The sequence below is a fragment of the Stenella coeruleoalba genome (genome assembly GCF_951394435.1).
Source record: "Stenella coeruleoalba genome assembly, chromosome: 21".
Classification (NCBI taxonomy): domain Eukaryota; kingdom Metazoa; phylum Chordata; class Mammalia; order Artiodactyla; family Delphinidae; genus Stenella; species Stenella coeruleoalba.
The window spans coordinates 14,768,562-14,840,650 of record NC_137167.1 but is presented as its reverse complement, the minus strand read 5'-3'; the positions used below and the strand labels follow the sequence as shown (position 1 = coordinate 14,840,650).

General features: G+C 43.1%; 2 protein-coding genes across 2 annotated transcripts; one reads left to right on the top strand and one right to left on the bottom strand.

Moving 5' to 3' along the window:
* The first annotated feature begins 25,167 nt into the window (after positions 1-25,167).
* CLDN23 (claudin 23) lies at positions 25,168-27,100 on the top strand. Its single transcript, XM_079909383.1, has one exon. The coding sequence runs from the start codon at positions 25,607-25,609 to the stop codon at positions 26,486-26,488; it is 882 nt and encodes a 293-aa protein (XP_079765509.1). The 5' UTR covers positions 25,168-25,606; the 3' UTR covers positions 26,489-27,100.
* An 8,002-nt stretch (positions 27,101-35,102) lies between these two features.
* Positions 35,103-71,642, bottom strand: LOC307179829 (low-density lipoprotein receptor-related protein 2-like). The gene is made up of 32 exons (XM_079909487.1): positions 70,147-71,642; positions 68,596-68,715; positions 67,963-68,199; positions 67,017-67,130; positions 65,857-65,976; positions 64,444-64,569; positions 63,662-63,865; positions 62,768-62,936; positions 62,298-62,466; positions 61,239-61,464; positions 60,323-60,448; positions 58,726-58,950; positions 54,967-55,296; positions 54,099-54,348; positions 53,666-53,763; positions 52,630-52,824; positions 51,859-52,074; positions 50,009-50,244; positions 48,988-49,117; positions 48,568-48,749; positions 47,550-47,736; positions 46,765-46,983; positions 46,192-46,375; positions 44,950-45,151; positions 44,697-44,861; positions 44,320-44,520; positions 42,927-43,476; positions 41,183-41,293; positions 39,572-39,808; positions 37,993-38,036; positions 37,215-37,744; positions 35,103-35,736 (listed from the first exon to the last, which is right to left on the bottom strand). The coding sequence occupies exons 1-32, from the start codon at positions 70,328-70,330 to the stop codon at positions 35,589-35,591; spliced, it is 6,435 nt and encodes a 2,144-aa protein (XP_079765613.1). The 5' UTR covers positions 70,331-71,642; the 3' UTR covers positions 35,103-35,588.
* Between the last annotated feature and the right edge of the window lie 447 nt (positions 71,643-72,089).

The following is a 72,089-nucleotide window of genomic DNA, read 5'->3' as shown; positions in this document are numbered from 1 at the left end:
GGAAAGAGGGAAATGTAAGAAACAAAAAGAATAAATTACTTTCCATTTTGCATTGATTCTAAGATACACATTTTTTTCACATTTTGACATGTCTGAACTCTCTGAAATTGAAACATATCTTATAATCCCAAGCATCTTACAATCGCTGGCCTCCAGGCATCAATGTGACCTAGTTGTCATTGCCAGCATGTGCAAACTTGTTCACAGCTGTTGCTGTTGTCATCACTTCAGCGGGATTATGTGCATTGTTGTTACTACATGTGCTAGGTTTAATTGCCGTGTGAGATGTCTTCAGAAAGATTATACCATGATTCAGTATTGAAAAGAAAACTTACAGTGTATTCAGAAAGGCAGGGAGACAGAGAAGCGGGGCATAAATTTGTTATTTGTGAACTGAATATTCATTAGAAGAGAAATGATTGTAATTCCATTATCTCTTGCAAAAAAACCAAAACCAAAACCCCAGTGCTTTACACCTGCTACTCAAAATGTGGTCCATGGACCAACAGCATCACCTGGGAGTTTGTTAGAAATGCAGAATCCCAGGCTCTACCATAAACCCCCCAAATCAGGAACAAGCAAGGAATTAATTCTCCCTGAGTTTCCAGATGGAAAATATTTCAGACTTCCAGTTTCCAGACTGTGAGAGAATAAATTTCCATGATCAGTTGTTACAGCAGCTACAAGAAACTAATAAACCCTCCTTTCACTCAGAGTCCAGTAGAGCCAGACACCTTCACAAGAACTCCCCAGCCCCAGGCAAGTTGCAGATTGAAAGGAACAGATCTCTACTTGGTTCTCCTGCTTCCTCCACCTGGGAAAACAGAATGTCAAAGGGAAGAGCTGCATTTCATGCAGTTGCAACAAAGTGTATGTCCCAGGATGCTCCAGAAGACCCAGTGCTCAGATGTACCAGGAACCTTCCTGCAAACCAAGAAGTGTTCCATCTCTGCACCTTCTCCTACCCTCAGATCACCAATTCTATCTGTGCAGAGGCTGTCAATCAAGTTTTTAGTATAAATTGAGTTAGTGCCGGCAGAAGAAGCAATGAGGGAAGGCAGTCGTGTTTCTCACCAAAAATGTTTTACTAATACTCTACTTCCAGAGGGTGCTATAGTTTATTTATTTATCTATTTATTTGTTTGGCTGCTCCTTGCGGCTTGTGGGATCTTAGTTCCCCAGCCCAGGATCGAACCCAGGCCCTTGCAGTGGAAGTGCAGAGTCCTAACCACTGGACCGCCAGGGAATTCCCTATAGTTAACTTTAAAAAGGAGCCTCACACATTCTGTGGCACTTCATCCTGAAAGGCAGGTAGGGCTTTGCTCTCATTTTCACAGCTGAGTAAGCGGTGGCCCAGAGAGTTTAAGCCACTTAAGAACCAAAAGTGACAGAGCCCTCGAAGGACTCTTCTGGTATTTAGACCCCAAGGTCAAGGAACTTTTGAAGAACGACACTCTACGTCTTTCACGGAAACCTTCGCAAACTCTGAAATAGACACTGTTTGTAAATCACTATCCTTTTTCTTCATCCCTCTCCCCCACCCCCACTTTAGTGACAAAAGACCACATCTAGGGACAGTGTATTTTACTCCCTGAGATTTGCTGACACCTGCTGACAAGTGGAAGGATAACAGTGGGTAAAGAAGTTTTGTAAAAAAGGCTGTCGTACTGCCCTGCCAAGCGAGGAGGCCAAGGTAACCGTCGCCCAGGAGAAGACGACGAAGGTAAGAGGTACGAGCAGCCTCCAGGTCTCTGGCCAGGTGGGTAGAGCCACAGGACCCCCAGTCGTGCCGCATAAACACCTATTGCCCCGTGGGTGGTCTGACGCGAGGCATTGGATGTTCTGTGTTCTGGGCAACGTGTAATGAGCATTAATTTCTAGCAACGAAAGTCATAAAACTCACTGGAGTAACCCGAGGAAATTACCGCACGTCCATGCCTCTGCTTTCCTATAGCACTCAGATGGGACACATTCTAGAGTTATGCTAAATAAGCTCATATTGGTACAAGGTATGTGTAGATTTATAACAAATATAAACATAAACGCACACAAAAAACGCCATCCCTTTTACTGATAACAGTTGGGTCTAAAGATGACCGTAAGATCCAGACTTTTCAGAGAATGAAGTACCACTTCATTCCATTAGGTGGAACCCAAAGTCAGCTGAAGTATATTGCAGGTCTGCCATCCTGGGCCTTGACAAGTGTCTTCCAGTTATTTTTCCAGCACTTGCCAAGCATTGTATTTGTTGGGATCAGTGAACGAGGTAGTTGGGAGCCCATATCAATCCACCTCATTCATCTTCCCCTCACATCAGCCATCCTTTTATTCATAACAATCTACCAAAACCACCTCACTATGTATAGATGAGACCTCGGACCTCCCACACCTTGCCTCCCTCCTGGTTGCCCTCACCGAGTCATTCTTTCTCCAATCTCAGGCCTAAACTGGAAAATCAGGGTATCAAAACACCAAAATGTTCCACCTCACAGATGCTACTTCGTCAACCCTGCTGACAAAAACCCAACCAACTGGGTTTTTGTCTATTGAGTACCTGCTATATTTCAGGCATTTTCATGTCACTTGATCCCAATAATAATAGTAATGATCATAATAGCTACCATTCGTTGGGCATTTACATGCACCAAGTGCCATGCTGAGTGCTTACATACATGATCTCATCTAATTCTCTTAAGATCACTAAGTGGTATCATTATTCCCACTTCAGAGCTCTAGAAACTGAAATTCAGAGAGGCGAGTAAACACAAGGTAGCACGTTGGGGAAGGCACATCCCTTACATTTCACAAACCTCCATCTCACTTCTACTGTTTCTGCTCTTATGAGTCTCCTGCCCACACTAGGGCTTTCACTCCTGGACAAGGGTCCCAGGACAGTCCTGGACACTTCCACATTTAGAAATCCACCAGGGAACCAGAGAGACAGAAAAAGAACTGTGCAGTTGGAGGAATTCCAGACAACAGTGAAGTCTTGGAAGCCTGGAGAAAAATGTGTTTCCAGAAGGACAGAGTGTTCAGCTGTGAAAATGCTACTCTAAGGACAGAAAATTGACTGCGAGATGACAGATAGAAGTCATGGGTGAACTTGATGGGAGCCATGTCCATGGAATGTGAGGGACAGAGAACTGACTGGAGAGGGCTGAGGAGAAAAGAGTGAGTGAGAACGTAGGCATGAGGGCAGCTCTTTTGAGACTTACTTTGGGGAGAAGCTGAGTCCTGGGGCAGTATCTGGAAGGGGATGTGGGAAAAGATGAAAACTCTAATTCTAAAAGATACATGCACCCCAGTGTTCACAGCGGCACTATTTACGATAGTCAAAACACGGAAGCACTTAAATGTCCATCGACAGATGAATGGATAAAGATGTGGTATATTTATACAATAGAATATTATTCAGCCATAAGAAAAGAATGAAATAATGCCATTTGCAGCAAGATGGATGGACCCAGAGATTATCATACTTAGTGAAGTAAATCAGAGAAAGATAAATATATGCTATCACTTATATGTGGAATCTAAAAAATGATACAAATGAACTTATTTACAAAACAGAAACAAACACACAGACATAGGAAACAATCTTATGGTTACCAAAGGGAAAGGCGGTGGGGGGAAGAATAAATCAGGAGCTTGAGATTAACAGACACACACTACTATATATAAAATAGGTAAACAACAAGGTCCTACTGTATAGCACAGGGAACTATACTCAATATCTTATAATAACCTACAATGGAAAAGAATCTGAAAAAGAATATTTTTATACATATGTATAACTGAATCACTTTGCTGTACTCCTGAAACTAACACGACATTGTAAATCAATTATACTGCAATTTAAAAAAAAAATAAAGGGCTGTGGGATCTAAGGACAAATTTGTCATCTCGATTCTTTTCACCCTGTGATACAAATATCATTGTCCTCATTTTACACCTCAGAAAACTGGAAACAGAAAAGTTAATTTTCCACTCATCAAAATTTTTATCAATTAACAAACAGCAAGTGCTAATATTATACAAAACCTAAATTATTTCCTCCTGACCCTGACACTTGCTGCTAAAGTACAAAAAGCAAAGATTAAGTAATTTTTTTCCTGTGCCACACAATGACACAGTGTAATGCCAAACATATAAGTGTAAATGACCTTATTTTTAACTTCATTTATTTATTGACTTAGAATCTTTCATTAAATACAGAAAGTTTTGTGACATTTTACTCACTATTCCGTGTTTGCCTTTATCAAGTCTGAGTTTGGTTTCCAAGCTGGCAGTCCTCCTTCGGGGTTTACCTCTCAAATCTTTGTAGGATATGACATAAGTTTTTAAGTCCTCAGAAGTTTCATGTTGTATTGTATGATCCAGCAATTCCACTCCTGGGAATATATCCAAAAATAAAATTAAAACACTAATTCAAAAAGATACATGCACCCTAATGTTCATAGCAGCATTATTTACAATTGCCAAGATACAGAAGCAACCTCAGTGCCCATCAACAGATGAATGGATTAAGAAGATGCAGTATATACATACAATGGAATATTACTCAGCCATAAAAAAGAATGAAATCGTGCCATTTGGAACAATGTGGATGGACCTAGAGGTATTATGTTTAGTGAAATAAGTCAGACAGAGAAAGACAAATACTGTATCACTATATGTGGAATCTAAAAATAAAACAAATGAGTGAATATAAAAAAATAGAAGCAGACTCTACAGATATAGAGAAGAAACTAGTGGTAACCAGTGGGGAAAGGGAAGGCGGGAGGGGCAAGATGGGGTAGGGGATTAAGAAGTACAAACTATTATGTATAAAATAAACAAGCTACAAGGATATATTGTACAGCCCAGGGAATATAGCCAATATTTTATAATAACTTTAAATGGAATATAAGCTATAAAAATTTTGAAAGCATCATAGGAGTGATGGTGGGCCAAAGGAGCACCCTGGAGAGAGAACCTACCTTAATCTATGTTGAAAGAGAGGAAGACTTCACCTGAGAAGATCGCCTGGGATGAAGAGGGCAGATGGTAGCAATCCTGACTTACAGGGAGTCAGAATAAGTAGGAGTCAGAGGGGCCAGGCAGGGAATGGTAGTTGGCTGAGTCCAATGGGGGTCTCCAAGATCCCCACAAAATGCCTCCAGGAGATAATGAGCCCTTATTTGGCCATCTGCCACATGTAAGTGGGCAGATTATAACAGTCCGGGTCTGATCCTACATTTGCGGCCCCTCAGCTCTTCTCTCTCTCTTCCCTTGAATCCCAAAGGAGAACAGTAAGTAGGGGACACCAAGTAGAGAGTCCAGGTGAGGGAATAGAACGGTGCTAACCCTCTCCTGGCCACACTGCAGGCTTCCCAGCCTCAGCCAGGATGGACCTGAGGAGGGGAAAGACTGTGAGTTAAGTGTGTGGTTGGCATTTTGCTATTGGACTGTTTCATATCCAAAAGGGACAAGAAATGCTATGGATCGGATATCCATCCAAGGGCAGGGAAGAACAACTCTACAGAAGAGTGTAATGATGCAGTGTTGAGAAAGAATGGAGTTGGCTTCTGCTTGGATGGGGGGCTTTGGGAGGTGGGTGGGGAGAAGCGGAGCAGGCAACAGAGCAGTGCTCTCTAAAGGAATGCTCTCTCCCTAGACATTTTTAGTGGACTTTTTCACTTTCTCTTGTGTAGCTTGGAGGTGGTTGATGGGTGATGGTGGCAGAACTGGTTCTGCAGAGATAGTCTGGCTTCTGTTGCTCTCTAGCTTTGAAGCATCGGCCAAACACACGGAGAACACGGGAAAAGTCACATTTCACAGCCTGTTACAAAAGGATAAAATGAGTTGATGTGAGCTAAATATTTTGCACCTTGCCTGGTACACAGTAGGCACCAGGGAATGGCAGCCACTGTTGTTTCTTTATGGAAGATAAATTATCTCAATTTTATAGTAGGCAGAATAGTTGCTAAAATTCACCAAAATCTTTAACTGTACCTATAATCTTAAATTCCACTCTCTGAATAATAACTTTTTTTAGAAAGTGGTTTTTCATTATGGGAATAAAAATGCTGAATAATTGCCTCTAAGTCTAAAATGTGTCACCGGAAGAATTACAATAGCCTCCTAAGCCTGCTTCTCTTCTCCCAGTTCTCTATTCTGCTCCAGAGTGATGGCTCAAAAACAAATCTCACCACTATTATACAACATAGTTTTGGAAGTCCTAGCCATGGCAATCAGAGGAGAAAAAGAAAAGGAATACAAATTGGAAAAGAAGTAAAACTGTCACTGTTTGCAGATGACATGATACTATACATAGAGAATCCTAAAGGTGCCACCAGAAAACTACTAGAGCTAATCAATGAATTTGGTAAAGTTGCAGGATACAAAAATAATGCACAGAAATCTCTTGCATTCCTATACACTAATGATGAAAAATCTGAAAGAGAAATTAAGGAAACACTCCCATTTACCATTGCAACAAAAAGAATAAAATACCTAGGAATAAACCTACCTAGGGAGACAAAAGACCTGTATGCAGAAAACTATAAGACACTGATGAAAGAAATTAAAGATGATACCAACAGATGGAGAGATATACCATGTTCTTGGATTGGAAGAATCAATACTGTGAAAATGACTCTACTACCCAAAGCAATCTCCAGATTCAGTGCAATCCCTATCAAATTTACAATGGCATTTTTTACAGAACTAGAACAAAAAATCTTAAAATTTGTATGGAGACACAAAAGACCCCAAATAGCCAAAGCAGTCTTGGGGGAAAAAAGTGGAGCTGGAGGAATAAGACTCCCTGACTTCAGACTATACTACAAAACTACAGTAATCAAGACAATATGGTACTGGCACAAAAACAGAAACATAGATCAATGGAACAAGATAAAAAGCCCAGAGATAAACCCACTCACCTATGGTCAACTAATCTATGACAAAGGAGGCAAGGATATACAATGGAGAAAAGACAGTCTCTTCAATAAGTGGTGCTGGGAAAACTGGACAGCTACATGTAAAAGAAAGAAATTAGACCACTCCCTAACACCATACACAAAAATAAACTCAAAATGGATTAGAGACCTAAACGTAAGATCGGACACTATAAAACTCTTAGAGGAAAACATAGGAAGAACATCTTTGACATAAATCACAGCAAGGTCTTTTTTGATCCACCTCCTAGAGTAATGGAAATAAAAACAAAAATAAACAAATGGGACCTAATGAAACTTAAAAGCTTTTGCACAGCAAAGGAAACCATAAACAAGATGAAAAGACAACCCTCAGAATGGGAGAAAATATTTGCAAATGAATCAATGGACAAAGGATTAATCTCCAAAATATATAAACAGCTCATGCAGCTCAATATTAAAGAAACAAACAACCAAATCCAAAAATGGACAGAAGACCTAAATAGACATTTCTCCAAAGAAGACCTACAGATGGCCAAGAAGCACATGAAAAGCTGCTCAACATCACTAACTATTAGAGAAATGCAAATCAAAACTACAATGAGGTATCACCTCACACCAGTTAGAATGGGCATCATCAGAAAATCTACAAACAACAAATGCTGGAGAGGATGCGGAGAAAAGGGCACCCTCTTGCACTGTTGGTGGGAATGTAAATTGATACAGCCACTATGGAGAACAGCATGGAGGTTCCTTAAAAAACTAAAAATAGAATTACCATATGACCCAGCAATCCCACTACTGGGCATATACCCAGAGAAAACCATAATTCAAAAAGACACATACACCCCAATGTTCATTGCAGCACTATTTACAATAGCCAGGTCATGGAAGCAACCTAAATGCCCATCAACAGACGAATGGATAAAGAAGATGTGGTACATATATACAATGGAATATTACTCAGCCATAAAAATGAACGAAATTGAGTCATTTGTTGAGACGTGGATGGATCTAGAGACTGTCATACAGAGTGAAGTAAGTCAGAAAAATAAAAACAAATATCGTATATTAATGCATGTTATGTGGAACCTAGAAAAATGGTACAGATGAACCAGTTTTCAGGGCAGAATTTGAGACACAGATGTAGAGAACAAACATATGGACACCAAGGGGGGAAAGCTGCAGGGGGGTGGGGATGGTGGTGTGATGAATTGGGCGATTGGTATTGACATGTATACACTGATGTGTATAAAATTGATGACTAATAAGAACCTGCTGTATTAAAAAATAAATAAATTAAAGAATTTAAAAAAACTAATACTACACTCTCTTTGGGTTATTTGTATGGAAATATGTTAATATAAATGTTTCAGACATTACATGAAATTTCTAAAAATCTTATATGTTCTGGTATAATGTTATAAGTCATAATTCTAGTTATTATTTTAAAATGTGTATCTCAGAAATAACTGAACCCCCCCCCCCAAAAAAAACCAAATCAGAACATGGCATTGCCTTACTTTAAAACCTCTGATACTTCTGTTCCCAGTGGAATGAAAACCACACACCTCAGCATGGCTTGCGAGTTCTTTTGGAACCAGCCTTAGCAGTCTCATAGCAATAATGATGAGATCACACACACACACACACACACATGCTTGTACAAATACACATGGGATGACTCTCAAAAATCACTCCTCTGTGCTTTTGCTCCTACTGTTTCCTCTGCCTGCATTCTTTATCTGCCTAATGAAGTCTCGTCTTTCAAGCACCAGCTCACCTGAATCCCCTCCGCAGCTTTCTGCAAGGCGTCTCTTGCTCCCTGTGTTCCAGGAAGAGGTCTCACCACATCCTGTGATAGTTAGATATTCTTCTTCCTAAGAATCCAGCACAGTACCTGACAGAATAATTGTGTGTGTCTAGAATGGCAGGGACTGGGGGTGGATTACGCTACTCAACAAAATCAAAGAAACAAGAGGACATATTTTTTTAAATGACAAACATGGAAGCAAACTAAATGAATTTAAAATGTCATTGAGGGACTTCCCTGGTGGCGCAGTGGTTAAGAATCCGCTTGCCAATGCAGGGGACACAGGTGCGATCTCTGGTCTGGGAAGATCCCACATGCCGCAGAGCAACTAATCCCGTGAGCCACAACTACTGAGCCCACGTGCCACGATTACTGAAGCCCGCGCACCTAGAGCCCGTGCTCCACAACAAGAGAAGCCACCGCAATGAGAAGCCCTCACACTGCAATGAAGAGTAACCCCTGCTCACTGCAACGTGCAGCAACGAAGACCCAAATGCAGCCAAAAATTAAAAAATTAATTAAAATGTCATTGAAATGAGAACGAAGCATGTTTGACAATGTGTACATACTTTCAACCCACAAAATAAGGAGACAAGATGATATCACGACCTTTATTTTCAAGTGGTTTGATATGATATTCTGTCCAGTTTTACTTTAAGCACTGGAATAGTATAATCCAGCCTTAAAATAAGAGCTATTTATTTCTATATTCATCAGGAACAAGTAATTTGTCAGGTGTTTAGAAAAAACCTGATTTCCTTATTACTGTCAACAGTACAACCTCTGAATGAGGATGTGGGCTAGTAAAAATAAAAACAATGTTTGTTACATTTTTTCCTATTTATCTACAGGGATAAAAAGATTAGCTAGACTTTAGACTGGAATTTTAAAACTTCCAGAAAACACATTTCTCTAGTTATGTCTGTAGACAATGAGGAACAATGGGCCAAATTCCAATAAATGATATTCAGATTCACAGCACGGAAACCAAAGGGCATGTTTTGATGACGCAGGGAGACGTGGGGAAGCAGAGTGGGTGTGAATTAGTAGGTTTCTCCTCTTCCATCTTCTGCCCAGAAGGAAATAAATCAGTTCATTTTACAAGTGCAGATTATCTCCAGAAGTTATGCTGGGAATTATGTTCACCTGTCTATTAGGATAAAATTAATCAGCAGCGAAACGTATGACATAGTAAAGGCAGAACAGCAGAGAGGAGACAAAGTATAAATTCTGAACCCTCTAGCAAGATATTGCAAGGTGTGTCCTTTTAAATTTACAGACCCTGGCGGGAACTTTTTGCAAAAAGGTTGGTGAAGAGTTAGCTGAAATTAGGATTCTCTGGGGGAGGGTAATCCAAAATGGATTGAAGAACTAGGTCGACAAAGGGCAAAGGGCAAATCAAGTCCTCCTGTCACCAGGCTGCAGAGTGCTCATGATTCCCCACACCAGGCTTCACTTAGACATTTCTGGGCCTTCGCTCCCTCTGTCTCTGCCTGGACTGTCCTTCCCCAACCTTCTCTGTTGCACAACATCTTACTAATCCTTTATGACCCAGTGCAAATGTCACTTCTGTGACCCTCCCACCCTGCCCCTGAGTTCCCGGAAATAGCACTTTGTACATGCCTTTCTTATAGTGTCTATCTCTGCATCATGACTGTTTACTTATAATTCTATCTTGTCTTCTAAACGGAGCCAGTTTGATCTTTCTGTTGCCAGCACCAGGCTCAGTGTGAGCACTCAATGAATGCTTGGTGGAATAATGAATAAATTAATGCATTGATGGAAACTAGATGTCTGGACCAAGCCTGTCAATGTCATCCCTCATTTAAACTCTCTAATCCTAGTTTCTAGTATCCCTTTGTTATGAGGGAATGCAATTCAATGGTTTTTAAAATAATTACAACTCTAGGATTCTGTGGCTGTGTTCTTTATCAGTTAATTATTCTGCATAACAAACTACCCCAAGATTTAATGGTTTACTATTTATTATTTCTCTAGACTTTAATGAGTGCTTTTTCCTCTGGTCTGGTCTGGGCTCACTCATCCAACTGCATTCAGCTGGCTGAGATGGAAGGTCCAAGACGGACTCGCACGTCAGGGGGACTTGGTGCTAGCTTTCAGCTGGGTGCCTTCATTGTCTTCCAAGATTCCTCTCATCCTCCATCCATCCACTAGACGAGCTTACTTACTTGGACAGGCTCCATTACACAAGCGTTTATCAAGCCTCTGTTTAGTTATACATGGTGTTCTCGTTGGCCAAGGCAAGTCACATGGCCAACCCCAGCCAACGAGGGAGGGAACTTAATTAGACTCTACCATTTGATAGACAAAGTGGCAAAGAATATGTAGTCATTTTTAATCCTCTACATCATAGAAATCCTATTAAGTTAATTGTATCATTGTCGCTGTTGTGAATGGACCTTTTTTTTTTTTTTCCTGTTTTGCTTCTTCCTTCCAATATTTCTACCCTTCAATTTAGGTTCTTATCCAATTTCACTGCTTAGCCCTTCCAGGTCATTGCTGAAAACCAGTTCTGAACTTATCAGGAAAGCTTCTGCTATTTCACCACTTATAATATTGGCTACTGATTAAAGTAGATATTCTTTACCACCGAGGGAATTCTGTCTCTCTCTCTTATTTCATTAGGGATTTTGTTGTTGTCGTTCATTTGTCTTAATTAGTAATTCATGTTGCGTTTTAACAAAAAAGAACCTTTTAGTATGATTATTTGTTTTCTTTTGATTTATTAATATGATGGATTATATTATGGGCATTCATTCCATTTCTTAAACAAAGCCTCCCTCCCCCACCTCCCACCCTCTGCTGCCAGGTTTGTGTGCATGGTTGGGAGGGGGACGACTGCCCTGAATACAGACTGTCCATTAATCCCAGTCTTCCAATCCCCCTCCTCCCGTTTGCCTCATCTGTTAACATCTCCATCTGTGCCGACCAGTGCAACGGTGACCAGCCGCAGGAAGCTATTAAGCACTTGGTATGGACCAAGTATGAACTGAGGTGTGCCATGAGTGTAAAATACATATTGGATTTGAAGGCTTAGTACAAAAAATAGTAAAATCCTTCATTTGGAATTTTTATCATGAGGACATGTTGAAATACTACTACTTTGGATATACTAGGTTCAATATAAGTATAGTATTAAAAATTAATGTTGCTTGTTTCTTTTTTTAATGTGGCCACTAGAACATTTTAAATTACTTTTACTTAGATGAGTACATATGTACATACCTAACGACATATATCTGTATTGGACAGCAGATCTAGCTGAATTCTACTCTTTAGTTGTAAACATTCCTGAGATAGTTTGACATTCCTATTCGAAGATGGGTGAACATGCCTGTGATAGATGGTGGCAGTGATGGCCCGGATTTGCTCTCATCACACTTTATCCAGACCCCAGAAAATCCCTTCCCCACTCACTCTGAGCTTGTCCATGTGACTTAGCAAATGGGAGCAGAGGCTTGAAGAGTGCCTGTGCATCAGAGCTGCCCTCTAGTGCTGCTAGAATCCTGAAGCCACAGGTGAAGCAGCCCTAGGCAGCCTCCTGCAGGATGACCCTAAGGAGAAAGGCCATGCTGTGCTAGGCAACCCAGCCGTCCCAGCATAGCCTGGCCCCCAGCCCAGATACCACAGACACGCGACTAAGCCCAGACAAGACCAGCAGAAGCATCACCCAGCCAAGCCATAGGATCAAAAGAAATAATAAAATATTGTTTCAAGCCATGAAATGTTGGTATAATTTTTATGCAGCAAAGGTCAACTGATTCAGTATTTTCAGTCTTTGAGATATCATGCTATCTGTGTAGTGAGGATTGGTCATAATTCACTTTAATTATATATAAATGTAAAACACATTGCCAAATTATCTCAAGTCTGTTATAAATGGATTTTAAACTAGCTAAATCTTCACCAGTGTGTCATTTCTTACCAATGTTCTCTCTTTTACTTTCACCTGCCTTATCACGCAGTTCACAATGTACATACCTTATAGGTTTCTCTCAAGAAAATTCCTCCTCTCCTAACCATTTATAGATAAGCACTCTCACCTCCATGAGGGAGGTTTTATTGCCCCAACAATAAGTAACTTTCCATAGGTGATGTGACTAACGATTTAGCACTTCTGAATTAGGTCATTACTTCTCCAGGGAGCCTTCCAGCTGACTAATCCTTTAAAGCCAACCTCCTCCCCATGGGATCAACAAGTCCCCAGGCAAAAGAGGGAGCACGCGTCTTTCAATTAATTAAATCTGTTATTTAGAGCAGAGCGACCAGCTAACTTGGCCAGCAGCCCAGTAACATCATGATCAGAATTGTTCATGAATTGTACCCTAATGAAATCAATTGTCCATGAAATTTAAAACATATTCAAATCAAATACCATGTAGCTGGGGTCTGACAACAGAAGAGGGTATCTATCGACTGACCATCCTCCAGGTTTCTTAAAGAGAGATTCCAATCCCAGTGTGTTCACTTTCTTTTGATTGTCTTCCTCATTATACTGGCTGTGGCTGTATTTTGCATCCCCTTAACAAAGTATTATTCCAATTTGGAATTTACATTTGAATTGTATTATTCCAATTTGGAATTTTGCATTTGCATTGTCCAATTATATATGTACATTCTACTTTCAGAAATGCTCCATTACATTTTCAATGACTGAGAAAAAAAATTTAATAAGCTTTAGACTTCTGTGTCAATACTGGCCAGATATTGGGAATTCCCTGGTGGTCCAGTGGTTAGGACTGGGTGCTTTCACTGCTGTGGCCCCGGGTTCAATCCCCAGTTGGGGAGCTAAGATCCTGCAAGCAGCAAAGCATGGCCAAAAAAAAAATTGGCCAGAATCAACTTCTAACATTTTTATATAATTCCTTCTGCAGAAAGAACTCAATTTTAAAAGCGTCTAGGTTTTCAACACTTGAATTTGACTTACAGAATGAATACCTCAGGTCTAAAGACAAAAGGAGTATGAGCCCAGGGTTCATGCTCTCACTGGTTTGCAGACTGGACACCCTTGTTCTAATGCCACCACCTCATATGTTGCCTCTTTATCATATATCCTGCAGCTACGGAAAACTAGATGTACCTAAATATTACCTTTTATTTCAAGTCACTACCACATCACCCATATGAACACACTGCTCTCCGCTATGCTCTTAAGACTTCTAGGTTACCATTTTTATTATAAATTTTAGAAACACTATATAAAGAGTATAATGAGGGCTTCCCTGGTGGCACAGTGGTTGAGAGTCCGCCTGCCGATGCAGGGGACACGGGTTCGTGCCCCGGTCCGGGAGGATCCCACATGCCACGGAGCGGCTGGGCCCGTGAGCCATGGCCGCTGAGCCTGCGCGTCCGGAGCCTGTGCTCCGCAGCGGGAGAGGCCACAACAGTGAGAGGCCCAAGTACAGCAAAAAAAAAAAAAAAAAAAAAAAAGAGTATAGTGAGGTTTAAGCTGATATCACTCAAATATAGATTAATTCAGTTTCATTAATGTTAATAAAATGTTATTTTAAGTACCTACTTTATGTTACCTATTTTATAAAGGTTATCTCATTCATCATTATACCAATCCTGTTGAGTAGAAACTAACTGCTCCATTTTAACTTGAAGACAAAAGTTAAGCTTCTGAGAGCTCAGATGGGCCCAATGGTAAGCAATGCACAGCAGAGCTGGTTGGCACAGAAGGTCTGCTCTGTGTCAAAGCTGGTGCCGGTTACCTTCACTCCATCATTCTGAAGTCGCCTCTCCTTGCTGCACCTCTGATTTCACATCAGGAAAATAAGGAGATTAGAGTCCCTGCTCTCTTGGTCCTTCCAGCCCCAGCATTAGCTTATTTGCACATACCATGGTGGGTTTGCCCATTTCTCCATTGCTGGGTTTTGTCCACGTCTTTCTGATGGGTAACTGGGTCATGAACTGAAGTATGCCTGTCCGGTTGTAATCATTATGTGTTGTTATTGATCCAGGTGAACTGAAAAACTGATAAAATGCCTGAGTGATGGCATCAAGCTTCACACTGACAAGTTCTGCAAGTTTAACAGGTTCTGTTCTGAATTGCTTCTACAAGATTGAGGTGGAGAGGAATGCTGAACTGAGGAGAAAATGGTCTTTCTCAAAAGCTTATGCTTAGAAAGGTCTCAATTTTTTTAACATTTGCTTCCTAGCCACTAAACAAATCTCATGCCAACCATAAAGTGAGTAATATGCATTTCTGCATGTTTCGATAGCCATCTAGATGTTAGTGATGTGTAACTCCTTTATCTCTCATATTTTAGTTGTTTCAGTGAAATTCACCCCACTTTTGTCTGCTAATGTGAAACATAGCTGTGCACAGGAGCAAGACAGGACAAAAAACTTTCCAGAACAATTCTACACTGTTTTCTACTCATCAAGGAGTGTCAGAAAGCAAATATGTTCTGCAAGTGTCCAGGCAAGGGGATTATCTTGTCCTCAAATCAGGAGGGAGACCCTTTTTCATATTCCTTTTTCATTCCCAAGTCCAGAGGACCCTTCAGTCAAAACAACTGCTTGTTAAATTTATTCACTTTTACTTCATCCAAAATAATTAAATCTTATGGGATGGAGCAATAGTTCCCCATAAAGCCACTATAGTTCTGTTTGATATTTTTAAGCTAAAATTTCCTCTTAAATCTAATTTAAACTTCCTAACTGAAGTTTATGGACTAAAAGTATATGGTCTTTGCCTGTGTTAATTGGTTCAATGCATTGCTCACATGTATTTAGAATTCACATAGCATGACATTGTAAACATAACATTAGGTCATTCACAGGATTGTCCTATCTGCTTAGCTACCACAGGAAAGTGTATTCAGAGTTCCAGGAAGATGAAAGAAAATATGTTTCTTACTATTTCTAAGTATACAGTACTCACCACTGTTATGAATAAGACATTAATAAAAATGACCTTCTGAAAGAAGAAATAATGTAAAAATGAGAAAATTTGTTGTATGGTACTCTGTTTACCAGTCTACAACATATTTGCCAAATATATTCTTGAAGTTCAAAGTCAATGCCAGATGTGAATTGTGAGGCTCATGACTGATTTATATGTTGAATTTTGCCCTTACTATTTGTTGCTAGCTAAAGAGTGTTTCTGTATCATGCGTAAACATGAAAAATACTTAGAAATACAGAAAAATACCACCCAGTTTTTCTTTCTGGTATATGTACATATTGTTTATTGTGTGTACATTTCTGTGAATGACTTGATTTGACATCAAAAGAGAATTCAGCTCTTCCACTTTTTACATAAGACCAGGCCTAGTTTTAGCCATAAAAGACTGCACATTCACAACTATGGAAGAAAAATTAGTGTCATAAGAATATGGGACTTGACTTCAAAGTTAGAGAAATTGAGAAACTTAGTTGGCCATGAACTTTTAAAAGTAATCTTTTTCAAATTTAAAACAATCTAGAAAAAGGAAATTTGAAAATGTATAAAAGCTCAAAGAAAATAAAGATCGGTTGTGAATCCCATCACTCCAAGAACAGCTAACATTTTGGTATATCTGCTTCTAGTATTTTTCTATACACAAATTTTTTTTAACTTAATTGGTTTCATGCTTCAGTACTATTTTATAATCTGCTTATTATAAAGGGTACTACAGTGAATATCCTTATAGCTAAATCTTTCCACATACTCTGTTTATTTCCTTGGAGAAAATACCTGGAAGGTTAATTGAGAAATCAAAGAGAAGGCACATATTTAAGGCTTTCAGAACAAACTGCAACGTCTCGTGAAATATAACACTTACTCTACCTCCTCCAGTGACTTTTCCCCAAATTTAGCCAAAATTGGTAACATTTTTTTCCCCTTAACTTGTCCAATTTAAAAAGAGAAAAAATGGTTCCCCCATGTTTTATTTTGCATTTATATGAGTAAAAGCGTCATTTAGTTGATCACCTTTGAATATGCTTATTAGGTGTTTATTCTCTTCTGTGATTGTGCATTTTCTTTGCCCATTTTTTGTTGTGATATTGTGTTCTTATTGATTTACCAGAGAGATATGAAATATTAACCTCTTTTCTGCCACAAAAATGAAAAAGATTTGTCCTAATGAAACAGAGTAGGGTCCTTGCCCCTCATGTCCTCAACCTGCCTTTTGTCTATAGAAAAACTTTAGCTAAAGAATAAGTTTAATCAGAGAAGTGAGAAAATGCAGAAACAAACAAAAACAGTCCAATAAGACTAAATAATAATAGTTTAGTCATTAAGCAAAGTCAAAGACCTTTAGTTCCTCCTCAAGGGCTATAGATCATATTCTGACCCGTATCCTGTGAGCTGTCTTGTAGATACTGAAACCCTCACCAAGTGGAAGAAGTTAACTACATGATGACCAGCCTGTAGCATCACATAAGCTGCCGCAATTCTGAGAACTGGCCTCAAAGAAATGGGAACAAATTGACCCTGGAACTGAAGATTAACTGTACTTAAAACAATCAAGATGAAACCGTTCAGACCACTGCATGACCATTTGAAGATGACTGTCAGAGCTGACTGTGCTGTTTCTGCATGCAGCCCCCTCCCTCCGTCTATAAAACCTCTTGCCCCTGGGCTTCCCTGGCGGTGCAGTGGTTGAGAGTCCACCTGCCGATATAGGGGACACAGGTTCGTGCCCCGGTCTGGGAGGATCCCATATGCCACGGAGCGGCTGGGCCCGTGGGCCATGGCCGCAGAGCCTGCGCTTCCAGAGCCTGTGCTCCGCAATGGGAGAGGCCACAGCAGTAGAGGCCCGCGTACCGCAAAAAAAAAAAAAAAAAAAAAGCTCTTGCCCGCTGATTGTCAGCGGGGTTGGGGGGGAATCCGTCTTTGGACAGGAGTCTGCCCTCCCCTCCCAGGTTGCCGCCTCCGAAACAAAGCAGACTTTCCTTTCCACCAACCTTGCCTGTTTATTGGATTTAGAGGGGCGAGCAGCGGGATCCCCACTTTTGGTAAGTTTCTTGAGCTTCCAACGTGAGGCTGTACTCTCGCGACATCTGGCTCCCGGGGCTTTCCCCAAGCAGAGCCGCAGCCATGGCGGCGCGCCAGGAGGGCTGTCAGGAGCCCGCTGCTCAAGGCTTGCTGGCCCCAAGAAGGGGATTTTGGGGGACGTTCCTAGCAGCTGCCAAAACCATGTGTTACGGGGATCCTTCCTGTTTCTCCCCTGCTTGGCATTGCGTGGCAATGTATGCTTTTCCTTGGTGGAACGGAAACATGCATCTGGACAAGCTGACGAGTTCCAAGACCGAGTAAGTCCACCGGTCACCCCGGCAAACTTCTCTTTTGAGCACGAAGTGCTATTGGTCATTTTTGCTAATTGGTTCTGACGTATGTCTACTGTTGAGGACTGTTTGTGAGCACGAAGTGTTACCTGGGCATTTTTGCCAATTGGTTCTGACTTGTGTTTGACTTCGAGGGCAGTTTGTGAGTACAAAGTGCTATTGGTCATTTTTGCCAGTTGGTTCTGATGTGTGTCTGACATCAAGGACCGTTTGTGTTGGGGAAGTGTTTGGGACTCCGTATTGGTCATTTTCTTGGCGGATTTCTGACAGTTCTGTCTTCCATGTGTGAATGTATATTCCATTTGTGTGATTGCTACCTTTGTTGTCTTTGGTAAAATGGGAAATTCAGGTTCAATTCATTAGAAAAAATTTAGCTATGAATTTTTTTTTTTTTTTTCTTTGCGGTACGCGGGCCTCTCCCTGCTGTGGCCTCTCCCGTTGCGGAGCACAGGCTCCGGACGCGCAGGCTCAGCGGCCATGGCTCACGGGCCCAGCCGCTCCGCGGCATGTGGGATCCTCCCAGACCAGGGCACAAACCCGTGTCCCCTGCATCGGCAGGCGGACTCTCAACCACTGCGCCACCAGGGAAGCCCCTATGAAATTCTGACTAAAGAAAAAGAAAGATGATTTTTTAAAAAATTATTTATTTTATTTATTTTTGGCTGCGTTGGGTCTTCATTGCTGCGTGCAGGCTTTCTCTAGTTGCGGCGAGGCGGGCTACTCTTGGTTGCGGTGCGCGGGCTTCTCATTGTGGTGGCTTCTCTTGTTGTGGAGCACGGGCTGTAGGCGCGCGGGCTTCAGTAGTTGTGGCTCGCGGGCTCTAGAGTGCAGGCTCAGTAGTTGTGACGCACGGGCTTAGTTGCTCCGTGGCATGTGGGATCTTCCCGGACCAGGGCTCGAACCCGTGTGCCCTGCATTGGCAGGAGGATTCTTAACCACTGCGCCACCAGGGAAGCCTGATGATTTTTTTTAAAACAATGTATGGCAACAGTATTCTTCAAACTCCAGAGAAAATTAGTTAAGATGAAACTTTTGAAATTCCAAAACTGGTTCTTTTTGCATATGCAGTTAGAGAAAGCTAGCTTGATAAAAATACTGTTTTCAGACTTCTCACCCTGAGAGAACAAAAATATGCCTTGGAGAAAGCTTAAAGTTAACTCTTATCGTGTCCTTGAAATACAGGCACATCCCACTTTACCTGAGAGTTTAGCCTTGGGTTAATTAGCAGTACTTCAAAAGATGTTTGGGTTTATTAAACATGCATCATATACCACATTAAAGAGAAATGATGCAATGAGAAAAATGTTTTTAGAGGTTATGCAATATGTTCTTGAGTTTGCCAATCAGTAAATGCTGGTATAACAGTTCAATTACTTGTTTCTTGGTTTTGTTAAGGCTTTTAAGGGTTAAAAATTGTCATATGTAATTAAAGCTACTAAAAGTGACAAGGGAAGCATTTCAGTGTGTAAATCAAGTAGGATATGTGTTGTCGGTGAGAGAAGGTACAAAGAATGGAGATATTTTTGTTGAGGAAAAATGATGATAATAATTTCTTCCTAGCACTGGTTGTTTCAGGATGGGGAAAAATAAGGAACAAAGCATATGGATACAAAAAGTGATAAAAGGTTTGTGGAAAAATGGAACTTTGAGAAAAGAATTTTGTACATTGTCAGGAGCGATTAGAATTAGACTGGATTTAATTAGGTCAATGAACTTTGTTATTAATAGTAAGCTGGTATAAGACAGGAATTTGATTTTCTTTCACCCTGTTAAGAGAACAAAATTTTCCTGGAATACTGAGCTGCTTTTGGTAACAGATTATAAGTTTCTTTCTCTAGCTAACTTTGAGTATTTCAAAGGGCCCCTAAGCATCTTAGAAGAAACATTAAAGTAACTATTGTTATTTGGTATGTTAAATTATATGGAAAACATTTGATAACTTTCAGCTCACACTACTGAACTGGGTAAGAGATTTAAAGAATTCTAATGGAAAAGTATTGTTTTGCTTCAAATCATATTTTTGACCCCAATGTTCAGGATGGAAAAAACTGTCTAGTGAGGTTGTCACAGCGTATAACTACTCATGATGTGTATCACTGCTGGCTTTAAGTTTCCTGCTAAACGCACATGTACAATGCTTGTGTGACAATTGGGTATAAGTGATAAAACATATAGCCTATAAAATATTTCTCCATCAGCATACCTCTGTACTTGTCTGTTATGTCTGATTAGTTTTCCCCCAATGTGGATAACTAGGCCAATATATAAACAAAAAGTAGTCCTAGCACTGAGGGACATGAATGGACCCAGAGCAGGCAACTGAGCCACTCTGGCAAAGCTGGAAAAATATATTGATTATCAATGCTTTCTATGGAAAGATTTGCGATTAAAAGGGGGAAAATGATGGAAGAAATTTTCACATAGTGAGGTATGGGGAAGTCATTCTGGCTTATACATGATTTAATTTGAACTTTAGGCTAACCAAAACAGCCTGTCTGTGGCCTATTAAACATGCATTGTATATCTGCTTTAACCATTAAGAGAAAAGAACACATTCCGAGAATAATACAAAGATGCATTTTGATTATCATCCTCATTGTAATATGCCTACTAATTTTCAACTGTTTGTCCAGGTACTATGACAAAGTAATCAAAGGGAGATGTAATGTTTTCATAATATAAAATAATGACCTGAATGAACCTAGTCTGTGGCCTGGTAAATCTTCTTCCCCTGCAGTAGATGGAAATGGACAGGGTTGAAGAGAAGCAGGCTGTGTAAGCACAGCTACTGATTCCTGGGACCAGCCCTACCCCCACCATGCATCCCCACCTTTGTAAAGGAGGCAGCCTTGATGCTAGGCCAAGAAGGGTTAGAAGCCTCTAGAAGATAAAACTTATGCAATTTTTTTTCTTTTTAAGTGGCATGATATCCTGTGGTACCTTCTGATAATGTACAAGAGGGATGGCAAGTAGATTTTTGCTTTAGATAGTCAGTCACTACACAGGAATGATATAGAATAAATTTAAACTGATTTACTGGAGACTTCCCTGGTGGTCCAGTGGTTAAGACTCTGTGCTTCCACTGCAGGTGGCACGGGTTTGATCCCTGGTCAGGTAACTAAGATCCCACATGCCACGAGGCCAAATAAAAAAATAAATAGATTTACTAATATGGCATCATTATTCACAATAGACAAAAGGTGGAAACAACCCATGTCCATCGATGAATGAATGAATGTGGTCTATACATACAATGGAATATTATTCATCTTTAAAAAGGAAGAAAATTCTGACACATGCTACAGCATGGATGAACCTTAAGGACATTGTGCTAAAAGAAATAAGTCTAAGGATAAATATTGTGTAATTCCACTTACATAACTTGCATACAGTAGTCAAAGTCACAGAGACAGAAAGTAGAACAGTAGTTGCCAGGACCTGGGAGGACAAGAGAATGGAGAGTTGTTAAATGGGTAAAGAATTTTAGTATTGCAAGATGAAAACATTTATGTGGAGTCAACAATGTGAATGCCCTTAACACTACTGAACTGTACACTTAAATGGTTAGGATGATACATTTCATGTTCTGTGTATTTTACTATGATTTTTTAAAATGATGTATGCTGTATCTTCCTTTCACTGTGTAGGAATTTTACAAAATTTCTTTCACTGACTTAACAAACTAAGACTATTTATTGAGTACCTCCTACGAGCTAGGCACTGTTCCAGGTGCTGAGATATAGCCACAAACGAGACCAGCAAGGTCCCTAGAGTTTGGAACTTAACAATGCAGTGGGAGATACAGAATGTAAATAGGTCAATACACAATAAGAAAACATTTGGTAGTGATAAGTTCTGTATAGAAAATAAATTAGGGTGATGTGATACTGAGCTAATTGGGGGCTACTTTAAATTGGATGTCAAAGGTTATCTATTTATTCTCTACAATATTGGGCACACAAAACTTGAAACCAGTTGTCAGGCTATAGGTCAACAAGGAAAGCTAATGACATGTGGATGGTCTTCGTTCACTTCAGGCTGTTTTAATGCTATTTAAAAAGAGAATGATCATAGTTTAATTTATTTTTTTAAACAGAACAGAGTCACGCATTTAGTTTTTTTGTTTTAATTTATTTATTATTGGCCGTGTTGGGTCTTTGTTTCTGTGCGAGGGCTTTCTCTAGTTGTGGCGAGCGGGGGCCACTCTTCATCGCGGTGCGCAGGCCTCTAACTGTTGCGGGCTCTCTTGTTGCGGAGCACAGCCTCCAGACGCTCAGGCTCAGTAGTTGTGGCTCACGGACCTAGTTGCTCCGCGGCATGTGGGATCTTCCCAAACCAGGGCTCGAACCTGTGTCCCCTGCATTGGCAGGCAGATTCTCAACCACTGCACCACCAGGGAAGCCCCATGTGGTTTAATTTTTATTCTATAACCTACTGAACTGGATTTGCCACTGGAAGACCAACAACAGTGTTTAGGGCCTTATTATGTGGAGAGAGTAAAATATAAAGACCTGATATAGGGACTCTGAGGACACCCCATAACAGCACACTGATCTTTGCTCCCCGGAGTTTGCAACATAATGGTATGTAGGCTAACAGGGGCCCCAGCATTAGTCCGTTTAGAATTAGTCGCTGGGAGCCCCCTATTATCTGGAAACGTAGGGCACTGTAAACAGATTCCTGCCTTACCATAGGGCCTCTCTGCAGAAAAGAAAGCTATTCTAGGGCCTGAGGATCAGTTTACACAGACGGGTACTAATCTCAGCAATAATTCATTCCTGCCACATTGTGATTCATGCTTTGTTTCTCACTCAGCCTTGTGATAAACTCAGAGGCCCAATGGAACAAAGAGCCCAGATCTAGAATCAGACGCCACACTTAGTGCAATCATCTTTTATTACCGTAGAAAGTTACCCCCACAGGGCTACACTTTTTTGTCATAAATATTGGAGCTACCCTATATCTCATTGTTTTCTATGCTGGAAAAAAAAATCATTCAAACAACCAACAACTTTACTAAAATGCATTAACAATATATTTTGACCAGACAGTCATCTGTAAGAGAATTCCGTGGATACTATGTGAAAGGAGACATGGCGGAAAAAGATAAAATGGATTTGTTGAGTGGCTACTATGGGCCAGGCCATCAAGATGGATTTTAGGGCGGAACCAAACAACACTATCCCTACCCTCAAAGAATTTATCCTTGCCCTAGACAACTAAGTGATTAAAGTAATAAGGAATTGTGGAAAGTGTTACAACACAAGACGGTGTGTATAGAAGTCCAATAGGAAAAGCTAATCTATGAGATTGAGAAACCTCCCAGAGAAAATGGCATTTAAGCGAAGATCTGAAGGATGCACTGGGTTTGGGAAGTGGCAGGCAGGACTCTAGGGAAAGAAAAGAGCATATGCCAAGGTCTAGAGGCAAAAGGGAGCACAACACTTCGGAAACAATGAGGAAAAAATCCAGTTTTCCTGAGTTGTGGGGTGAGGAGGTGGCGGGGTAATTGGAGAAATGGTAACCCTCGTGTACTGTTGGTGGGAATGGAAAATGATGCAGCTGCTATGGAGAACGGTAGCGCATTTCTTCAAAAAATTGAAAACAGAGTTACCATATGATCCAGCAGTTCCACTTCTGGAGAACTGAAAGCAGGGACTCCAGGAGATAGTACTATACCCTTGTTCGTAGCAGGATTATTTGCAGGAGCCAAATGGTGGAAGCAACCAAAGTGTGCATCAAAGGATGAATGGATAAATAAAATGTGGTAGATACATGTGACGGAATATTATTCATCCTTAAAAAGGAAGGAAATTCTGACACACTATGAACATGGATGAACCTTGAAGACATTATGCTAAGTGAAATAAACCAGTCATAAATGCTGCATGATTCCACTTGAATGAAACATCTAGAGGCCTCAAATTCATAAAGACAGAAAGTAAAATGGTGGTTGCCAGGGGCTGGCGGGTAGGAGGGGTGTTGGTGGAATGGGGAGTTATCGATAAATGAGTAGAGTTTCAGTTTGGGAAAATGAAAAAGTCTGGAGACGGATGATGGTGATGGTAGCACCACACTGTGAATATACTTAATTTCAATGAACTGTAACTTGATGGTCAAGATGGTAAATTCTATGTTTATGTATATTTTACCACCATTTTTTTTAATTTAAAAATCTTCAAAAAACAAAAGACCCATCCTTGATATTGTCTACTCTAGAATGTTCAAAATTACTTCAAACCAATGCTTAATTAACTTTGATTTTTAGAAATAATAATTTTTAGGAAACTGTAAAATCATGATTCTCACACAAATGTAAAATGAACGCGTGTCAAAGATTTTATTTAATTTATTAAGGGAACCAGTATGTTACAACCGATTTAAAGAACAATGCAAAGGACACACATATATAGGCAAACAGGCCTGCTAAAGTGAATTTACAAACCAGTGCCAAAGCAGTCTGTATCCATCGGGCAATAGTCATTAACATTCTACTGACAAACTCATTTGCGTTACTATGGACAAAAATCACTTGTGACACTACAGGTGTTCTGTAATTTACAGAGTTGTAAACAGCTCAAAGACAATGAAAGTCTCAGGACCCTAGAGGTGGACAAACCTGAAAAGTGTGCTAGACAGGGCACACACACCCCCCTTTATTTTTTCGTCAGTTTCAAAATCTTTCAAGAGGCCAAACAAAGAAAATAAAAGCCTCGGTAATTCCTCATCCCAGAAACACAGTCGCTTTGATTCTTTTCCATCAAGGTTAATCCGGAGTATGGCGTCTTTATTAAGCAAATTAAACAAAATACACAAGTGCAACACTCTGGGACACGCTTCTCGACCGGGGGGACCCTCGGTGCACACCTGCCCAGCGCATCTCGGGCGGTTCCGCCCACTCAGCCGTGGGTTTCTGCAAGCTAACAGCGCAAAATTTCGAGGGGCCATCGGATCCCCGCTGGGGGTGGAGGGAGGACGGGCTACAGGTGCAGGGTCGACGGGCAGGGACCGGAGAAAAACTTTAGTTACCGAGATCTGCTGAGAAGCAGGGACCTGCGCAGTGCCCGGGCCAGGTGCGGCCGTTCGGGCGGCGCCTCTTTCCTTCCCCGCCCCAGGCCGACCTGGCCCCCGCCGAGCCGCGCAGAGGTGCAGGGGCGGGGCGACCTTTGCTCGGTCCGAGTCCCGCAGGGCCGCGCAGCTTCCTGCTCGCCACTCCAGCCCCTCCCACCCGGACGGGTTTGGCCGCGGCTGCCGCCACCTCTGCGCGCCGGCATCTCGGGCCCAGGTTTCGGTCAGACTTGCCCGCGAGCTGGTTTCGATTAGGCGGCTGGGCGGGAGGTAGGGCGGAGCGGCCGGGACGCGGGGAGCAAACTAGGGACGGGTAGCGGAGCGCAGACGGCCCCGCGCCGGAGACAAAGAGCGGCCGGAGGAGAGCCGGGCGCAGGACTCCGGGCGTGGCGGCGACGAGCGTGTGGACTTCAGGGAGCCGGAGCCTGGAGCGCTCTCCGGGGGCGCAAGGGCTCGAGAAAGCAAGCCGGCGGCGGAGGCGGAGCAGTAGGCAGGTGCGCCGTCCAGGATGAGGACGCCGGTGGTGATGATTCTGGGCATGGTGCTCGCACCCTGCGGGCTGCTGCTCACCCTGACCGGCACGCTGACGCCCGGCTGGAGACTGGTGAAGGGCTTCCTTGACCAGCCGGTGGACTTGGTGCTGTACCAGGGCCTGTGGGACATATGCCGCGAGCAGAGCAGCAGCGAGCGCCAGTGCGGTCAGCCAGACGACTTGAGCTACTTCGCCGCCGAGCCCGTGCGGGTGGCGCGGGGACTCATGATCACGTCGCTGGCCGCCACGGCCCTGGGGCTACTGCTGGCGACGGTCGGCGTGCGCTGCTGGCAGGACGAGCCCCACTTCGCGCTGGCCGGCCTCTCCGGCGTCGTGCTTTTCGCCGCGGGCCTCTTGAGCCTCATCCCAGTCTCCTGGTACAACCACTTCTTGGAGGATCGCGCCGTCCTGCCCGCCCAGTCCAGCCCGGTCACCGTGCAGGTCGGCTACAGCCTGGTGCTGGGCTACCTGGGCAGCTGCCTGCTGCTGCTGGGCGGCTTCTCGCTGGCGCTCAGCTTCGCGCCTTGGTGCGCCGAGCGCTGTCGCAGCTGCCGGAAGGTGCCTCCAGGCAGGGCGCGCCGCAGCAGCATCAGCACCGTGTACGTCGACTGGCCGGAGCCCGCGCTCACGCCGGCCATCAAGTACTACAGCGACGGCCAGCACCGGCCGCGGCCCGTCCAGCTCGGCGCCGCCAGCCAGCGCAAGGCCGGCTTCCCGATGCCCCGGCCGCCGCCCAAGGCCTACAGCAACCCGGTGGAAGTGCTCGATGGGGAGAAGGCTCCCGAATCCCACCACGGCGGGTCCTCCCGCAGCACCCGGTCATGCGGCAGCGCACTGCCCTGCGACTCCGACCTGTAGGCGGCGCCCCCAGCCTGCTCTGGCCGGGCCCTGTCTGGATGAAGGACTCGCCCCACCACGGTCCAACCTTGAACTTGGCTGTTACCTTTCAGCTGGAAACACCTGGCTCGGAGTCGGACCCCCGGACACATTCCTGTAACTGGTTTGGAGGGCGATCTTCCTTTCCTAGCCAAACTCGACTCCTTGGACGATTAGTTCAGGTTGGGTTTGGTTTTCTTTTTACAGAGTTTAGTGTTTCTCCCCCGAGGGATCAGGGCCCTCTTCTGGACGACAGCCTTTTCATACTTTTAGCTGGAGACATAGGAAGGGTGACTTTGCATCCTGCTGATAATAACAATGTCAGAATCAGCAAATGGAGGCTCAAAACCGATTTAACATCTCCAAACAACATTCTGAAATGCTGATGAACCTTGCATCAATATAATTATTATTAATTTATTTTCTGCTGCATAATTCATTTTCACACAAACTGTCAAGAGACTGGTACCTTTCTGGTTATATTTGAATGGGGCTGTTAAAATAAACATAGAGCCATGCAAATACCAGCAGCTTTAGTGGCTTTTATGGAATGAAATAACCTGATTAACTCATATTTACATTTCTTCATATATAAATAGGATCTATCATTTTTATCACTTATTTTTGGTGTGAAAGGTGAGGTCACTGCAGAGTTTCTCTTCTAGAAGCCAGAAGGAGAATGAAGGGACTGATGCTGTATTGTTCTATTTCTTGGCTACCTCACCCTGGACATTAAAGACTATATATTAAATATTTAGAACAAAATGGAACCTGTTAATCACATTAGGCTACCGTACATGTATATATATCTCTTATTTATAAATAAAATTTGAAAGCAAGAGTTTTACTCAACTCACACAAGTTTTCTTTTGTCTTCAGTATAATCTTTAGGAGTTTAAGCATTCATTACTAACAATTTTCTGGCTGCCTATGCACTGTTCTGAAATCTAGCACTCAGATCTTTGCACCTCTTAGCATAAGATTACTAAAAGTAGCCAATGGGCCCCACTTCAATCCCTGATTGTTTTATTTTCAGGTTCATGCTGTTTTCTGTGCAAAGCCAAGTCTATTGTTGAAAAAACTAGAAGCACCAGTTTCCACATGAGGTGAGACTAGAAATCTTTTCCTCTTGTAACGGTGCTGCCTAAAATCACAGGTAGGCAGCTGTGTGTTCCATGCTCAGGACTAAATCTCTAGCAGGACCGGCTCCAATTCCAATTAGTTGGTTTTAAGGGCGTCTTGAACTGAACTGAATCTCATCTTTAAAACCTGCTGTCGAGGGATTTCCCTGGTGGCGCAGTGGTTAAGAATCTGCCTGCCAATGCAGGGCACATGGGTTCAAGCCCTGGTCCAGGAAGATCCGACATGCTGCGGAGCAACTAAACCCATGCGCTACAACTACTGAGCCTGCGCTCTAGAGCCCACGAGTGACAACTACTAAGCCCACGAGCCACAACTACTGAAGCCCGTGCGCCTAGAGCCCGTGCTCTGCAACAAGAGAAGCCACAGCAATGAAAAGCCCGTGCACCACAACGAAGAGTAGCCCCTGCTCGTGGCAACTAGAGAAAGCCCACGGACAGCAATGAAGACCCAATGCAGCCAAAAAATAAATTAAATTAAATTAAAAAATTAAAAAACAAAAAAACCCCACACCTGCTGTGGGTAGCCAATTCAGAGGTAGGAACATTCAGTGCAGTAATTACTGACAACACAGCTATAGTAGAACTAACTAAACAGCACACACTGCTTGTTAGCAGTGGAAGGGATATTATAGATTCACTTCCCTTGCCATTTTGTACTGGAATCACCTATTTCTTTTTGCATCCAAACTTCACTGTGCTGGCATATCACTCAGGGATCTTTTTCAAATGCAAATTCTGATTCAGTAGGTCTGGAGTGAGACCTGAAACTGATTTCCTGACTAGCTCCCAGGAGGTGCCAATGCTGCTGCTTCACAGACATCTGCTGGGGCTGCATGGCTTTCACTGTGACTGTGCCCCACTCAAATTTCAATCCCAACTGGCAGCACGTAATCAGACCTTTGAGAGCTATTGCCTAGATGAGTTAGGGGACTTGATTTAGGGAACAGAGCCAGAATGGAGAAAAGGCAACCCTGCTTTTTTCAGCTGACACCTCAAAAGGCAGGAATTGGGCACCTGAGAAGTCAGGACCTGGCAGGCAACATAAAGATTTTGGGTTTCTGGCAAGTACCGAATCTACTGAATTTTGCCTGCATCACATTTCCATTGTTTCTAGGGAATCTGTGGTAAAAACAATCAATACTGGTGCTTTGTATGTTTTTACTTCTCCCTGCCCAGTTACTGTCCACTGGCTTATATCCAAAACACTTCCTCTTTGGTGATTAAGATTTGCTCTGAGTTAGAAATGCATTTTTGCCTCATCCACAGAAATAAAACCAAAAATCCCTTTAAGAAAACTTAACTTCTTTTTGCTATAAAAATATTCAAGATGGCATGAGACTCCTACATCAGGCAGGATCTGGGTTTGACCTGAGTCTTTCTGTGCTACAGCAGGAAAAAATGACAATGGGCTTGAGATTCAAGATGCTGGAGGAGGCTGGAGCCTCAGGAGTTGCTGTCGTTGCTGAGCACTTATCCTAAATCTAATACCCAACTAGCCAAGCAGCTACACCCCAGTGAGACTCTAACATGAAATAGTACTGCCTCCCGGCCTCAAGCCCTTCACACCTCTGACGCGCATCACGACTCACTTTTTTTCTTATTAGACTCTTTTTTTAATTGAAGTCTAGTTGATTTACAATGTTGTGAGGACTTACTCTTAATCATCCTACTGACACACAGAGTATGTGTCCCCATTAATGGGTGAAGTCTTTTCAAGATTACTCAAGCTCTGCCTGGAGCAGTGAGGAATCTGTGAAAGTAGAGCAGACCCTGCACTAACACAGCTTCTGCTCTGCCCATCTGCCAGTCGGGCTCTGATCTAGACACCCACCCCCACTGAGGAGAAGTCAGGTTTTTGGCACACAGGCTGTTGATCCCTTGTGGAGGTGCTGTCAGAGACGCTTCAGCAGGCACCCTCCTCTTCATGGCCTAGATCATTTGTAAGTTTGGGGGCACCTGTCATCCTGTCAGGACATCTTTGGATGCCTTGGAAAGCAAATTTATTCCACGCCCAAGTTTGTAGAACTTGCATACTCTAGAGTGAGAAAGATAAACAAGGAAAATGAAGAATAATAAACCAGGGTCAAGGACTGGAGAAAAAAGGCAGTATTTTAAGAAAGGTGGTCGGGAAGGAGAGGGGGCTTGTGCAGAGAACTGAAAGAAAAGATTGGACATCAGAGAGAACAGCAAACTCCAATTTCCCAGTAAAGAAATATTAGTGAAAACAGGTTTCCATAGTGGTCTTGGTACTGGCTTGCTTTGCTTCTCCTTCACTCTAGACAGGGATGGTAAGGACAGGAAGAAGCTGGGGGTACAACTGAGTGAATCTGAGGGCCTCTTCTGGTCTAATAGCTTTTTTTGGAGGGAATACAGTCTGGATTCAGTCTGTTGTATAGAATATTTTCAGAGTCAAATATAAACAATTTGATATAAGAATAGCAGGTGAAGAACATTCTATTCTGCCAATGTATAGACAGCCTCACAGCACGGTAGGCAGGGAAAGATCTTTCAACTTCAGAGCCTCATCACATCCGCAAAGTGATGGGAAAGTTTAATAACCAGAATCTCTCTCCCCACACTCACCTCACATCTTCACCCTGACCTTCCTAAAATGAAGGACTAATTCATCTTCAGAACTCTCAGGATCTTCCTTACCTATCATTCACTCTTAGCTTAAATTCCATTCATGATCTGGCCAAGGCTCAGGTTTTTCACCCTCATCACTTTCTCCTACACACATACCCTAAACTACTTTCCCCCATCAGCTTAGAGGTGTCATCTTTGAACATGTCATTTAAATGTTCAAATGTGTACTTTTCTTGGTGTACTTTCTCATTTTACCTCAGAATTTAAGGTAGGGGCATGGACGGCTTCTGTTTATTTTTGTAATCCTAGAATGGTTATAACACTTCTTCAGAGCCTGTTAGAAATTTAATAAATTAAAGTTGCCTCTAAAAGCCGTTTCTGTACCCAAGTACTTCCTCACATTATGCATAGCTTATCAGGTACTTGGAAAGTAATTTGTGGCCTGAGGCCATTGGCTCGAAACCCAGGGGCAAGGGCTCACCAGCACTGGTGGGGAGGAGGCCACGGGAGCAGCTTTGTCAATTGGGTTACGATTGGCTTACAAAGACGAGTAGAGCACAACCCATGCCTCCTCTATTCCCAAGACATGACAGATGAGATCTTTCTCCCTTTGGGAAGGGAGGAAAGTAAGGAATTCAGTCAATATTTCTTCTTTTTTTTTTAAAATTTGGCCACACCACGAGGCTTGAGGGATCTTAGTTCCCCGACCAGGGATTGAACTCGCGCCCTTGGCAGTGAAAGCGTGGAATCCTAACCACTGGACTGCCAGGGAATTCCCTTAATATTTCAAGTGAAAACTTACGTGAAATTCTCACCCCATCTTCCCAACAAATTCTGCCCACATTCTGTTCTTTTTTCACTAAAAACAATAAAATGACCTCCTCCAGAAAATCTTTATGAAGCAGGACTGAACACAGGAAAACAAGGTTTAATTTGCACAAATAAAGGAAAATGTAGACAAGGCTGGAGGTATGGGGCAGACAGTACTGACCAGAGGGCTTGATTCTCCAGTGGGGCAAGGGGAGAGAGGGGCTTAAGTACAGTTCTACCGCATTCTTGTCCAGTGGCCAAGCACCTTGGCCATCCATGTGACAGATGGCCTGCCAACCCTCCCCCACCACATGGTTGCCTCCAAAAGAACTGCCACTCACCAAAGGGCTGAAGAAACTGCAAAAGTCACTGCAATTTTTCTAGAACGTGGGTAACAATATATTCCCTAATTATCGCCTAAGCCCTGCTCTTGCTGGATTTCAGTTTCTTCAGCTGTGTAACTGGGAAGACTGGATTCAGTGTTATCAGAGGGCCTTCCTGAATTTAATATTCTGAGAGTGAGGGTTAAGAACTAGAGGAGGCTGAGAGAAGAGATGTGAAATTTGAACAGTGAACGTTGGGGAAGCTGATTGACCCATAAAATTAGTAACTGACCTGAGAGCAACAAATTCCATATTCTAGTTCTCATTTTTCCTGAATTTCCTAAGCCACCCAGCAGTTAAAACAGTTGGAACTTAGCACAGCCCACCCATCATCCATGACCCCTCCCCTAATTTGTTTCCTAAAGAGAATAAGCACAGTCCATTTTCCGTATCTGCGGGCTCTGCATCCGTGGATTCAGCCAAATGCAAATGGAATATTTTCAATGCACAACCCATGGATACGGAGGGCTGGCTGTAAGGACCTTGAGCATCCGTGGATTTTGGTATCCACGAGGGTCCTGGAACCAATCCCTCGCGGATACCAAGGGACAACAGTATAAAATGCCTAATTTAACTCAACTGCTAGCAATAGACACAAAAGGTCAAGTTTTGTGTAGGGATCTTTGAGCCTAAACCATAAAACAATTAACTTTTCCAAAGCTCTTTTTCTTCTAGAAGAAAACTCAAACGTATTTACCAGGTTACAGAAGTTCAGTTTCTATAACGAAGTTCAAATTTTCTATCTTCTACAGACTTACTGCTATGATTATTAGCTGTAGAGAAATTAAGAAATTAATGTAGAGATTATCACACTAGCAAGCTTTATGCTTCATAACATGCCCGTTGCTCCAAATAGATAAGGTCATGAAATTGACATATTACAATCAATTTAGGGGATGGGATTGTTAGGAATTAAGTATAAAATCTTAAGTGTTCTTTCATAAAATTAAGCCTTTCTGGTGAAAAGGACATTGAGATATTTTGTGAATTCTTGAATAGAGAAAACGTAACAGGATGTGTTAAGTAACTTCAGATGGGATAACACCTAGGCACACATTCATAAAGGACCAAAAATAGGAAAGATATAAATAAGAGTGGGCAAGGTGGAAGGAGTGCATATGTGACAGTTTGGCTGCAGTAAGCTCCCTTTTCCCCAGGAAGAGCAGACAGGGGGTGTTTCTGGGGCCCAGACAGGAAATGGGTCTGCAGAGCAGAAGGGAGGGCTGAGAGTGCCATTCCAGCAGAGCCTACAAAAGTGGACTGAGCCAGCCAGGACACCAGCCCTACAAGTCTGGTGGAGGGTTAGGGTCTAAGGAGCCAAGGCAGCGGCTTAAGCCTGTCCAGAAAGTGATAATTCTGTTGTATATCTTCCATACAGGCTTTCAATCTGGATGCTTTTGTGTCATTGGTATGCATTTTTGCGGACAGAGGCAGAGCTTTGCCAAGGGCAGGCTTGGCGGTGAGGATGGCTCTTGGGCGAGATGGCAAGAGAAATGTGAGATTCACCCTGTGGATGAGAGGGGTCTAGGGTACTGTGCGTCTGAGATAGGTTCTCTCAAGTACAGCTGAGCCCCAGAGGCAATTTTATGATGTTCCACGTTGTCTCCCAGCCTCAAGGAAGGTGAGCCCCCAACGTGTGTTCTTCAGGTCAGGTTGATCTGTACTTGGGAATTTTTATACTTGACTGCAAAGCACAGTTTGTTTTATGCACTACAACCCCAGTAATAAGCCTAGGACTTCTCTTTATCCTTGGCATCCTATACAAATTCATTCTGCAAGAAACTAAATATGAATAGTCTGGAAAAGCTCCAAGCAAGAAGTCTTCCAAATCATTGTGTTTATTAAAATTTAGTCTCATGTCATCAGTCTCAGGTACCAGGCTAAGCAGGCATTTTTGTGTTTTAATTCGATACCCAAATGGCCTGATGTAGGTTCTGTTAATCCTATTTTTATCATTGGGGTAACAGCTCTATGATTGAGTGATTTGCCCAGGGTTGCTGCTGTTGAACTTTAGACCATACTCCTGCTTTGTTACCTGTGTCCCGTCACAGATTCAATGCCCTTGATTCCTTATGTGGGTATGAATAAAGTAATGATCCAGGAAGACACACAGAGGTATTGGCACAAAGGGGCTTTGGGATCTAAGTAGCGTTTACATGTTTCCCTAACGGACGTGAGCTGGTTGAGATGACTTCTGCTCCAAAGCCCCTTTGTGCCAATACCTCTGTGTGTCTGGTTTTAGAATCCAACGTGAATAACTAGGCCAAAAGATAAACAAAAAGTAGGCCTAGCACCAAGGGACATGAATGGACCCAGAGCAGGCAACTGAGTCAGTCTGGCAATGCTGGAAAAATATACTGATTATCAATGCTTTCTATGAAAAGATTTGCAATTAAAAGGGGAAAATGATAGAAGAAATTTTCACATATTGAGGTATGGGGAAGTCCTTCCGGCTTATACATGATTTAATTTGCACTTTAGGTTAACCAAAACAGCCTGTTTGTGGCCTATTAAACATACATTGTACATCTGCTTTAACCATTAAGGAAAAATGTATCAGTATTTAGTATTATAGATACTAAAACCCCACCAGGTGGAAGAAGTTAACTACATGATTACTAGACTGTAGCCATGACATAAGCTGCCACAATTCCGAGAACAGGCCTCAAAGAAATGGGAACAAACTGACCCTGGAACTGAAGATTACTGTACTTACAAAGTCAGGATGACGCTGATCAGACCACAGCCTGACCAATTTCAAGATGACTGTGTTCTTTCTGCGTGTAGCCCCCTCCCTTTACCTGCACAAGCTCTTGTCCACTGATTGTCACAGGGGGAGTTGGCCTTTGGACAGGAGTCTACCCTCCCCCTCAGTTGCCGGCTTGAGAAATAAAGCAAACTTTCCACCAACCTTGCCTCTTTATTGGCTTTCGAGCAGTGAGCAGCTAGACCCCACTTTTGGTAACAATCTCACTGCTGGGCATATATCTGGACAAAACTATAATTCAAAAAGATACATGCACCCCTATGCTCATAGCAGCACTATTCACAATAGCCAAGACATGGAAGCAAGCTAAATGTCTTTTGACAGCTGAATGGATAAAGAAGATGTGGTACTTATATACGATGGAGTATTACTCAGCCATAAAAATGAATGAAATAATGCCATTTGCAGCAACATGGATGGACCCAGAGATTATCATACTAAGTAAAGTAAATCAGAAAGAGAAAGACAAATACCATATGATATCACTTATATGTGGAATCTAAAATATGACACAAATGAACTTATCTATGAAATGGAAACAGACTCACAGACATAGAGAACAGACTTATGGTTGCCAAGGTGGGTGGTGGGGGAGGGAGGGATGGGGGGGTCTGGGGTCAGCCGATGCAAACCATTATATAGAGAATGGATGGACAACAACGTCCTACTGTGTAGCACAGGGAACTATATTCAGTATCCTGTGATAAACCAGAATGGAAAAGAATATGAAAAAGAATGTATGTAAATGTATAACTGAAACACTTTGCTGTACAGCAGAAATTAACACAACATTGTAAATCAACCATACTTCAATAAAATAAATTAAAAAAATAAAAAGCAGTTATTTTAATATGAAGTTACCATTTACCACAAACTGTTACAGAAGTTAAAACAGTACACAGTGAAATATATAAACAGTTTTTATTGAGATGTTTCAGCTCCTTTTTTGTCAGGTTAGTCAGTTTGTAAAGAGGTTAAGAATTCCTGTAGAAAAAGAGACTTGAAATTAGAGAATACGCATTATATTAAAACAAAGCAAAAACACAGAGGTGGTTGAGCTATGTGGAAGTTAGCAGAGATCAAGGGATGGGAGGGACATAAATTTTAAGGGTAATGTTAACTAACCCTGAATACACCTCACTCCACCCCACAAGAGTATTGAACTCCTTTTGGAAGTCCACCAAAAGCCAAATTTCTGGATTACTATTTCATGTATGTTTCACTTTGGTTTGAACAACTAGAGACTGAACAGAATCTGAAATCAAAAAAGTTACTGCGCATTCATTTGGTCTACATGATAACATCATTCGCCAATAACAAAAAACTCTTTAAGTTAACACTGCCTACTTTCACCCTGCTAGGATATTTTGGAAGGGGCATTTTGTGACTGGATCTCACCACCTGTTTTCCTCGAAGACAGTTCCCAGGCATACCTCTTCATCATAGGCTTCATTGACAAAAGTCTCACTATTCATTAGATTCTCCTCTTCTTGGTTATTTTCTTTATGGCAGGTCAAATTCCTTGATGATGCTGTACTGTTTCTAGAAATCAGAGAAAGTCAAAAGAGTTGTTCCTTAAGGTAGAAGCTGGGAATGGGACATGGTTAGAAATGGCCAACTCGTCCCCTATCAAAAGTTGTTATGGGAACTATGCCCTATTTTAAATGTCCCTTTAACAAAGAACTGGCCTAGAATGGCCAATACTTGAGTCAGTTATGATTTGTTACTAGGCATTCACTTAACTTCCAAAATGATACATCTTCTCAATTGAGAGGAAACTAGGAAATTGGAGTCAGTGAGAACTGAATCCAAAAACAGGTAAGTAGCAACTGGACACAGGTGAGTTCAGAAAGCAGGTTAATGTAGAAGACAGGCCTGACTGACAGTCAGAAGCCCAAAGGAAGCACCTCAGTTCATCTTAACATTAAGCAGTTGGCTATTGACCAGTGTTACTTTAGGCAAAGATATATCATTTCTCCTGGCCTTTTCTTCAGTCTGCAAAGTGAAGGCTGGACAGGGGAAATGTAACTTTTAAGGATTTCGGTCCTCTCTGTAACATCTCTCCATACATAGGCTGCTTAATGTCCTTTGCCAATATGTCTATCGAATCAATTTCTTCAGTTAGTGTATCTTCCTAAAGCTTATTTTGTCGTCATTCTTAATCATTTTTGAGTCATTCTTGTTTGTTTCTTTAACCCAGTGACTCTTGCTTTTAGACAAAACTTTATGCTTTTGCCTTAAACCTCTCATGAGTTTATCTCACCTCCTGTCAAGGGCTATGTTGTGTCCCCCTAAAATTCATATGTTGAAGTCTTAACCCCTAGTACCTCAGAATGTGACCATATTTGGGGATAGGGTCATCAAAGCAGTAATTATATGAAAAGGAGGTCATTAGTGTGGGCCCTAATCCAATAGGACTGGTGTCCTTATAAGAAGAGGAGATTAGGACATGAACATGTACAGAGAGAAGACCACGTGAAGACACAGGGAGAAGTCTGCATCTACAATCCAAGGAGAAAAGCAAACCTCAGCCTCAGAAGAAACAAACGCTACTGACACATTGATTTCAAACTTCCAGCTTCCAGAACTGTGAGAAAATAAATTTCTGTTGTCTAAGACACACAATCTGTGGTACTTGTTTAAGCAGCCCTAGCAAACTAACACACCTAACAAATTTTTCCTCCAAACGGTCACTGGCCCTAACTCTGCCTCGTTGGAGGGGACTCTCCTCACATCATCCCTGAGACTGTGTCACTGACTGCGGTTGAGGCAGATTTTATCTGCATAAATGCCACGTACCCCTTACAATATTGTTTGTCCCAGGTCTCACTCAAAGAGATGGTCCCAAGTATGATTTTTCCAGGTCAGCATCCAGGCTGCTTTGTTGCTCAAATCTCTTCTCAGAGGGCAAATTTCTAGAATGGATTCATATCTCCAACCTCGTTAATCTTGTTTTAATTTTATTTAATAAGCCTTCTTTGGAATAAAATTCTCCCATGAGGACATTAGTAGCTGCTCACCGTTTTAATTTGTGTTCTCTTCTGAAATATACAAATGCTCCCAGCATGACCAGAACAGCTGACAGGGCTATGGTTAAGCTGAGGGCCATGTGGCCAGGGGCAGGTCTATGTGCTGCTTCTTCACAGAACTCTCCGCCATATCCCATCAGACAGCTGCATTTTCTCAGCTCTCCTTCCATTGTACAGATTCCCCTCCCATTACAGAAATCACTGCTACAGAGCAGAAGTTTTCCCTTCTGTGAGTCCTTGGGCTGAACTCCTTCCTTGGTTTCTGGAGTCTTGCTCTCTACAGCAGGCATCAGAGGGGTTAGCGTTTTTCTGACAGGATAATTCATCGCCTCTGGACCTGGAGATTTAGCCTTGGTAGACTTGGTGCCCTGGAGAGGTTGGGCAGCTTTTGGTGTCAGTCTTTTTCCAGCCTCTGACATTTTAGGTGTTGGTGTCGAATGGGTTTTATGTGGATAGGTACCTACAAAAACCGTAGGTGTGAGTGTGAGTACATAAACAAGTTTGTCATCGTCAATTAAGAACTATTTCAGAAGAACAAGAATTGTAGTGAACTTAAACAGATAAGTTTGAATTTATGAAATCATGATCACTACCATTACTTTTGGCTAAACAAAAAAACTATCAAAAGCTGATAAAAAACTACATATCTTAAGGCACTTAAAATACTTGGTTTCAGGACCAGTGTAGTCTATCATACCAATCTGTCTTCAAATGATGGTATGCAGAATTTTAGCCAAGGTCGATCCCACCAGTTACAAAAATGTTTTACTCTATAAGGATGAGTGTAGTAGATCGAAGTAGTAAATATCCAGACTAGAAGGATTACGTTTATTGGTAAATATTTCAAATTTTTTGAGTCCAAGTAAACTAGGTTTATCAAGATGTACAAGTTGCAAATATTGAACCAGATTTGATGGCAGTGTGGGAGGGGCACTCATAAAGCAGGGAGTAGGCAACAGGGTTCTAACCAAAGAGGAATCCAAGAGTTAAGTTTGTGTTTAAGGCATTTCACCATATTCTCCATCATTGTTGGCACAAGTATTATTCCTCACATGGAAGACAGAAGTACCAGGAGTGAAAACAGCAGAATTAGCAAAAAAAACTACTTCTTGCCTCTGCCCTAAGCTGGCATCACAGGAGGATTTCCACTCCTGGGCATTTAGGGTCCTTGATGGCAGGGTACATCCAGAGGAAGTCAGCCTAATTTTATACACCCAGAGCCATTTCCCCCAAAAAAGCTTTATGTAAAAGTCAGGGTGAAATCATTAAGAAGCAGAGTCAATACTTGGGCCCGGGTCATCAAGAATGGAAGAGCAAGAGAAGGCTAGGTTAGGTTAGGTTTCTGGTTTCGTTTTAAATCAGAAACCTAACCTAACCTAAAGGGTAAAGGTGATAAATTTCTCACTCATTTACCCCCATCCTTGAGTCACTGCCAACACAGGACTTTCAACAAAACCACCCTTATTTGCTAAAAAATAGAATCAACTCTGGGAATCAAAATCGCTTCTTTCCTATTTAAGATGAAATGTTTAGAGGTAATAAGTGGTCTTCCAGTTAGTCAGGTTTTAGGGAAACAAGAATTTAAGTTGAGAAGTCAAGGAGAACTCTTCACTGTAAGGCTCCTTTTCCAAATCTCTTCCTTTACTGGTTATGACCAGTTTCGGTACCAAGCCCACTGTCTCTTTGACTCTACAGTGAAGGGGACTTTGATATCAATGGAGCTATAGCTGGTGGTTCCAGCAGAATTAGGTATTATGGTCACTCAGTTGAATGGCCACGGTGACACCTTCCCATGAAGGCACGATTTGGAACAATATTTCTGTAACAACCATCTGAGGCTAGCATTTAAGTACTAACATGACGGTGTTATATACTAATATGACAGCTTTCTACACATTCTCTTGGATTCCTTAACAACTCTATGAGATAGAAAGTGCTATTTCCACATTAAAAAGGGGGAACCAAGACAAGTCAAATAGTTTGCCCAACTGCTTACCCCCCTAGGCGATGCTCACTATTGTGATCAGTTTCCAAGGACTGAAATCAGATCTGGGTTAGATGAGTGCTCTTTCAGACAGAATACACTGTTGAGCCCTGTGGAGCACACTCTCATACACCCTACTCTAAAATCAAATCAGCGGGGACATAAGCTTTTCACAAAGAGTCCACATAATCTATATCCAATTGCCCACAGTTAGAAGTTTCATATTGTTCAGTTTCAAGAGTACACAGTGAGAAGGAAGTAACAGTTGAAAGGATAAAATCTTGAGTGACACTGTGGAATTAGATGTTACTAAAGGTAAATCACCGTGGTGACCAATGGTGGGTCCTGGGTAGGAGTTACTCACAGTCCATTTCATCAGATCCATCCAGACAGTCAGCACGACCATCACAAACCTGCGCCACAGAAATGCATTTCTGACCATCCTTACAGGATTGTGACGGCGCAGAGCATCGGACAGCTTCAATACATTTCTTTATGTCAGCCAAGTAGTACCCACTGGGACATTTACAAGTCTGTCCTTCCGGGTTTGGTAAACAGATATGGCTGCATCCTCCATTGTCTTTTGAGCAACGGTTACTACCTGTGGATTCCCACCCCCCCAAAAAAAATACTGATTTAGACTATTTCAGAAGGGTCTTCTGCCAACTTTTACAAATAGACTATCAGAGTTAAAGGACCCAGATGTTTTTTCCCAGAGTAGATAGCTTTTCAATTTAATTCGTTTTAGCCAACTAAGTACCAAGTGACTGGTGATTCTTCTTCATGGATAAGGATGGTTTTAGAAGGCCAGGAGTTCAGACAAAGGACCAGCTTAAGAAAAATTGAGGTGAACTCTGGCCCATCCAAGATCCACTATAAGTTCTCTTTTCCCTTTGCACCATGTAGCCAACATTGGAACTAGAAGGGCCTTAGAAATAAAGCTCTCTTTAGATGAGAACATGGAGGCTGTGGTCTCTCTCATCCCTCTAAGAGTCATAGATACAGAGAACAGATTGGTGGTTGCTAGGGGTGGGGGTTGGAGGGTGGGGGACAGGAATCTGATTAAGTCAGCCATTTATATCTAAGGCTTCTATCTCAAGCCTTGACTTCTAGTGGTTTTACCTCTTGACATATTCCAGGAATTCTGGAATAGATTATGGATATATTGAAGATAAAATGTACTTCAGAGGTGACAGGGACCCTCCTTCTGGTTCTCAGAAGTAAATAATAGATCATCATCACTTGGATGACTCTTTATTACGCTGAAGAATTCTGAAAAGGTTCTCCCCACAAAGCCAAGACTTGAGGAGTTTAGGCATGACTCGTACTGGTTTATAAAGTTTAGCTTTCAAAAACCAACCAGTGGAGCAGCACACTCCCTTAAGACTAACACACCCATCATATATGGCAGTGATAGGTATGGTTAACTGTTTAACACCAATTATTGTTGGTGTTTATCTCAACTAGGAGCAGATTTCATCTATTACTATGTTAAGCCCAGCACCCTCCTCAAACACCCAGTTAGGCATCTGTGTCTATAAGAAAGGTGGAGAAACACATCTGAGCACCCGGAGTTGATATTTCAAAGTTAACATCACAAGTAGATACAAGTGACAATGAGTAGAATGAAGACCAATTTCACTTTAGAACTAAAAGGGGATTTCGATTATATCACAGCTGTAATTCAGTCTACAGTAAGAGAACTTAAAATAGAACCCAAGTATACCAAACCCCAGCCCAACATCCTTACCACCATTGTGTCTACTAGCTCCATAACAGGACTAGCTATATACCAGAACCAGACCATACATAATGCATAAAGATAAGAGAGTTATGCAGATCTACAGGAATGTGCCAGAGCAGTATTTTAATGGGAAACACAAAGATATTCCAAGGAGATATTGCAGGATGGAACAATCCCTTCATGGGGAAATTCAGTAGACTTCAGTGTTATAATCACTGCAAGGTTGCTTACCCTGTTGGCTAAGTTTACTATAAACTTTTAAATCCACAATCTTCTGGTCTACTTGGAACCACTGGTTTTCTGAAAGTTCTGCTTTGCTGTACCAAACTTTATTGATTTGGGCTGAAACAAAAGCCAGTGAACAATCATTAACAGAAGTGATATTTTATCTTATGACCATTTCCTAGGCAAAGACCATTGCTCAGTATGAAAACTGTCACTCATCTGCAAAAATTCCAGGTGAATAACAAGAGTTTTAAGAAGAGACATGCATTTTTCTAAATCTTGTTTCTGGGAAGAAACTTCAAGATCAGTAAAAAACAGTTCTATGGCTTTGCTGAGAATAAAGTCCGGTGGAAGTTACATCCAGCACATTGATATACATCCAAATATAAAGACAGAAAATTAGGATACGAGACGCCTAAATGCAGCTCGTGCAATTGATGGATAGTGATTTTAAACATTGCTCCAGAACAATATTTCTGAAAATGGCTTGTCTGCAACAAGAGTCACCAGGGGATCTTAAAATAAATGGCAAAGGTCTCACCACATACCTAATAATTTAGCATCTTTGGGGTAGGATCTGACAACTTATTTTTGCAATTTTCATGAGACCAGCCCAACTGGTCAGTGGACCAACATTGGGAAATATAAAGAGACAGATTTACTTTAAGCAGCATTTTCCAGTTTTACCAAATCTAGACTAGTCGGAAATAATATACTAGAGTGCTGTGGTTTAGACAATCTCTTTGAATACTAGAAATACCTTGCAAGTATAGAATGCTCTACAGTTCATCTAGTACTTTCATGTGTACTTAGTCAGCTGCGACAGGTACACTTCCTTCATGTTATAGGTAAGGTGTTACAGCTACTAACTGACAAAGCAGGTTTACCACCTATTTCCAATTCCTGACCCAGTTCTGTCTGTACCATACCCTGGTGTCCTCCAAAGCCAAGAGCCTCATATCACAGCCAGAAATCTCAGGCAGAACAGGATTAAGCATATTCATATATAAAGAATAACCAAATCAGTAAAAGCTCCTCTAAATCACAGAATCACTATTAACATATACATGTTAAATTAGGGAAGTTGCTTAGCTATTCTTACAAAAGAAAGGCACTGCCAAAGATCAGTGCTAAGCAGTAGCAGCTTTGCTTTAGATACCCACTAGTTAATTCAGCTCACAAAGACAATCAGTTGTAGAGTTAAGACCTACCATCATCCACTGTGCTCCAGAACATCATGCCTTGGCCATACGTAAAGAGGTTAAGGCCCTGAATTCCTCTGCGGTCTAGTCTGTATCTAGAGCCATCCTGTTGAATACTTTCTATGAGTCCTCTCCCTAGAAGGAGAGGTTCAGTTAATTTCTCGGAGCCCAAACAGCTGTACTCCATCCTGTAGCTCTTTATGTCTTGTCCTGCCTCCCCTCCAGGAGATCACTGTCTGCCATGCATTTTTTGAAGACCAGTTCTTATTTATTCTACTCTAACAGTAATACACAAAGATTTGCTCATGCATATTTGTTAAGTTCTTGATTTCATTCCTTCACCAAAAGGCAATGGCAAGACTCTCTGGGCTACCATATGCTGTTCAGGATGGGGAATAATTGTATTTGTTTAGAAGGTGGTGCAGAAAATGTAAACTCAGACCTAAAAGCTATTTGAAGTTATAGCTGAAGACCAGAAAGCAGAAATCTCTATTTCTCTGGCAGGGTCCCTCACACTCAGATTTAGGGTGTAGAAGATAACTGCTTACCAGGATCAGCCCAGTACAATCGGGTCCCTGCATCAGAAAAGGTCAGGCCCACAGGGACCTGGGGTTTCTGCCAGAGCACCTTCCTCTTGCTGCCATCCATGGAGGCACATTCAATGCTGGAGCCACGCCTACCATCATCCTGGGGACCCAGGTCCACAAAGCACATGACTGCACTCGGCGGGTGGAGCACGACAGAGGTTGGGCGGTAAAGACTTTCACTGAGCAAGACCGTGGCATACTGGCCTTTGGAGGAAGCTACGTTGATGTAAGGATTCTCACTGTCAATCCAGTATATGTGTCCACTCAACCAGTCCACAGCAAGGTCAATCACTGTGCCCTCCACAGATACAATTTTCCTCCAAGAGAGCTTTCCAGATTCTTTGAGCCTCAGTAGCCAGATATCACCCTTATTCATCTCAGACAGGTAGAGTACCTTCTCCTGGACAAGGTAGTCCATTGATGCAAGCTGGTTCACATTGGTAAAGGGAAGAAGCCTATGTTCTGGCAAGGTTGCTTGTCCTCCTGAAGCTTCTAGATTTTTCAGATAAATCTATGGGAAAAAAATTAAGTGGATGGTACCAGTTGAGTCTAATTTAATTCTTCATCTTGATCTTGCTGTTAAGATACTTAAATTCAGATTTTCATATAGTCTATCGTCTAAAAGCAGATCGTATTTCTCTCCCTTCCTGGAGCTTCAAGCGCTTAAAATTCCTTGAATCCATGTGCTTTGAAGATTTACTCCTCTGTGAAAGGCCCTCCCCTTAATTTTTAACATTTTTATTGAGATAAAATTGACGTATAGCACTGCGTGAGTTACGGGATACAGCGTGTGGATGTGATACACTCGTATGTTAAAGACCCTCCTCTTTAAATGAGATGCCACTGTTAAGATCTTACTGAAACTGAAGTCGGTCTTCCAACCCCGAAATATGTTTTGTCATTTTAAAATGCCAAAGTCGACAAGTCCTCTGGATGGTAGAAGGTAGGGGTGAATTGCTTGTTAGTACCTTTTATCCTCCTATGATTTAAGAAAAGTTCCCTCACAAAATGTACTTGCCCCCTAGGCTAGAACCCAGCTGAGTTGCTTGTATTTGGAATTACTCTACATCATCAGCTAGGTGCTTGGACAACTCAACCGAGCTAAACACACTGTCAGATTCCTAACCTCATTGTGTTCTGAGGTACTAAGCAGTTCTTAAGGAATTTGAGTAGAAGTGGGCTTCATTTCATAGCTACCTTATTTTGGTCATCATAGCTCCCAGCACACAGTGACTATTCAAATTTAAATTGCATTTGAAGAATATTCCAAGGGGAATTCTCTTGAATTCAAGTTACTCAAAGTCTGAAACAGACTGAGGCCCAAGCACAGACATGTGACAGGATAGGACAGTACCTGCATGATAACTGTGGGCAACCCAAGGAACAGAAACGCAGACTCCTTGAGTGGAACACAGTTGACGCCATCATCTGCAAGCAGGAGTCCAACTGGGCAACGACAGCTTCCCTTGGATTGCGGGCTCAGAAGGCACAAGTGAGAACATCCAGTGTCCAGACAAGGATTCGAAGACCTGGGCTGGAGCACTTCGTGCATTATCTGGAAGAAAACAGCTAGATGTCACTCTGCATTGCTGAATCCTTCAAAATGGCAAGTGGCTCAATCTTGCCTTTTAGTCATTATAGATGGATATCACTACAGTTTGTCCTTGGGCAGCTCATACATATAGCCTTTCCAGGGAGGATCGGGGATATTTTGCAACGTAAACTATAGACCTTAAGTCCGTAAGGCTGCTCCAAACGCTTGATGAGGACAGCCCTGTTCTTGCCCGTCGTCTTTTTCATGCGCTGTACTGTTCTCGTCTTCATTTCAGACCAGAAGACTTCATCTTCAAACACAGCAACCAAAAAGGGGCTCTTGATTTGTGTTAGCTGCAACATCTAAAATGGTGATGGTGAGGTTCCCGGGGTGAGTTTTACACAAGGTACATGACATCTCACACAAGCCTAATACCAAAAGAACACTTACGCTAATACCAGTACCGTCTAGATTGACAGAGCCAATGCAGTGAAGTTTGTCATCAGACCAGAATATCTTCCAACTCAACTTGTCGAGAGCTATGCTAGTTGGCCGGCCAAGACCTTGATTGAGGAGTATTTTTCTGCTGCTCCCATCCATTCCAGCTTGTTCTATTTGAGGTTCTCCTCCAATTTCAGACCAGTACATTAACCTATGTGGATAAGTCAGCCTTGAGATAAAGCATTACCTCATGGGAAATAACATCCGCTCATTCCTTAAAACACTGACTTACAGCCTAATTACTTCTTTCCCTCAAAATTAAACTTGGTCTGTGCCTTAAGCATAATTTGTAAGATAGTAAAACGTTTTCCTTGAAATTTTATGGTGATTGTTTGTTTATCATTTAGGGATAAAATATCTATAATGACAGCTGTACAAAAAGTCTAAGAAATATATTAGTCCCTAGCCTGGAAAATGTCAGTCTTTTCTGGGCTAGCCAATCTTTTGGGAACCTGCCAATCTTTTCTGGGCTAGCAAGTAGGCTGGTTCCACGTGCAGATGTGTGCCTCAGAACTCATTCTTGGCCACAAGTCATTAGATGCATCAGGAAGCTCCTGCCAATTTCCTGAGAACTATGTTACCAGATTCCTGGTTGGAGGTATTGAAAAGGTGAGAAAAGCAGAGGGAAGGTAACTGATCTGGGTCACCTCTGGATCCCGAGTTTTGCTCTGTCCTGTTCTTACATTTGATACATGTGGCCATCCCAGTCAGGGCTTAGCTCAGACAAGCTGGAAATGCTGTCTACAAGTTCCTGGCCCTTGCAGAGGGAAGGGCTCTAGACAAAAGAGCCCAGGCTCCACCCACACACCCAATTACTCTGCCCCCATCACCACCACCAATCACATTACTGTAAATTAAACACAATCCTTAGTTTCATTCTCCCTCCTCCTGCCATTTTAAAGCCATAATAATTTTCCACTCTGAGGTATATTTGTTTATTTTAGCAAAAGAAAGTATAGATGGGCCACCAAGTGAGCACACCTACATCTCACTTTCCTGAAATACAGGACTTTTTCCAGGAGCTTTCAAAACGACTATGTATGGTTGACTCACATCGTCATAAGATCTAAAATAATGTCAGATAAGGTTTCTATTCACTCGTTCTGTGTTGAGGGAACACAACCAAAGTAGAACTAAAGAAGAACAACAAACTTAACAGACTTGACCAGGCATTGTGACATCTGGACTCACCCATTTAGGGGATCTAAAGCCAAAGACCGTGGTTGGTTCAAGTCATCGTCCAGGACGATCGTGTACTCAGATTTTCCTCTCCAAACAGCAGTCAACTGAATTGCCAAAATCTGACCAGCTGTCCCATCTGTCCAGTAGAGATTTCTCCCAATCCAGTCAACCGCTATATAGTCTGACTTTATTCCTGAAGAAAGGAAACCATTCAACATGTGTACTTAGGTTAAATTATAGGTTTTTACAAGCTTGAAGCTCACAGGCATCAGACTTGCATGCCATGTTAATTCATTTTCCAACTGGTATATGCATCTCTATCAGAGCAGTCTTCATTTAAACATTCCCAAAGTACTATTTGTAGAGGAAGATGACCATTACGAGTAATGATCACTGACTTATCTTTGGACTCCATATCTATTGAGACGCATTCTTCTCATTTCTAAGCAACTAGCAAGGCTTGATCCCTTTTTGTTAAGGGGGTATAAACCAATGTTTAGAAAGTTCATGGCCACTCATCTTATTTTTCATGCTACATGTATTTAGTAAGGGCAAGGTGAGAGTCTCTATAAGGGGACATACCTTTCACCACAGTCCCTTTCTTCTTTGTGTCCATGCTTATCCATCTAATACTTTCTGCACTGGTATCGGTCCAGAAGACTTTCTGATCCACTAAGTCATAGTCAATAGAGAAAATAATCAGGTTCTTGTCTATAGTTGCCAGAATATCTTCTTTTAAGCTCCGCAATCCATAGAGGAGTAGCTTAAACTGAATTGCCACAAGCAGGATCGGTTCAGTACCTGTCAAAAAAGAACTGCTTTCTTAAGGAGTTTGAACAGTGAACCCAGCACTGCTAAGGAATCAGAGGACAAAGTAGTTTTTGCCTTCTCATTGCCAAGGCTGTGAAACCATCTAGCTGGCATCTAAGTAGTTCTTTCCTTCATGTAATGGTTAAGCTAATACCCATGGTTTGAAGATACTCAGAATAAGGCATAATTAGCTTAAATTGAAACCCACATTTACAACTAAATATTTGGGGGTAGTTGGGTAGGAAAGAAGTGCTTTTCAGGGCTTTGGATATTTATTCTAACTGCTGGTAAGGCTGATCCATGCCTACAGAGGTTCAAGTTATGGTTTTCTTATAATAATGCCTTATTGGTAGATACTTTCAGACTTGAATTCAGTCTGAAATATGAGGTATAAAAAGGGAGCTTTGGGATTGTGCAAGTCTTGTTCTGAAGACAGACAAAGCAGGCAGGAGCACTTACGACCTAAGAAAGAGAGATGTGCATTGGTTTTCCTGGACGATTTAGGACCTCCAAACTCTCGACCCACAGCTTAGGAGATACTCCCAGCTCCAGTTTACCTGTTGCTTTACAGGTATGGCCATCAGGCTCCAGCGAGTAGCCAGGATGACAGGTGCAGCTATAGGAGCCCTTGGTGTTGATACAGGTCTGACTGCAAGGCTGACCACCCAATCTCTGGCATTCATCCACATCCTCGCAGATTCGGCCACCGCTTTTCAGATCAAAGCCTCGCTCACAAGCACATACCTGAGAGAGGTTGGAAAACCTGAAGACTTTCTGAAGACAAGTACAATATTGATAAAAGGACCTCAGCCTTGATATAAAAAGCACACGGCGATACAATCGATGTCAGCAACTCAAACTGTTCCTGGAACCGACTTCATCTCGAATGCAGTCACTCTCTCCATCTCCTGCCGCACACTCCACACCCCTGCCACCACCAGGGGCCCCAAGTTAGCAAAGATGCCCAGTTCAGCCCAGGACACCCAGACCCCAGCAGAATCCGTAAGTGAGGAGACTCGTAGACTTCACTGAACTGGTTTTCTGCCAATAGAGATGTTACCAGGACCAGACATCAGCACAGTTTTCTTCCACTTGCCCATCAGAATCAAGTTCACCGTGTCTAGCCACTCAATAATGCCAGACGAGAACACGGACAGTCCTCCACTGAAGGGCAAGTCATATTCCAAATGCCCACATGGAAAGGACTTCCACATGGGTATGTACTCAGTTTCCTGAGCTGCAACATGGTGGGGAGTTGCTTGGCTCTTGGGACAATCCCCCCAAAACTTGTTGCTTCACCCTAAATGTCACCCGGTGCTCATAGATGGCGTGGGAAGGACCCCCATAGGAGAGTTTCTGGAGCCGGATAGTAGGGTTCCAGAAGGCATGAGATAGGAAAGGAGCTAGACAGGACTCAGCAGAAAGCCTCAAGCACAGGGACGTGGGTGGACGGGTCAGCACGGCTCTGCCGTGTAAGACTCAGCGCAAAGGGAGCAGACACCCTGAATGAGGACAGCGCCCCTTTCCCTACACCAAGTCTCTAGCTGCCAGAGCACAGGAACTGAAGCAACTCACAGGCCCACGTGGAGATGGGTAGCAGGTGTGGAAACACTGTTTCTGGCTGCACGCGGACGAGCACTGCTCGCCTTCATCGGAGCCGTCGGCACAGTCCTCCTTCCCATCACACACCAGGCTGAGGTCCAGGCAGGCAGAAGAGCGGCACTGGAACTCGGAACTCCCGCAGTTCTCCGGGGGGCCTGGAGAGGATGACTTTCTGCTTTTATAGTCAAACCACCCCCCCGACCCCGCTCCCCACCAAACATCCCTCCCACAGCAAGGCTCTCTCCTGTGCATACAATCAGGATGCCTCCATCCTGGCAAAGGGATGGATTTCAGGTCCTGCAGCATTTGCTCGCTGAGCTGGGTTCCCACGCCGAGACGCAGCAAGCGGCAGGCGCCCCTTTGAAGCCATCTGCCTTCTCCCCCTGCACTTACATCCGGCCTCATCACTGCCGTCCCTGCAGTCACTCTGCCCATCACAGCGCCAGGGCTCAGGCACGCACTGGTCTCCACTGGCACAGGGCCACTGCCTCGAGCCACAGCGAAGCTCCTCGGGGTCGCAGTCCTGAGGAGACAGCGAGCGACTTGGTCAACACCACCTGCATTCAGAGCCCAGAAGGGTCCTCAGAGGACGAGGAAGCCTGGGTTACAAGACAGCCCTCAAATCCCTTCTGCAACGAGACCAGAGCCGGAAAAGTCGGGCGACGTGGATTATAAGGAACTCCTTCCGCAGCTGGAGTTTAGGCAAGGAACCGTAGGTGATACCAACGTGGGTGGGAAAGTGGAAGGAGATCTCTTGTTTTGCAAACTGAGCATCCAGGAAGTCTTAATTTCATTTAAGAAGCATAAGCAAAAAATGTCTGCTCTAGAAACTCTTCTCTAGAATTCACACCATTTCTAACGCACACTCCAGCATTTTGCACCTAATCTGACTTGGATTCTCAGATCTGGTGCAGGATGTCTGGTACAGGAGGGAAGGATATCTCAGACCTGTGCATCTGCTATACCCCAGCACCTGGAGGTACAGTCTCAGCCCCTCAGACACTACTCAGTTTACTGATGAGGAAATAGAGCATCAGGGTATAAGTGCTTTCTTGAGGTCAAATGCAAGCAGTAGGTTCAAACCCGGGCTGCACTGCATACGATGCAGGAGCATCATTGTACGTCTTGATGACTGTTAGGTGGAGCTTCAAAGCATCTCTCTAAGCACGACATTTAAGCCACGACCATCAAGACCTAACACTTGCAAACCTCCCATAAAAACCTCTTACGGGTTTGACTTTCAACAAGAGGATCTTAACACTTTGGACACTTTGATGTAGTTATGAGTGGCTTTCTGGGCAGGAATTGTGGGAGACTTCTCTGTTCTTGCGTTTTCCCAAGTTTTCTACGAGGAAGCATGTGTTACTGTTACAATTAGAAGTCTACTGTGTTTTTCTGAAAGAGACTGGGCTACCTTCTCATCAGTTCCATCTTTGCAGTCTAAGTCGTGGTCACATATCCAGTCTGCCAACACACACTCTCCACTCCTCGGGCACTTCACCTCCCCTGACGGGCATGGCAGGGGCCAGGCAGAACAGCCCTCTTCATCTGAGTGGTCCAGGCAGTCCCGGTTCCCATCGCAACGCAGGGAAGAAGATATACATTGGCCATTCTCACATTTAAATTCAGATGCACTGCATTTTTCATGAACTGAAAAACAAAGCTCTAGGTAAGAACTCAGCCAGATGGAGAAGCAATTTGATGGCAAACAAAATGACTTGAAGACTCCCAGTCTTCTGCTGTCACCTTGGGAACTAAGCCCCAGCAGGTATTAGGGCAGGAAGGTGGTTCAACTAGAGTGTTAGGGCAGAAAAGACTTACTAAGCTAGCCCAGAAAATCCTCTTTGTCCTGGAGAACGAGGCTGAGGGATGGGAGGACTGTAGAAGGATGCTGGGATAGGCAGGGTAGTGGGATTCCCCTCTGAAACCCTAATGTCACGCATGAAAAAAGAGATTCTCCCATAATACCCAACAGACCCTACGACTTATGTTCTTGGACTCAGTTCCTCCAGACAGAAGTTCATTGGCTTGATTCAAGAAAAAGAGTCAGGCCCTAGGCAAAACTATACATATGAATTGAAAAGTAAATTATAGCTTGGGTTCCTCCCTACTTCCTTCTTGTACCTCTTGCCTCCTGATGTTCTCCTAAAGCCCAAGTGCAGTCACATCCTCTGGTTACCCACTCAGCCACCTTCACATCCAAATCCATCATGGTGCCTTACCCGGCCTCCTCTTCTTTTCACTTCAGTTCTCCAAATTCCCTCTTCTACCCTAATCCCACAACATGATTAAGGTCTTTGAAGCATGTCTTTCGGAAGAATAAAGGTAAAGATGTGCATCCCATAAAAATGAGGGGAAAGCAATGACATCTACAATGAGGTGGTCCATCCCATGAGAAGACCCAGGACCAAAATCAAAATCTTCAAGGAGGTAGCTTTTCGCCCAATGAGAACTAATACTTTATTTTGATATGCAGACTGGTTGTCCACTAATGGAATTATTCTTTCTTCGTGTCATGGAAAGGGGAATGTTACAGCATGATCACCAAGGTCCCTGTAACTCAGAAACCTGCATCTTAGTCTTAACTAAGTAGTTAAGTACAGTCGATCCTCATTATTTGTGGATTCAGTATTTGCTCATTCACCTACTTGCTAAAATTTGTAACCCCCCAAATCAACACTCCCACACTTCCATGGTCATGTGAAGAGATAACACAAAGCAGCAAAAATGTGAGTTGCCCAACACACGTCTTTCCAGTTGAGGCTGAACAAGGCACCGTTCTGCCTTCTTGTTTCCGTTCTCATACTCATATAAAAAAGTGTCCATTTCGGACCGTGGTTTTCACATTTTTGTACCTTTTGGTGATTTTGCTGTTTAAAATGGCCCCAACCATAGTTCTCAACTGCTGTCTGGTGCTCCTAAGGGTCAGAAGTCCACGGTGTGTCTTACGTTCATTAGATAAGCTTTGTTCAGCATGAGTTACAGTTTGCCGTTAATGAGCAAACACTCTATGTTAAGTCGTCTTTCAACAGAAACACACATAAAATAAGGTTATATACTGATTGGTTGACAAAAATGTTGTGACCAGAGACTCAAAGAAACCCACCCTGTACTTTATCTAGGAGCAATGATTCAATATCCTTGAATTCAATGTTCATGGCAACTTTATAGAATATATAGTCATATAGAATATAACTACCATGAATAAGGAGAATCGACTGTAATGCAGTTGGAAATACTCCAAGGAACTCCCATGGAACTTACTACATCCTTGTTCATCTTTTCTGTCAGAACAGTCAGGGTTGCCATCACACAGCCAGCTCTTGGGGATACAGCGGGTCTTGTTGTCACAACGCAGAGAGCAGTCTTCAACAGGCTTCCAGCAACCCAGCTCGTCCGAGCCATCCAGGCATTGCCGGGCCCCATCACAGTGGTACTTCTCCTCAATGCACTTGTTTCCATCCAGACACTGGAAGACCCCTTCAATAGAAAGGGTCAAAAGCTAGCATTTGCTCATCATACTGAAGATTTATAATTAGATTAACTCACACTCCTTCTGGAGTTTGAGGCGTAAGTTGACTGACCTTACTTGTTTGAGTCCTATATCTTATTGATCCATAAGTGAGCTTTAATAAAGTACGAAGGTTAATAAGCTGAACTAGGTTCTTGAAACACTAAGGCCTCATACTGGTTTGGTTACTTTAACAACTTGTTAAAACACTACCAAGTCGGTTATAAGTGGTCCATTTAGGTCACGCCGTGCCAATATAAAGGCAGATATTGGAATACTTAGGCACATTTGAGGGAGCAAGGAAGGAATAGTCAAATTATACCTGGCAAAACACTGTGGACTTAAATGTCATAAAATGGGCAATCATAGGATCCGTGTTCTGACAGACGGGGACTTTTACCTGTGAGAATTTATAGGGAAAGCAAGTGTGATTATAATAAACCCTCTGGCAAGTCACATCATGCCCCCAAGGCTGAATCAGCATACCTGGAACAGGAGACTGAGAACAGGAGACGGTGACCCACCTGCCCTGTTGCAGAAGCGGGAACAGTTCTCTTCGTCCGAGCCGTCCGCGCAGTCCTGCTTGCCATCGCAGAGGTACCCCCGGGAGATGCACTCCAGCCCATCCCGACACGGCACAGAAGATCGGGTGCAGAGGAGAGGGGGTGGCGGAGGGGGTGGAGGAGGGGTGGGTGTGGCAGGTCCTTTGACCTCAGGATCTAGCATGAACAGTGTGTCAGCATGTCAGTCCATTTGGTTTCAGCAATGGAGATGTGCTTCCACTGCCCCCCTCCCCGAAAACCCACGTCATGGCTGGGTAGCTACGTTCCTCTGCCTCATAGGAAGAGAGAATAAGGACCCTTGATCTTTTGACTACGTGTGTGGTGTGTTGGCCCATCATCTCATGGCTTTGAATTTGGGCAAATTGTTTTCTCCTTTCAGGCCTATAAACTTTAACCTTAATTTTTTCACTGCCTGGTACTATATTCTAGGCATGCAAAATAAAGTAAGTTTCTGAAGACAGGGACTTGTTCTGTCTGGTTCCTGCTGTAGCATCTGATGGTCCAGGACAGGGGCCTAGAGATGCTGAGATGTCTAAGTTACACTACCAAAAGTTACCATTTAGTACTCTTCAGCAACTGTTGCAGCAACGTAATAGATTTGTTAGTAGAATAATCAAGCTTGGATTTTTTACCAAACAGTTAACTTTTTATTAGCATACTTTACCACCTAAGAACTATGTTCCTATGCCTAACGCTTCTTAGCCCCCCAAATCAGGTTAAACCAGTGAATCAAAAATTAAGGTAGTTTAGACAGCAGGGGGAGTTTAGAGACCTCTAGGGAGCAGGTATATAGGAGGAGGAACAGTTCTGTCCATCTTTGTTTCTACTCTTCCTTGGGATTTCCAGCTGCTTCTGGCAAGAAAGCCCCCTGAATCCTGTGATAGGATTTCTTCTTCTTCTGCCTCAAGGTCCAGAATCAGAGTTTTTGGTGCCATGCCAAAGGCTTATTTGAAAAGAAAAGAGTTAAACCAGCATTCAGCAGATTAACGTGAGTGACCAAGGTGCAGCTTCAACAGAAGAGCTGCTTCTCCTGGTAACCAGGACCCAGAGCAGAGGGTCCCCTGCAAGATGTCACTGCTATGAGAAAAGGGGTTCCTTGGTAAAAAACCAGCTTGGAAAAGGGGTTTAGAGCAAGGTAAATGGATCTCTTTACTGCCAGCTAAGAGCTTTAATATGCTGAGGTGAAAGATGATTCCCAAAAGGGGCTGCGGTGTGCACCCTGCTTGGGGTGTTACTCGGGAACTGGTTTCATTTAGCAACTTTGAGAACAGTGTTAGATTCTCACTCCTCCAGGACAAGGACACATCGGGGAGAAGGCCTGCTGAACTGTGGGTTGGGACCACTGCCAATACGAACTAGAAGATACCCAGGATTTTCTCCTAGAAAAACACACCGAGGGGACCCGGGTAAAGTGGATCCCCAAGAATCACCTCCCAGGGGAAGACTCACCTGGCACCTCCAGGTTCTCTGCCAGGATGATCATCTTCTGTATGTAGGGCTCTTTCAACACTGAGAAGGGCTCTGGCATCCTCCTGTTCCACAGCATGAGAGCTGTTCTGTTCAGAGTCACCAGGTAGGGCTCGTGGGCCACGATCATCCCATCACTCCAGGTCTTGTTCAAAATGTAGGTTCTGTTTTTTCGGAGACTCAAACTTTGCAACCCTAAGGAAGAGTCAGGTTCTTATAAGCTGATACAGAACAAGTAACCTGTGACAGCAAGGAGGCAAGGCCACCATTGGATTGAAAGGTAAAATAAGCACAGATTCTTCTATTGAGTTTTGTAGGTTTTAGTTTTATAGTTAAAGATAATCCAAGGAAGCGTTTAAAGCTCCAGGAAAGTGAGGTCTGCTGCATGGAAACATCAGATGTGACTTGACCACCTTCCAGGTACAGTCCTACAACCCCCGGTCATCAGCACACAGATGCCAGGTCTCAAGGATGACTTCTGGGTGAAAAGACTATCACATTCTGCTACAAAGGTATAATTGGTACCTGCTGCAAGTTACAACTGGAGCACCTGTACTTCATTTGCAATGGAAGTTTGGTTCCATTACTTCTACTTACGGAAGTAAAAACAAATAGCAGTGTTCAAAATTATGTTATTTCTGAAGTTTTCTATCTCTTCAATCATAAATCTAGAAACTATAAATGAGAACAGAGTTTGAGGTCAGTGACTTGTGCCCAAGCTTTAACTATGAAAATCAGAGTTTGAGCCTATGTCTGACTAGTTCTAAAAATGGAATCATTATACTAAAAACAAGACCCTCACTCATCCCCTCAAGCTTCTTCCAACCTCACTCGTTGTGCAGTGCTTACCTAACCCTTTGGTGGTCCAGAGGATGCTAGACGAGCCAAGGTCTAAGGTCACGTGGGTGTCCGCCGTCCAGGTTCCTCTCCAGACTGCCCATCTGCTTTTGCCATCAAGGGTCATGCTTTGCAAGTGTTCCCCACTCTCCACCCAGTACAGCAGCCTCTTCGGCCAATCGAGAAGGAGATGCAGTATAACTCTGCCCGTTCTATACAGGGTATGGGTGTCTGGGCCAGTGATTCTAGTCCTCTGAATAGCACTTGTGTCACAGGGCAGCCAGTACAAGTTCCCAGTCGGAATGTCCACATTTGCTGAACAGACTGTGAGGACAAGTTACTCCCATTAGAAAGGACACTCAAATGCATTCACATACTGTCTTAAACTTTGGGTGAAGGATAGAAGGGAGACAATTGGGGGGATGCAAAGATCAGTTCCTACAAGCCTACACACCTTGTTCACACGATGGTCCCATAATGCCTACTCTGGTTCCAGCACCTTGTCTGTCCTATGAGCTCATCTGATCCTTGACAACCCCTGGCAAGGTAGACACGCACTGCATTTTATGTTAGTAGCTAAGTGAAAGACTGGCAAGTTCCTAAGAACACACTGGCTCCACTGGGTTCTGTTTCTCTCATCCTCATTGGGCTCTGCCCTCTGCAGGAAACACGTGGTCTCCTCTGGAGTCAGATTCAACCATGGCCAGCCCAGCATGCCAGCATCACAGAATGTTCTTAGAACGATTCCACAAAGGTTCTTAAAAACATGCACTCTTTCCTAAAACAGAATTTGAGGCCCTCTCATTTTCGATTCAGAATTTCATCAGTATTTTCCAGCCTCAATTTTTCTTTTTTTTTTTTTTGAGATCTATGTAAATGTTTTTATTATTTATTTATTTATTAGTTAAAAAAATTTTTTTTTGGCTGCGTTGGGTCTTCGTTGCTGTGCGCAGGCTTTCTCTAGTTGTGGCGAGCGGGGGCTACTCCTCGTTGCGGTGCGCAGGCTTCTCATTGCGGTGGTTTCTCTTGTTGCGGAGCATGGGCTCTAGGTGCGCGGGCTTCAGTAGTTGCGGCACATGGGCCCTAGAGCACATGGGCTTCAGTAGTTGCAGCAATGTGGGCTCAGTAGTTGTGGTGCATGGGCTTAGTTGCTCTGCGGCATGCGGGACCTTCCCAGACCAGGGATCGAACACGGGTCCCCTGCATTGGTGGGCGGATTCTTAACCACTGCGCCACCAGGGAAGTCCTCAGTTTTCAATATGAGAGCGAGATTAACACATCCAAGAGAAAAATCCACAGATGTCAGTGCACTTTGATCTAAGAATAAGCTGAAAGCTGCAGGCCCAGGAGTTGTAAGGAGGCTCTGAGATGTGCAAACAGGTCTTGATAGCAGAGGTCAAGCTGATTACTACCTAGAAAAGCCTGCCTGGCTTTGTCAGGCTTTCCAGCCAACTGTATAGGACAAGCACTCCTGTGTGTCTCCTTTACTATACATCAATACTTGTGACACCAGATGCGTGTTTTTCCCCCCACACCAAGCAATTCTGCAACACAAGTGGGATGTCCTATGTAAGGAAAAAAACCATGCTGCCAGCTGCCATTCCAGTTCTGCAAGGATCAGGCCATCAGCCACCACAGTCGCCCACCAGCAGTGCTTCCCTAGAGGAATTCAGGATGGAGAAAAATAGGAAGCATTCTGTGCTTTCGATACTGGCCCCTAGGTAGTTAAGATGCATTATTTAAGGAAAAATTTCAAACGACCCCAGATTCCTGCATCTTCCCATGCACAGAAAAACACTAAAATCATGAACATGAGGTAGCTGTCCTTCATGATTAGTAGTAATCTTCTGATGCTTGACTACATGTTTTTCCAGCCAAAAAATTCATATGTATCCTGGCTCCTCCCTTAGCTCTTTGGAACAGTTTCTCAGAGCTACTGAGAGGCTGTCTCCTGGGCTATAGTCTTCAGTAAGACACTGAATAAACTGGGCTCATAGCTCTTAACATTGTGCATTTTTTTTCAAGTCGACACCTACAATTCAGTTCAGTTCAGACACTGTCGACCTGGAGTTAGCATCAGGTCCCGCAGGCTAAGGGCTCAGTCCCACAGGACTGCCCCCATTTCAGACACCAGCCACAAGTCCCAGGTTGTCACTCTGACCCACTGGCTCTAAATCGGGGTTCCCACAACCCCCTTCTTGAGTTCAATAATTTGCTAGAATGACTCACAAAACTCAGGGAAACACGTTTACAGGTTTATTACATAAAGGATACAGATGAACAACCAGATGAAGAGACACGTAGGGCAATGTCCAAAGGGTCCCAAGTGCAGGAACTTCTGTCCCTGTGGAGCTGGGCTTCAGTACACACAGATGTATTGAAGCTCTCTGAACTCCATACTTCGGGGATTTTATGGAGACTTCATCACATAGGCATGATTTAAGTCCATTTTCAGCCCCTCTCCCCTCTCTAGAGAGTAAGGAGTGGGGCTGAAATTTCTTAGCTTCTCATCACGCCTTGGTCTTTCTGGTGACCAACCTCCTAGAGGCAATGATAAGGTTTCAAAATTTTTTCTGGCCTTGAATCTTAGTAAGATAGAAGTGGACTTTAAATTCAATTTTGCATTGTATTGCAAAACCCATCAAGAGTTGTCTCATTAAAACAAAAGCTGTTCCTATCACCCAGGAAATTCTAATGGATTTAGGAACTCTGTGTCAGATGCTCCCATCACTTAGGAAATTACAAAGGTCTTAGAAGCTCTGTGCCTGTAACCAGGGACAGAGAGCAAAATCTATATTTTTTTCTATTATTTCAGGGTCACCTACTACAGAGTCTCAGTATTCACCACAGAGCCAGCTTAAATGAAATTGTCAGTCTCTTACGAATCCTTGGTAGAATTATAACATAGAAACCAACTATCAAAGATTAGCCAGTGGGGGTAGGTAGCATTTGAATTAAACAGGAGGAAATCCATGATCAGGGTTTCCTAGACAGCCATCAGATGTTCTGCAACATCACTGCCCATTTCAGTTTCTCCCCAAAGTTCTTTCAGTCAGGTACTGAAAGCTCCAATGTGCCAGGCTTTGCTCTTGCCCACAGGGCTCTGGGTAGAGTCTACTGCTCTGAAGGGTGTCTCGGGAGCATGGATTCCAATACAGCACTTCCTGTAGTAAAGCAGATCCTTGGCACTTAGAGTACCCATGGCACAGGCATTCAGCAGTCAGATTACTCACCCTGGAACTCAAGTCTCAGTTTTCCTTTATAAAATAGATATTTGCATTTAGGCTGAGTACAGGGAGCTAAGGGTGGGGTATGCCATGTAGGAGTGTGGGAGGGGAGAGAAAGTATATATTATCATATTAAGAAAATATCTTGCTAGTTCTCTCTGAAATCTGCATTGCAAATTGCTTCTAAATTAGTGTAAGAAAAATCTGCAATGCAAAGTTGAAGTATTTAAGGTCCGTTTCCATCCTAGCCAGACTTAATGCCAGAAAAACAGAATTTTAAAAACCTAGGATTTTCCAAATCATGGAAGCCTTTTAAGAGTCTGCATACCCTTCATAAGAACAAGGGTAAATCAGAGACACTTAATATTTAAATGAGTTAAAAACCACTCTTTGGTATTAAGGTTGATTCAGATCAGGGACAGGTAGGGTCTTCTGGTGCAGGGGGTGGGGGTGGGGGTTGGCCCTACTTAAATTTAGAGCCAGAAAATAAAGGAAAAAATCCAAAATAATAGCCACCCCAACTTACCTGTACGCTCTGTCCAAATCTCTTGCTTTTCCCCTGAATAGCCAGTTGAGCAGAACAGATGTCCCTGGGTATTTGTCCAGTAGACGAGGTTTCTTTTCCAGTCAATGTCCAGTAAATAGATGTTCCTTGGATGCTCTTGCACTAGGCTCCTCTCTATAGCAGTTCCCATAAAGCCAACCTTCAACAAGTAGAGACGTTTGCCAGAGGAAAACACTAGTTTTAACTCTACCAAGGAAAAAGGAGAGATGTCCTGTTTGGCCATTTGTCAGAGAAGCCCCATACTCCCCTCTGGAGCAATGCCCCTCTCTCAAGCAGAGGTTCCCCTAGAAAGGGGTCTTATAAAGTTTGCTTCTGAAGCAGGTATTCACCACGAGTGCCCTGGCTTCCTTAGAGAAGGGAGTCATTTGGGCAAATGAAAGCATTGTTCAGCCTTCCCAAGGCACCAAGCCTTTTAAATTTCTGCTGAAAGGTTAACACAGAATCCTGAGGATTAGGGCTGCAGGGCTGCACCATTTAATTCAGTAATGTCATCAAATTCTTGCCTGTAGCACACAAGTCTCAATACGAAGAATTTTAAACTCTACTGCCGATATAAAGAAAAGTTACCTGGGAATTTAACTGTATATATCATGTTAAAAACATTTTAAGCTAAGTCTTGCGTTTGGCACAATGGCTTATTACACCATAATCACGTTCCATGGCTACCCATTGTGAATTGCATTCTTCAAAGGTGGTTAGAACATCAACACATTCACAGCATTTATTCTTCTTAAAACCTCAGTGTTCTATAGAAAAGAAGTCAAGACATTTGGACAGTGATATTCAACGGATTATGCCGGCTTTACTACTTCAGAAGATGGGACAGCAGCATGAGGAACTATGTCAATGCAGACGCTCTGCCCACAAACAGAAGTCAGAATACACAACAGACATAAGACTGCAGAGGGCTTCTTTCTTATACTAAGTCATTAATCTTTCATGTAAAGCTGAGTGGTATAAGCTATTTTTTCTTCTTTTAAAACTAATAGAACCCAAATATCCATTGACGGATGAATGGATAAACAGACTGTAGTATCTACACACAACGGAAGCCACCTTAACAAGGAAATTCTGATACATGTTACAACATGGATGAACTTTGAAGACATTATGCAAAGTGAAATAAGTCAGTCACAAAAGGACAAACATTGTACCATTCTACTTATATGAGGTCCCTAGAGCAGTCAAATTCATAGAGACAGGAAGTAGATCGGTGGTTGCCAGGGGCTGGGGGGAGAGGGGAATGAGGAGTTACTGTTTAACAGGAATAGAATTTCAGTTTGGGAAGATGAAAAAGCTCTGGTGATGGTCGCACAAAAATGTGAACAGACTTAATGCCGCTGAACACTACACTGGAAAACAGTTAAAATGGTACTTTTGTCATGTATATTTTAGCACAATAAAAAACTAATCACGATCTTTTGATAACAAAACTCTCATCATCAAAGTAGGTTGTCAGGTCAAAAGCAATTGATCCAAAAACAGAAGCTACATTATTTCCAGACCTACCATGGAATGTGCCTTCTGAAGCCAAACCCATTTCACCCAGCATACTTACCACTACATGTGCCCGAAGGTAAAAGAAACATCCCCTCTGGACAAACACACTTATAGCCCTTGGGATGGACGGGGGACAGGAGACATAAGTGGCTGCAAGAACCTGGAACGCATGCTGGGTATCTGCCTGTTTTAAAATAAAAACAGGTACAATCAGGTTGGATACAATTTCAGATGTATTTATCCAAACTAGTTCAAAACCTAAGACTCAAGGGGCGTTAAGGCATTTTTGCTTTAAGAGGATCCCAATATACTTGTTACCCTCTAGGTTAGGCAGGCTGACCTTGAACTCCTGGAGCCCCGTGTCTTTCAGACAGTGACAATGACCTCTCTATATGAAGCTTGGGCCAAGAAAGCTTCAACCAACAGCATCTTCCCCCTTGGAGTTAAGACAAAATGGCTGTCTAATTTGCTGATAGGAAGTAAATAGTGGTTCTAGGCTCTCCCTTTTGGTTAGTTTCTTGGACCCATTGAAGAAGCATTATCTGAGTTGAAGCTGACATACAATTTCAGATTAACAAGCTTTTAACTCCTAGTCAATGAACATTTGACTTCCTCCTATAAACAGGATGTTGGGCTTGGTTCCATCTTCTGTTATCAATTGACGTGTCGGTGAGGAAGCTATTCTAGCCCTTCTGTGAACAGCGTATTCCCCGTTTTGTGTATCTCAGAGGTTTTGTGTATTAAAATTCTGGTTGCTACATTAGACAAGAGCCAGGTACATGCCTGGAAGATATTCCCAGCAGATATTTTTGTTCCATTCATCTTACTCAGAAGTCCTGGATAGGTCTGGAATGATACCCAGAACATTTCCCCCCAAAATAGCAAGTTCCAACAGACGGAGGGAGTACTTTAGGGGGTTTCCGTTCAGTATGCATTCTGGTTCACGAGCATTTTGAAAGCAAGCAATAACTTACTCTTAGGCTGCTGGGATTTGTGGAGCACCGAGAAGGCAGATATGGAAGCGTTTAGCAGCACCACTCTCTCCTGCGGGTTGTGGGGTGAAGCATGAAACAGCTGTAGTTTATTTGTCCAGAAGAAAGAGTTCTCAAATACAGCCAGTCCCACTGGATCTTCACCTTCCAAGAAGACCTTGGGGAAGGTGTGCCTCCCAGCTCCATCCACGTTCACCGTCTCTATGGACTGAAGGGTGAGAGGGTCTCATGAGGGCAGGGCAGTGTTAGCAAGAGCGGCTGACCCCCTTAGCGCACCTCAGTTTCTTGGACACTGATTAAACACCTTTATCTGATAACAACTGGATAGAGATGAACTTATCTTGGGATCCACAGAGGCTAATGTCAAAGCCAATGGATTGGGCTGTTTCTTATATAAACTGGAGTCACGTATGTTGTACAAGTAGCTACTGTAACTTAGCGTCTGCATCCAGACGGTGTACCAAATCCTTCCACTACATTCCCCAACCATCTTCTGAGGTAGGCATTCTCTCTTTTCAGAGAGGGCAGTGGGAGCTCAAAGAGGTACCCTAAGTAGCCAGAAACCACAGCTGGAAGAAATAGGCTTAAAACTACAACTTCCAAACCTATGTTTTCAGCCCCCATGTCCTACTGGTCTTTTAGTTTGATGGTTCCAAAAATGAGAAAGCATGAACTGTAATATGAAGACCTAGAAATGTGAGTACAAGACACTGAAGTACTTAAGTAACTGCATGCTTTCAAGGAAGAGGTCTGCCATTGTAAAATGTTTTGTATCCCAGGTACCACACAGAACATAACCTAGACTACCAGGAAATTCCGGTGCTGAGTTTGACTGTAGAGAGTTTAAGAAAGTCACACTAAGTCTCCCAACCTACGTTGATAACAGTCTGGTTCTACTTGAAGATTCTGTGCTCTTCTCAGTTTTCATGGCCAGAGATATTTTACTAAGACAATGCAAGACATAAGAGAACTCTGTACTTACCCACAGTCATACCAAGCCCCTGCTAAATGGGTTTACCTTTTTCTGACCCATCGCAGTACCTCTTTATACGCACTGATCCAGTAGAGCCTGCCAGCCACGTGGTCTAGTGTCAGCCCTGAGGGTTCCTCCATGTTCACCACTGCCAGCACCTTCCTATCAGAGCCATCCATCCCTGCCGTTTCAATGGTCCTCAGGCCTTTCCCTCCTCTATTTACCCAGTACAGGTACCTGAGAAAGGCAAAGGCACAAGTGTTAACAGAATCCCCTCAGGAGTGTGTATACGACTCTGACCAGCCAGGCTCCCCTGGTCTCTTGCACAGACCTCATATCATTGCACTGCTAAGAAAGCTGCTCTCAGACTCCGTAGACTTTGAAAAGTCTGGCTCTGTGGTATTCAGTTTAAACTTCAAAATTAAGAATTTTTTGGAGCAAAGGAGACCTAGGTTGAAAAGGTTGACGTGCTCTCATCAATTTAAATATCTAGGATAACCAATGATTTTGGATATATTCCAAAAGAAGCGCTACTTACTTCTTTGCAGGAAACACTATTAGCTGCTCTGGCACAAGATCCTTTTCCAGGATTCTGACGTAGCCTCTGCCATCACTTAAACCAGCACAGATGACCCTGGCACAGCTGCTAGCCCAATACAACTGTCCCGTGAACCAGTCCAAAGAGATACTGTTGATTGCTTTAAGTTCTGGGGATACAGGAGACAGTATTATGTTTCTCTGTTCCTCTATATCCACCATACCTTGAAAAAAGAGACTCAGACAAAATTTGTCTACATCTTCTGATTTCAAGCCATACAATAAGGCAACACAAGGAAAGAATGAGAGCCACAGCTGTGTGAGGTATTTCCAGTATACAGTGGGCAGTAAGGAAAGAGTAAGACCTCAGCAGAAGCATAACCAAGAAATCCAAGAGAATGAGACCTCAGTTTGGGACAATATTCATTATAGAAGTCTCCGGGGAACTGTTACTGAATGCTACCTCTTAACTTCTATCAGAGGGTTTCTGTGTGCCCAGGACTATGCTAAGCACTTCTTTCCCTGCACTGTCCAACATAGTCCTCACACTAACCCAGTGAGACAAGTGCTATTACCTTCATCTTATATACGGTGGCTCAAAGGAGTTAACAACTTGCTCAGGGTCACACACCTAGTTATGGGGCTGAGACTAACCTTGGCCAGAGCCCACACCCCCTTACTTCCAGTACTGCCTGATAGCAGTCTCATCTCAGGTTACGCTCCACAAAGCTCCTGTAGAACCAAACTACACAGACTTAGCTCAAATCAAGATTTTGGGTACTCTCATGATTCATGACAAGTGAGTCACAGAAGATGTCCAGATGAACACATATGCTTCTTACATTATGTTCAAGTACCTTGAAGAAGCTAGGGCTCTTGATATTAAGAAAGATACCTGGATAGAGAGGAACAGAGTTCGGCTTCCCAAGAACAAACATATTTAAGACTTCATCCACCCAGAAGTACATACTTCTCTCCAGATCATATGCAACTGAAGTAGGCCTTGATTTTATAGGTACCAGAGTCTCATAGATGCCTGTTCTTCGATCCAGTACACCAAGTTCTCTATCTGCTGCGATAAGAATTTTAATAGCATCATCTGCAATAGAAGTAGAAGGAGTGACATGTGACTATGAAACTTTCTTTCACACCATTCTCCTTAACTAAAGATGTTGGCTCACGGCCCATGCCAAAACCTACTTATCCCTGAAGTCTGGACTAAGGTGGATCTAGAGGAGACCTGGCTGGCCACGTGAAGCCTCAGTTCCTCCTCTGAACTCCAGCACATTGAAATGAATCTTTGGAACTTTTCTGCCTGATTTCAGATTAAGCCCTTCTCCCCTAGACAGAGGTCCTCTGCATGCCTTGTATACAGCAGCCAAATTAAGTGTCCCATTGTGAAAGCAGCACAGGACAAGTTAAGATCATCAATTGGGTCTCTGGAGCACCTAGCTGTAGATCCTGCAGAGAAACTAAGTCATTGTAAAGACACGTAATAGGAACTGACACTCAAAATTGATCAACTAATGTTATAATACTGATAGCAGCTTCCTTATGGAAAGAGTCGAATCACCTCTAATACCAGACCTTGAAGTGAATCGTCTATATCACTCGTACCTATAAATGCTGCTAAGAATAGAGCAGGAGCTAGGCTTTGCTTCTGGTATTGAAACTCACCTGTAACTCGACAGTCGGTGCCATTGTGGAGCTGGTAACCTCGAATACACCCGCAGGAGTAAGACCCTGCTGTGTTATGACACAGCTGGCCACAGGGGCTGTATGCCGTAGAGCACTCATCCACATCTGATGATAGACAGTCGGAAATTAGAGAAGAACAAGGAACGATCTCAAGTACTTTTGTTCTTTTGGGCCACTTTTCAGATACTCATGGAACGTGTATCAGGTGGAGATCACTCTGTGGTGCTGGGACAGAAAGTCCCTGCCTCCATAGGATTCCCACAAATGTGAGTATATTTCAGCAGAACCGTCAATACAGGGACCCTAGATGTGTGGCTGCCACAGAATACTTATTTCTGTTACCCTAGCAACATCCCTGGGGACAAGCCCCTTGCCAAGCCAGCCAGGGCCTAATTCAGAATGAGTGGCAAGGATGTGGAGAAATCAGAACCCGTGTGCATTGTTAGTGGGAATGTCAAATGGCACAGCTGCTGCAGAAAACTGTGTGATGGTTTCTCAAAAAGTTATACGTAGAATTTACCATGTGGTGTAGCAGTTCCACTTCTGGTCTATACCCAAGAGTACTGAAAGCAGGGACTGAAACAGACACTCGCACGCCGGTGCTCATAGCAGCGTCGTCCACAGTAGCCAAAGGGTGGAAGCGACCCAAGTGAGCATCAGCATATGCATGGATAAACAAAATGTGATTACAGTCCTCCCTCGGTATCCACAGGGGACTGGTTTCAGGACCCCCTGTGGATACCACACTCCATGGAAGCTCAAGTCCCTTATATGAAATGGTGTGGTACTGGCATATAACCTGTGCACATGCTCCCATATACTTTAAATTATCTCTAGATTACCTAGAAGCCCTAATACAATGTAAATACCATAGTTGCTAGCAGGCAGCAAATTCAAGTTTTGCTTTTTGGAACTTTCTAGAATCCCTCACACACACCCCAGTATCTTCAATCTGCAGTTGCTTGACTCTGCCAGTGTGGAACCTGCATATTCAAAGAGCAAACTGTATACATACAAGGAATATTATTTGGCCTTAAAAAAGGAAGGAAATTCTGATATATGCTACAACACGAATGCACCTTAAAGACAGGCCAAGTGAAGTTAGCCAGACACAAAATGACAAACACTGTATGGCTCCACTTATATGCTGTACTAGAACAGGTCAATTCATAGGCAGAAAGTTGATAAAGTTCAGCAGGGAGGGGGGACAGAGTTATTGCTTAATGAGTACAGAGTTTTGTTGGGTGTGATGAAAACGTTCTGGAAATGGATAGTGTGATGTTGCCCAACACTGTGAATGTACATCAAAGTGCACACTTAAAAACGATTAAAATGGTAAATTTTATGTTACTACAATAAAAAGTTGTAAAGATGAGCCTAATGAATTCTGACCTCCACAGCTCCAACCATCCGGCTGTAAACGCCATCCGGGTCCACATGAACACTGGACACCCCAGGCTGTGTCCCTGCACTGCCCCTCACAGCCCCCGTTGGCCAGAGAGCAGTTTTTCCCTGGTAGAGACAGGACAGTGGTCACTACAGCTGAACATGGTAAAGAGCAAACATTTTATAAACCATACTGTGTCACAACCCTACACACTTGTGTAAGGAGTAGATGGCTGGTTAAAGATAACTTTTGACCCTGCTCTCTTACCTAGGAAACTGGAGGCTTTGGGGGAAGACCAGAGAAGAGGGAAAGTTAGGAATCCTGGAGTAGGGGAAAGGAGAACGGTCTGGACCATTTCAAGTGTTTGTGTATTGTTCACCCGTGGAGGAACCAGCGACCTCTTTTCTATTTTCTCCAGAATTTATGGACAGCTGGTACTCTTGGCTCAGCAACTGATATAATAATTTACTAATCCCAATGAATTATCTATACAGGACCGGAAACCTGTATTTTGTGTCCCACTGTTTATGCTTTTAATCTCTCTTATTGTGCCCCCTTCATGAAAACTTCTTTCGCGGCCTTTAACAGTACTAAAGAGCTTTCATCATAAAGTCGAAGACCAGATTTGGGGGGAAATAAGAGACAGATGACCAAATGACTGGGGACAGATACCCACTCTCCCTCTGCCCCAGCTGGAACCGACAGTGATTTTCATAGTGAGAACCACAAGGGTTTAAAAGTCAGAGCTGCCTGCTCAGAGGCAGGAAAGTCTTCCTCCGTCCTTCTTTGGTTAAATCCTTAGAGAATCTACCTTTTTGTCTTGAACAAATGATTTGCTTCTTTGTGGCAAAGTTTATGTTCCTTATTACAGAATTTTAGGAGCCATGGAGTTTGAGGGCTTTAGCTAGTCTATTTCCATAAAGCTACAACGTGAGAATGGCCCTCAATTTTTACAGCTCAGGTAATATTTGCTCACATTCAGGAGACCAAAGCCAAGGTCTGGAACTTGCAAAATATAAGGGATCCATCACTGAAGGATAATTGCTTCTGGAGGAGTTTGAGCCCAAGTGTTGTTTCAGAGAGGAGACCCCCATGTTAACTAAGGCCCTGAGTTATTTCACTTACTCTCCCTCTCCCATGTTGAGCCAAGCAATTGACTTCTTACCACACGTAGTGGGTTCATCGGTACCATCTGTACAGTCCACGCTCCCGTCACACATCAGGGATTCTAGGATGCATTTCCCCTCATCACATCCAACCGTGCCTTGTGGACAGGAAGCTGTGCGGGAAGTTAAGCATTCCTTTTCATTAATACTTGGGGTGGTGGTAAAAATAGACAACTCTTATAGTGGGTCAGGAAGGTAGCAGTATTTCCATAACCGAAGGCAAGTCTAGGTAGGAAAGGAAGTTATCTTTTTAAGCAGAGTAATCAGGAACTGGGACTTAAGACTTGATAGCAACTATGTTAAGACATCAGGGCACTAGATTGAAATCGTATTAAAATTGAACTGAACTAGTATTAAATAGTTCTAACTGAAATTGTATTTAAGTCAGATAACACTAGCCCTAATAGAAGTATTCTCTTAAGAAACCAGGTTATAAATTATTATTAAAATGTTAGAATCTGAACACATTTGATATTGCAAATTTAACTCTGGGAAGAAAGAGTGAATGGAATTGTGGTTCACCCAAAAGTCGGAGGTTCCACTACCTTGTGTACTGAGGGTAAAAAAGGGGATGTAGCATTCACCAAGGTTTTTTGGGGGGAGCGCTTTCTTTTTTTAGTGAGGAATGTTCCCCTTCCATATTCACTACAGAAGGATGCAGGAGACTTCCTTCGGATACTGGTGCTCAGGTGTTCTGTGCGTTGGCCAGACTTGAATAGTGGAAACATTCTAGGCAATGCTTAGAGTGTCCATTGCAGACTTACTATTTAAGCACTGCTTTACGTTTCCATGGATAAGACAATCTTGGTTATTGCTAGGAAACATCCCGTGTTTAGATACAGGATGTCAGTCTCAGTCGTAGGAATTAAATCACGACTTGCAGAAAGCAGCCCACATAGTCCAACCTTCCCTTTAACAAAAGGTGGGGCGAGGGGCAAGACTCACCACAGCCCTCCTCGTCTGAGGAGTCCCCACAGTGGTCGATGCCATCACACCGCCAGCGGTCCAGGACACACACCTCGTTCCTGCACTGCCACTGCCCAGCCAGGCACCGGTGCCGGGGGCAGTGCGCTTCCCCGAGCCCACCTCCACAGTCATCTACATCACAGGGTTCCCAGGCATCACGGCACTGAGGATCTCCTGGACACTGGATTTTTGGGTCTGGACATGCCGTCATTCTCTCTAAAAGGCAGGAGTTGGCTTGGTGAGGTAGAACCCCTGTACCACGGCCTTGTTTATTTAGGGATTTGTGGTTTGCTCATGAATTTAATCCATAGAAAACCAAGAACAGAAAGGAGGGGAGCCATGGGAGAGGCGGCCACAACTTTGTATTCTGAAGTCTCACCCCAAATAGGTTTTTTTAAGTCAATAAAGCTAATAATCTTCTTAATTTTAAGTAGTTTTGGAAAATGGAGAAGAGATGAAAACAGTTACCCGTAATACCAGAGACAATTTAACGTCTGGGTTTAGCATGTATGCGTAAGGCTGTTTAGTGACGGGCTTGTTTCACTGTTGATGTTAATCAATGCAGCTAATAAACAGAGAGTGTCACTGAAGGTAAAAATAAGTTGTACGTACCGCAGTTAACCTCATCAGAGCCATCTAGGCAGTCACTGACACCATCACAAAGCCAGTGAATGGAAATACATCTCCCATCATCACACTGCCAGGCCTGTGGGTGTCCGTGACATACTTCCTCTGCAGGCAGTGGCGGTGTCCAAGAAGAGGCAGAAAGGAAGAGGTGTTTGTCAGCGCACTAGCAGCTTTTAAATTTGGATTTCATATTAAGTACTTTCATTAGCAAAAGAATAATTAATTCCTGATTTGCCGCTGGAGTCAACCCTAAACTTGCCCGTCCTTTTCACATTACTTCTGACAATATCACTCAGTACCCCTACCTTAGGGACAATCACCTAGCATATCGATAAACATCTCCTGCCATTATTCTAGAACGCCATTGTCCAGTAAAACCTTCTGTGACAGTGGAAGCCTTTTACATCTATGCTGTCCAGAATGGCAGCCCCCAGTCACACGTGGTTATCGAGCAGTTGAAATGTGGCTAGTATGATACACAAACTAAAATTTTTAATTGTATTCATTTAAATAAATTTAAATCCTCACATGTGGCTAGTGGCCCCTGTGTTAGTCCAGTTTTATGAGTTCACTTCTCTGAATTCCTTTGGTGTTTGAGATGATTAAGATCTATGGCAACCTGAGAACTGGGGTTTGGGGTTTAGTAAGACGATCAAGTATTTCCACTTAAGTCTGCCTACTGGCTGAAGCTAGTAAACTTGGGGAGCTGGGCTAAAGTGTATGGGGGTCCAAGCACAAGGCATTTCTGCAAGTCTGAAATTTTACTCTAACCTGTAATAGTACACATTTTGATATCCACGGTTTCATGTTAAAGTAGTTACAGTAAGTGACCACCCCAGGAATGTGCGTGAGGGGTAGCACTCACCAAGTGCTTATGGGGGTTCTCCTCTTTTAATGAGGAAAGTTCCCTTCCACATTCACTGCACAGGGAGGCAAGGCACCTGGTGAGAGGCTTTCCTCACATACAGGTGCTCTGGCCTCCCTTCTGGGGTTTTGAGCTCTCTTAGCACAGAGAATTACTTGAACTTTATTTCAGGAAGATATTTACCAAATGGCTGATTTCTGTTGGTTTTATAGTTCTTGTCCCCAGTTTGAAAGCTGTTTTTTCAGTTGTATAAAATCTCTAAGCATATAAGGGTTGAACTAGTTTATTGTATATGAAAGTAATTGTGTGCACTGGGGGCTGCAGGGATTTCCTATAAAGGAATCCTTGTATTATTCCAGTTTGAGTAACACTGTCATAGATGTTTAAGTCTGAGTTTAAGATGAGGAGCCAGACCTTTGCTGGATTTTTCCATCCCAACTCGCCCTCCACACTTGTTTGGACAACAGTGCTGCCAACAATTAAAGAAACATGCCTGGCCTTCCCCACTGAAAGCCTGCAACAATGCAGAACACCCGTCATTTCCAAACACCCCCTAAGAGGGTGAAAACCATGAGAACTGTCAACCTGTGTATATTGCTATGTGTAGCAATAAGGGCCAGGTGTGGGTGAGTGCATGATACACAACAGGACACGGCGGTGAGACCACTTACCACACTGCTCGTCCGCCCCATCTGGGCACTCCTGCTCTCCGTTGCAGAGCCAGGCCACAGGAATGCATCTCCCACCACATGCAGCTTGCCTCGTCATCTGACACTGTATTTCATCTGCAGTGAAGGACCAAGAAGCAAAGCCATCAGAGTTCCTGGATTCCTTGGGTCCAGGAGACCTTTTCATGTAAGCTGCTTTCACTGTTCTGTTTGGAAGACCTTCCTTCAACTATTATCTAGGAGAACACTAGGGGGTTCAGTACCCTGAAAACCCATGCAGGTTTGCCATGACGATCCTTGGGGACCATCCTTTCTGAGGCTGTGGAGTTGTTGCTGGAGAGCTGTCATTCGCCTCCCCGTTGTCTTGTTAGAATGGCTCAGACTTACACTTGTGCTTAAAAAGATACTACTTCTTCCAGGTCTAGTTTGGTCTTACAGACTCAAGAGTATGAAATGTTGCAAGTTTAGAGGTCTAGGCTCAAAGTACTTGACTTTAGTTTCCTTTTAGACATGGGTCGATACAGCTTCAAATGAAGTTAGGGTTTGGGGTCCTATATACCATCTTTATAAGAATACCTCTAATAGCCTGGTTATAAATACTTAAGTTTTCTGTTATTTGCAGGATACTGATTTATATTATCAGCTTTATTCAAATCATGAACTTGTGTTTCTCAACCCTGAATGATTAATGGTCAAAAATAAGCCTGTTATGGATGTGGTGCTCAGAGAAGGCCTGGTTGTACTTAGTTTACTATTTTGCCTAACTTTCAAAGAGAAAAAGCCAATCCTTGGTTCCGAGAAAACATAAGCTACATGTCCCATTTGGCAGAAGTCTCCGTAAGACGCAGTGAAGACCCAGCAATCCTACCCCAGGGACAGTGTGTGCATACGGGATGGAAAGTCGTGTGCAAAGCTATGTGATGGGAGTTGACCATGGAAGCCCACCGCGTAGACTACACCTTCTTTGGTAAGGAACCAGACCTCAGTCTTACTTGCATCCCTCTAAGATAGTGCTTTTAGCATAGTTACTCAGTGTTTGATTTTAAAAGGCTGGCTTATAATTTGCATTATAAATGAAAGACTCAGGAGGCACTGGTTATTAATGAATAGCTAACAACTTTGCCGGCTACTCACATACCATCCGGGCAATCCCACTTGACTTGACCAAAACCATTCAATTGCGAACAGGTGAGGTCAGCAACCCCTAAGATGGGACCCCAGGCTCAGTCGTCAGGCTACTTACTAGGTTGGAGTTCTGGTTAGACCACGTACTAACAACATCACCTCGGGAGAGTTACTACTGCCTCCCTCTGGACCTCAGTTTTTCTTGTCTGTAAAGTGAGGCTAGTAAATAAGTGGTTCTAAGAGGAAAATGCAAGGATTAAAAGAGTACAGAGTCACTGGGCACAATACCCACCAAACAAGTGCTCCCAAAGTGTTAGCTCTTCTGCTACCTCTCCTAGCAGATCCTTCCAGAAGGGTCCCAGTTAGGGCTGCAGTCAACCCTCAAAGACTCACACTGCTAGGCGAGGCCCACCTGGAACACTATTTGCCCTGGTGATTCTCAGTCTGGAGACCCAGTGTGCACATGGATTCTGAACACCATCTGTAGATGGGTCTCAAACATTACTTTTCAAATTTAGGTACATACTTGCTGTGAATAAATTTAAAATGTATTTATTAATCTATTTACATATTAAGTTCATGGTAGCTTTCTCCGAGTCTGTCAATATACAAAGTGTAATGATCACGGGCTGTTCTACAACAGACATCACAAAGATGTCTTCATACCAGAAGGCCTGGGCGAACACTGCTTAGTGAAAAAGGCAAGTAACTTTAAACCCTGTTTCTGGGGTGGAGCAAACAGACCACCCAGGGCAAGGGCTTCCTGCCGCAGAGACGCCCCACCAGGTTAGGCAAAAACCCTGAGGGTCAGAATCCCTCCT

Excerpts from the sequence above, each read along its gene's own strand:
- CLDN23 (XM_079909383.1), top strand. The coding sequence starts at position 25,607 with ATGAGGACGCCGGTGGTGATGATTCTGGGCATGGTGCTCGCACCCTGC.
- LOC307179829 (XM_079909487.1), bottom strand. The coding sequence starts at position 70,330 with ATGAAAAGGTCTCCTGGACCCAAGGAATCCAGGAACTCTGATGGCTTT. Across the intron at positions 61,465-62,297 it reads GGATCAGTGCGTATAAAGAG|TCCATAGAGACGGTGAACGT; the intron begins GTACTGCGATGG and ends CTCACCCTTCAG. Across the intron at positions 52,075-52,629 it reads CCGCTTCTGCAACAGGGCAG|GGGTCTTCCAGTGTCTGGAT; the intron begins GTGGGTCACCGT and ends TTTCTATTGAAG.